This window comes from Papaver somniferum, unplaced genomic scaffold, assembly GCF_003573695.1.
Source record: "Papaver somniferum cultivar HN1 unplaced genomic scaffold, ASM357369v1 unplaced-scaffold_158, whole genome shotgun sequence".
NCBI classification, from domain to species: domain Eukaryota; kingdom Viridiplantae; phylum Streptophyta; class Magnoliopsida; order Ranunculales; family Papaveraceae; genus Papaver; species Papaver somniferum.
In genome coordinates, this window is record NW_020625264.1 from 2,253,475 (window position 1) to 2,315,553 (window position 62,079).

The 62,079-nt window shown below is 35.4% G+C and overlaps 4 protein-coding genes and 1 pseudogene across 4 annotated transcripts; 2 read left to right on the top strand and 3 right to left on the bottom strand.

The window, feature by feature from the left end:
* Nucleotides 1-14,461: 14,461 nt before the first annotated feature.
* On the top strand, nt 14,462-15,383 carry LOC113337133 (annotated as a pseudogene).
* Nucleotides 15,384-15,610: 227 nt separating this feature from the next.
* LOC113337112 (wall-associated receptor kinase-like 22) lies at nt 15,611-17,664 on the bottom strand. Its single transcript, XM_026582792.1, has 3 exons — nt 17,554-17,664; nt 17,363-17,491; nt 15,611-16,702 (listed from the first exon to the last, which is right to left on the bottom strand). The coding sequence occupies exons 1-3, from the start codon at nt 17,662-17,664 to the stop codon at nt 15,611-15,613; spliced, it is 1,332 nt and encodes a 443-aa protein (XP_026438577.1).
* A 23,955-nt stretch (nt 17,665-41,619) lies between these two features.
* Nucleotides 41,620-44,268, top strand: LOC113337113. The gene is made up of 5 exons (XM_026582793.1): nt 41,620-42,260; nt 42,541-42,753; nt 42,928-43,069; nt 43,163-43,458; nt 43,728-44,268. The coding sequence occupies exons 1-5, from the start codon at nt 41,620-41,622 to the stop codon at nt 44,266-44,268; spliced, it is 1,833 nt and encodes a 610-aa protein (XP_026438578.1).
* A 2,149-nt stretch (nt 44,269-46,417) lies between these two features.
* Nucleotides 46,418-47,636, bottom strand: LOC113337114 (transcription termination factor 4, mitochondrial-like). Its single transcript, XM_026582794.1, has 3 exons — nt 47,304-47,636; nt 47,050-47,178; nt 46,418-46,861 (listed from the first exon to the last, which is right to left on the bottom strand). The coding sequence occupies exons 1-3, from the start codon at nt 47,634-47,636 to the stop codon at nt 46,418-46,420; spliced, it is 906 nt and encodes a 301-aa protein (XP_026438579.1).
* Nucleotides 47,637-51,382: 3,746 nt separating this feature from the next.
* LOC113337115 (LRR receptor-like serine/threonine-protein kinase GSO1) lies at nt 51,383-53,623 on the bottom strand. Its single transcript, XM_026582795.1, has one exon. It carries the CDS (start codon nt 53,621-53,623, stop codon nt 51,383-51,385), a length of 2,241 nt encoding a protein of 746 aa, XP_026438580.1.
* Nucleotides 53,624-62,079: the final 8,456 nt, after the last annotated feature.

The window sequence follows — 62,079 nt, forward strand, 5'->3', positions numbered from 1 at the left end:
CTTGATAATGCATGCTTAGTTTTATACTCTTGATGCATTATACTTGCGACTAACATTTGATATTTTGGGAATCTGCTTATGGCAATAATTTAGAATCAAATCAATTGTTTAAATTGAAAAATTAAAAAAATAAATAAAATTACATAAATACTGTTGATCAATCATTGTTTCAGATAGAGTTTCTTTTTCCGGAATGCCAACTACTAATCTCTTTTTCCGCGGAACTGAATCTTTTGCACCAAGAGGTCTTCCACGCTTTAAGCGTATCGTGGACTGATTTGTTTTATCATGATGTCCATTTGGGATACTTACTCTCGCTGGAGTATTTGCAGCAGGTATATGTGATTTTGTTATCCTACCCGTATCAGTAATGCTCAGGCATTTTATTTGCAATGTTTTGCGCGTGTATGATACTTTGAACCTAAATTTCACATTGGTTTGTATAAGGATCGAAATGGGCTAATGTTGGTGTATTCCATGAAATTTCACGACGTTCCTCAAGCTTTAGCTTTTATCCCCCCTAACGACGAGAAATTTGATTCATCAAATTGGCAGTCAGCAAATCTTGCCTTAATGACATCTCTTGTTTGAGGCTCTAAATATCGAATGATAGATGGGGATTCATAGCCAATATAAATGCCGAGTATACGTTGAGGACCCAATTTTGCTCTCTGAGGTGGAGCTATAGAAACATATATTGCACAACCAAAAATTCGAAGATGGGAAATATTTGGTTGATATCCATGTACAAGTTGTATGGGTGAGTACTTTTGATAGCTGGTGGGTGTGATATGAAACAGTGTTTCTGCATGTAAAATAGCATGACCCCATATTGTAAATGGCAATTTAGACCTTAAGATTAATGGTCGGGCAATCAATTGTAAGCGTTTAATAAAAGATTCTGCTAGATCATTTTGAGTGTGCACATGAGTAACGGGGTGTTCAATATCGATACCAATCGACATGCAATATTCATCAAATATTTCTTTGATTCTCTCGACTCCAAACTCTCACCCAAAGCTCTCTCCCCCTTTGCTAACAACTTATACTCCTATTTATAGTGTTTTGGAGACAAAAATCCGACCATTACTTGCGTATATTCTCCATTTAATCCTGTCATTGCTCGCTGCCCATAATTGACGATAATTTCCATTTTTACTCTGGATGGAAATAGTAATTTTTCTGGGTTCCTCCGGGACATTTCTGGGACGTTTCCGGTACATTTCTGGGGTGCCCTTAGTAATTTCTCCCGGGCGTAACACACTACTTTTTGAGCCCATTTCGCCGCAAGGGATTATTTCTCTAAAAATTCCTAAAAAGACATAAAATAACACAATAAATATAAAATCGAACACTAACAATACATATAATTGAGAGACAAATAAATGTGTCTATCAATGATCCGAATATCCTATTTGGGAAAATTAAAGTTACCACAAATAGGCTTAAGTTACCAAACCGGTTAAACCAGGTTCAGACCATTCGGGTCGAATCAGCGGCCACACTATCACGACATGTCATCTTCTAACTCTGCAAGAAGAGCTAACCATTGCACGACATGTCAGCAACCACGGTGCCACGTCATCAACTTTGGTCAAGTCAGGGTGGTCACCACGTCTTCAACATTATCCAAATCACCATCTGAGATTTCAGCTGTTGAATCTACAACATATTGTCACGTCAGCATGTTCGATGCCATGTTAGCATAAATATCCATTCAGTATCACCACATCAATGTATTCTGCATTGTCATCACTGTCACGTCTGCGAATGCACTCGTTTCATTAAATTTTTGTTTCATTAACAACTTCTTCGTTTTAAGTCTGAATTAAGTTATTTTTGGCTCGTTTGAATCGTCTTTTGATTCCCTACAACATGGAAGTAAAAATTCTTGTGTTCAATAAACTTTTATATATAATTGGGGTAGCAAAATGATCGAGTTCGAAGTTCGTGGATAGCAGCATGATCGAGTTCAAAGTTTGTTGGAGTTGTTGCTTAAGGTTCATTAGCAACATTATCCATTGTTATTGCGGATGAAGATCTGTTAGACCCTTCAATATGTAGCTTTTCATCGCATCGTAAACACCTAAATCCTCCCCTTGCATGTGAGCACTTGAGTTTTGTTTTTATCGCAAGCATAAAATCTCGCCTTACACAGATGCAAGCACAAAGTCTCGTGTCGAACACGAGCCCGACGTCCGATGTTTGTCCAAAGAATTGTACTCAACACAAGAAAAATCCATCATGTCCGAGTAGTTAGCGCTAAAGCATTGTTTTGTTGCGTGCAAAAATCCTTCCACACCCGCAAGCACACTACATTTTACTCAAAAATCGACTAGCTCCCGAGCATCATAATTTAACTACGTGGAAAAAAGTCTAACCTAGCACGTGAGTAAATTTGTCGCCGGTTACTACAGTTGGGGGCTTCTTTGTAATATCTCTACTCACGCTTGGAAGCGAGTTACTTCGTTGACGGTCGATGCAAAAGGAAAACAAATTTCTTAACAACCAAAAAGTTGGAGGTTAAGAGGGGGCGATGTTTGTATCGTTAATAGAATAGACGGTAATCCCGCTAATCAAGCACGTCTAGCCCCTAAAAGAAGATTTCAGAAGTTTCTAGAAGTCTTGTTGCCCAAATTGCTTTCTTATCAAGTTTACATCAGAATTAGGGTATACATAAACTATATAAATACATATATCTTAAACCCTAAGGAGATATGGAATTCTAGATTAGCTAACCATACACAATTATTGTAATCCTCATATCAATAAATTCTCTTCCAATGGGATTCCATCCGTAGATGTAGGCATCACTTCCCGAACAACCACATTAAATTCTTGTCTTTTCAATTTATTTATTTTACATGTTAAATTCTTGCCCTAATTTACATCATCATCACTGTCAAATAAGTTGTATTTAGTATCTAAAAGTAATATTTGGTACAAACAATACCAATACCATGAAAGGGGGCTTTGTGTTTATCGCAGATAACGAATGCACTTCCAGCAAACGTGAGCTTGGATGATGTCTCCCTCACAAAGAAACTTCTCTTAGTTACTCAATTAAAGACTTTCCAAGAGAAGTCTTTGCATATCCTTCAAATATACAAAGGCATCTGATTCCTTTTTTTGCATTATTAGTTTGTAATTTGCAAAACCAAGTAGTAGTTAGATTAAACTATCATAATTATGAATTATTAAAATTATGAATATATAATATTCTCTTTAATAATTAGTGAAATTATTGCATTAGTCAACTATGTTAATTATGCCTAATCATAATCAATTAGAAAATTAATAATTACCCGACATATGATAATATCTTCTGCGAAGCTCAATTGTTTTCTAAAAAATTTATGAATGCTAGTGGAGTTTCTTACCAAGACCCTTCCCAAGTTGTTATTGTTGTATATCGGCACAACTTGTTCTTTTTTTAATTTACCCCTAAATGTATACTCTGATGATGAGATACTGTTAATTGCTTTTATTGAAGGCGGATAGTGTTTGCCCCTTATTAAATGCATAACGAATGACGAATTAATGCAATAATTTCGATGCATTATTTTGGTTAATGTTAATTAAATTATGTAACCAATGCATATATTGGCTTCCCAAATGATGGAGATAGCGCCAAATATATGCTTATATAAGTAAGCACATTCTTAGAGAGCTATTTCCTTATCCATCCAAAAGTATAAGACGAAATTTCTTTCAAAGTTTCAATAGCTTGAAATGGAAAGCAAAAAAATCATGAGTTTATCTCTAGTTTTGCTTATGATTTTCTGGATGTGTTTTTCTTTTGTGTATGCTCAACCCGAGTTCATACCAACGTTATGTGTGTATAAGGGTGACGCGTGTGGATTGAGTAATGTCCCTAACCTTTGTTGTGGGTACTCGTGCAGTAATTGGTGGTCTGGTACGTGTGAGTAAAGCTGGTTTTTTCTGAAGTGGTTGATTATATATGGGCTTAATATGTTCTTTGTATTTCTTGGGTATCTATATCTTTATATATTTCGTTGCGTTTTTGGTTCTTGAATAATTAAGATCACTGAAATGTTATATTGATGTTCAGCTTGTACTAGCCGCTATATGCAGGTCAAGTACTGCAACCAATTCTGGCTAGCTAGTACTTGATCAGTCAATTCATATCCATGCGTGATCAGTATCTTAAGCTATGTTGTTTTGCATTATGTAATCTGTACTATCTCTTTCTTGTTCATTTATGTTTGGGACCCGAAAACAAATCTTACCTCTTAATTAACTATACCGTTGCATCTTGATGAATCTGTTTTATATGCTTCGATTACTCTCAGATGAAGAAAATTGGGGGCATAGACGAACTTAACTTTTTTGTTTTAAATACGACTTAAGGGCACACCAAATTTTCTTACATTTTTTTTTTATTTTTTTGCTCGATAAATTTATATTAAGAAGAAAGGCAAATTACAAAGCTGTAAATATCACCAAGCAGTGAAAAGGTAACGATGCGAGACACAAGTGCAAATACCACCATGGGGTAGTATTTACAGCTAACAAAGGGTGGCCTTCAGTCCTTTGTGGAAGTTGGGGTTTTCTTAAGTGGCCTTTTCGTTGGTCCATGGAGTGTCTAATTTCAAATATTAGAGTTGGAGAAAGAAGTCAAAAAACTTCGGGGTCCCAAAATCACATTTAGAAAAAACCCAAAAACACGGAGAGAAATCCTTATTCGAATCTAGTCGGAGGATTAAATCCGAGCAAAAATGGAAGCAACAGGAAAAGAAACTAAGTTTCTATTATTTTTTTTTCCTTGCGGAGAGAGAGAACTGGAGAGAAAGTATTAGTTTGAAACTCCTGTCTCACTAGAAAATTTTCAATCAGAACGGAGGCATCACAAAATTTTCTTAATTACTATCAAATCACTTGCAATCACTACAACAAACTTAATCTATTGTAACACCCAATGGTTGTGGGATAAATTTCTATTATTATTGCAATAACCTATGTAATAAGAAGTCTATCGTTGCACCCATTCTCTGTTACTGTAGCAAGAGATTATATTTTTTTGCCACACTGCTTTCATATTATTGTTACGGTTGTGTGGTAAAAATTTCATTTTGCAGCATAAAATTATAACTTTTAGTTGTACTTGAAAAGTATTGTGACTAGAAATATTTTTTTGCAACATCCGTGTTGAAGGTGCGACAATATATAATGTAGCAATAGGTAAATTTTCTTGTAGTGAATTTTTATCACAATTCTTTATTTTCGTAAGAAGCAGATTTCAGAATAAAATCCAACAATTACATAGTGAAAATGGGACTTCGAATTATCACGTAGTACAACAATTACATCAAGAAATTAAAACACGCAGTAATAAAAACTAAGAAATCGATCACGAAAAGTAACCAATCAAATACTATAATTATTAGTTGCCGATGATCTTAGTACTGCTTGAACAATGTAATGATCTTAGTAGTGAAGCAAAAGCAAGAAATGGAAGAAGGAGATTAAGGTGCTAGCTGACACTTTCCCCCAGAAAGGGACCAATAAGCAGAGCACTCGAATCCATCACAGCAACTTCGAATCAAAAATCCACAGTCGTCGCCCGTAGCGCCATAGCCAATTGGACATTTTGGAAAAAACATAGCATTTCCTGAAGATAAAAAGAGAGAAAGGAGGATCATAATCCCTAGAAAAAATAAACTCATGAGCTTTTGGTTTTCCATGTCTTCGCTACTGATTCCTTTCCTAAATGGATGAGCACATAGTTTACTAAGGACGTACACCTCTTATATACACAATCATTTGGGAAGTAAACAAACCATTAACATGATGAATTGATTACCAAATGACAAGTGCATTAAATGCTTAACAAAGTCAACTTATGGATGCAGTTCTGGAGCACATGGTACAGATTCTGCAACTATCGCTTCTTTTTTTTTTTAATCTGCTTAGACTAAAAGTTTATTGACACTTGCATATCGATCAAAAGTTAAGTGGTCTTATGGTGCTTCACAGAGCCTTCTCCGTGAGATCACATTTGTTACTAACCAAAAGTTTATTGACACTTGCTTATCGATCGATGTCATTTAGCCATTACTTGATATTATTGAAGCTCAGTCACATCACACGCTACGTTGCCAAATTAACAGTAACTAATTAACTTGGTTGTCTTGATTGAACATCTAAAAGATGATGTGTAAAAAACTTACTACAATGCCATGTACACCACGGAAGTAACTGCTAGTTATTGTCCTGAAACTTTCATATGTCCTGGAGGGAGATGTTAACATTTTCATTTTTACACGGGATGGAACATGAAATCAGTAAAACAAGACAAAAGTACACTACTAAAGTAGATAGTCTTAAGCAATAAGAGCAATTAGATATTCTTAAGCAATAAGAGCAAATCTACGGCAAATCCACATCAATCCATTTTTTTTTTTGAGGAGAAAGGTTAAAGTTTTGATATGTGATGTGAGGAGAATGATACCGTTCGTCTCTGCATCTATTAAAGTTCCTTAGAGAGCTTCCAAGCGAAAAATATAGAAAGGGGGATAATGGGTCTGCGAAGCAAGATTGCCAGATTAATCTTGAACATTTTATCGGAGAAACCCATTTAATTCAAGAGAAAATGGGTCAAATGCCCAGAAACTTTTAAATTCCGGTTGTAATGGACCAGTAAAACTTTATATGGGTCAAATGGAAAGAAAATAGTTTAATTTGAAACCGACAATTAAGCCCCAGCTTTTCCCTGTTTTTTACAATTCACAAAGAAGCATAGAAAGTATCTTTTGCTTTCTCTACCCTCTTCAAGACCCACCGACCCCACTACCATAATCGTCCAAATTTTCTCTCCGCCATTTCAATTTTTTGTTTCTCCGCACCGTTAATTACAATCGTCACCACCACCATCATCAATTGTAACCACAACTGTGACATTCATCAAACAGTAACTAAAATTACCACCACATTATCTAAGACCACCACCGTAAATACTGATAGCATCATCAACTTTGACACCACTGCTACCTCCTACCGGTTTTTTCCCCTTCAAATACCCTAATTAAATTGGAGATTTCTTAAATTCATTGAAACTAAGAAAATTAGGGTTTTGCTTTGCATCAATCTCGCAAGATGGGCACTCGTAAGTTTCTTAATTCTAAGTTTTTTTCTTGATTTTATTTTATTTAATTCATAAATTTCACATGAATTGACCTTAACTGCCTTAATTTATGAGATGAATCATTTTGTATATGAGTGAAATTTTAGTCTGTTTTTAGTTCTTGGGTAAACACAGATGAAACTGGTATCATCCAGTTGAAACCTGATATTTATGAGTTGACTTATATTTTCGTTTGTTCGTTTCTTTTTCCTAGCGTAAAACACGGATGGAACTAGTATCATCCTATATTAGATTTATGAAATTCTGGTCTTTATTTTTTTGGGAACCTGGATGGAATTGGTACAACTCTGTTTTAAATTATGTTGAATTTAAAGTAGTATGAAACTGGTATCGTTCAGTTTTAAATGAAATTGGTATCATCATGTTTTAGATTTGGCTGAAATTGTTTTCATCCAAGTTTAAACTAATATTCTCTCCATCCCATTATTAATTGACCTAGTTAAAGTTTGCACAATTATTAAGGAAGGAAAGGAAAAGAGTATTTTTACATATTTTTTATAATTATATCCTTATGGATAATAACTAGAGAAATTTAGAAATGATTTATCTCTCAAATTAAACCACGGATATTCGCAAACTTCATACCATTGAAAAGCATTTTAAAACACCTACGTAACAAATATAAACATGCCTATCAAATTATGCATATTTCTTATATTTCTTATAATCAATTAAAAAGATAATTTTAGAAATATTTCCTTATTTAGTGAAATAAGTCAATTAATATAGGACAAAATCTAAAAGTAATAGATCAATTAATAGTGGGACGGAGGGAGTATGAAACTGGTATCATCTTGGTTGATTTTGTCTTCATATTTAAACTAGTATGAAACTGGTATCATCATGTTTTAGATTTGTTTTCATCCATGTTTAAACTAGTATGAAACTGGTATCATTATGTTTTAGATTTAACTTAATCTGTTGTCACCCATATATAAACTAGGATGAAAATTGTTTCATCCTGTTATACAATTGGTTGAATTGGATTTCATGCATATTGAAACTATGAAGAAAATTGGTTTTATCCTACTCTAAGATTGCTGGATGAATACATGATGCACGACATTTTTATCCCGTGCTAAGGATGACCATTTTCCCCACCCAAACCCATCGGTTTTACCCGTACAAACGGGGTTGGGTATGGATAATACCCGAAATTAGTGAAGCGGGGATGGGGCGGGGATGAAATTTTAAGTCCCCGTCCCATACCCGTACGTTCCCATTTTAGGGTTTTATATTTTTAGTTTTAGGTATTTTAATCCTATGGTTCATATTAACGGAAACAAAATATAAAAGAAAGCGTAAAAATATAAGATATCATTAATTATTTATATTGTATGTAAACTAAGAAATTATATTATATTATATTATAAAAGAAAACGTAAAAGTATAAGATATCATTAATTATTTATATTATATGTAAACTAAGATATTATATTATATTATATTATAAAAGAAATCGTAAAAGTATAAGATATCATTAATTATTTATATTATATTTAAACTAAGAAATTATATTATATTATTTAATTATTGTATTGATTATATTATATTATTTAATCTTTCTTTATTATATATATTATATTATTTTATGTGTATATTACACAGTGATCCCAAAATGACAACTATATCAACACGAGGTGAATTCGAACAGTCTGAACACCATGTCGAGACAATTCCAAGTTCTCCAATGGATGATGACCGTGGTGAAACAGCCGAGGCAAACATTACAGGTGATTGTGATAATGTCGAAGGTGAAATTGCTATAGTTTTAGGGAAGAAAAGATCCATAGTGTGGAACCACTTTGAAAAGAAAAAGATAAAAGGGGAAGACAAAGCAGTTTGCAAATATTGTCATAAACCATTAGGAGGAAAAAGCACAAATGGGACTAAGCATCTACATGCACACATGAAAAGATGTCCTCACGTAAACATCAAGACATAAGACAATAAATAATCACTCAGAGTAAAAAAAGTGACAGAAGAAGCCAGCTTAACACGTACAGTTTTGATCAATCGTTCGCTAGGAAGGAACTTGCTTATATGATAATCATACACGAGTATCCGCTTTCCATCGTTGAAAATGCCGGATTTAGACGATATTCAAATGCGCTTCAATCGTTGTTTAAGGTGGTATCTAGGAGCACAATTAAAAGGATTATCCTTAAAATCTATGATGAAGAAAAAAGTAAAACAATGGAGGTGCTACAAAAACATCAAGGTAAAATTGCGTTGACTACTGATATGTGGACTAGTAAGCAAAAGAAAGGATACATGGTTATTACGGCTCATTTCATCGATGAATCTTGGATCTTGCAAAGCCGAATTATCAGGTACGCGTATTCATTTAATGATTTCAGACATTGGATATGCACGTCATAAATGAAAAATCACTACCATTAATTTTGTTACTGATTAATTACTAGTTTCTACGAAGTACGGTCTAATCAACCATATGAATTTTAATTTGTATTAGGTTTATGTATGTTCCATGTCCGCACACGACTGAAGTCCTGTCAGCCGCATTGATGGAGTGTCTGCTAGACTGGAATATCGATGGTAAAGTATCCACTCTTACTGTAGATAATTGTTCCACTAATGATCTTATGATCCAACTTCTCTTAGAAAAATTATCAAGTAGCTTATTGTCGGGTGGAGATATTTTCCATATGCGTTGTTGTGCACACATATTAACTCTTATAGTCAAGAAAGGATTAGAGGGGCTCAAAAAACCAATTGAATTGATTCGTAATAGTGTTGCTTACTGGAAAGCAACACCAAAACGAGTTGAGAAATTTGAAGAGGCCGCCCCATCAACTAAATATTTCGAGTATAAATAAGTTAATTCTTGATTGTGAGACAAGATGGACCTCAACATACCTGATGCTTAATACTGCTATTAAGTATCAGAAGGTTTTTGCTCGCCTAAAGCAACGTGAGCCGCGGTATGATTGTTTGCCAGATGATGAAGATTGGTTGTTGGCAAAGGAAATGTGCGACAAACTTAAGATATTTTATACCTCCACAGAGAATTTTTCCGGAGTAAAATATCCTACCACCAACCTTTTCTTTCCAAGTCTTTGTGATATTAGATTGTCATTAAATGAGTGGAAAAAAATCTAAAGTTGGTGTGATTAAGGAAATGGCATATGAAATGATAGAGAAGTTTGAAGAGTATTGGTTTGTGATCAATGGAGTAATGCCGTAGCAATTATGTTAGATCCAAGGTTTAAGATGAAATTGATTGAGTTTTATTTTCCACAAATTTATGGTCAAGCTTTTTCAAAAATCGAAATTGATCGAGTACGCGATTTATGCGTTGATTTGGCACGGAGTATGAATTGAAAGTAAAATTTGCTGAAACATCTGTTAGCCAAAATGATTTGTCTTTCACTTCGGAGGTGCATGGTTTTAAAGATGACGTAGATCCTTTGGAAAAATTTGATATGTTTGTCTCTAATACTGCTCCTACTAGTACTGTTAAGTCAGAATTAACCAATTACTTAGAAGAAGATCTTTTACCTAGGATTGGTAATTTTGAAATACTAGCATGGTGGAAGACAAATGGGATTAAATATCCAGTCTTGCAGTGTATGGCTAGAGATATTTTAGCGATTCCAGTTTCAACGGTAGCTTCCGAATCAACTTTTAGTACCGGAGGTAGATTTGTGAGTGTCCAGTGTTATAGACTTCATCCAAAAACGTTGGAAGCTTTGATGTGCGCTCAAGACTGGCTATGGGATATGCTGAATGGTAATGAAATTCTCTTTTTATTGAAATGTTTTTTTTACATTTAATACATCATTATGGTTATATGATACACTTTCTTATTTTGGCTAGGTGGATCAAAATTCGCTGGTGAAACATTTTGGGAAGAAACTGAAGCAGACGATGAGGTGATCAACATGGAGGAAGATACTTGATAAGAAATAATTAAGAACTAAAATGAGCGATGCTCGTTTATAGACCAATTTTTTTTCTTTGCTTGTTTTACGATAAATTTATGAGTTTGGGATTTTAGATTATTATTATTATTATTGGTTGAACTTAAATATTGATTATTAAATTAACTCATCATATTTGAGCTTAATGTTATGGGTAACCCATAAAAAACCCGTCCCGTACGGGTATTTCTCATATCCGCCCCCTCCCAGATTAAGCGGGTAATGGGGAGGGTGTGGGTTTTTTTTTTGAACGGGACAGTGACTGGGATACAAGATCCCCGCCCCATACCCGTCCCATGACCATCCCTATCCCGTGCATATAATCTTCCTAGTTCACGTTAAATTATGCAATAGTTAGGATTAAAATTGAAAACGTATCTTTAAGCTTATGATTTAGTGTGTATACATGTTAGCATACCTGGACAACAGAATCAAAAACGATATTGGCTACAGACTCGACCGTTTCAAACAGGATAGCAGCATTTGAATGGTTAAAATCTAAAGCTAATTAACGTATCTGAGACAAAATTGATGATCCAACTAGCAGAAGCAACAACTGGGTTTTGTTTTATCCATAAAATGTTATCAACGGGAGAGAGATGAATAGTTTATCCGAGATCCAAATTAATTTAGTGCAGGTACATCCTGAGAAGGCCTATATAATGAGAGGATACATGCATAAAGAGAATACATACATAAAAATGCCTGATGATAACATACAAATGCTACGACAAGTGATAGTGATTGTACAGTAATTACGTATCAATTAATGTTCTTTCAAATGGCACGACGTAGCAATTAGTGTTAGATCATGCTGATCATCGATCTAACATTGGATGCAGATGGTCGTGATGATGTCGCTTTGTATATTATACCAATAATTAGTTATGGATATTTTTATCTATTGTAAAAAATATTAATTTGTAAAATTCCGGAGAGATTATCCAAAATGGTTAATAAAATGGTATCTTTTTTATTCCCGTTTGTTCAAACAGTATCAAATTTTACACATCTTTTTCATCCAGGAATTAGCTTTTTAGGGCTAATTGACAAATTTCGTGTTAATTCAAAATGTCAGTTAGTGAGGAAAGGCCATTCAAAGAATGATTTTTTGAGCACCACTCCATTTTGGAGGGGGACCATGATTTTTTCTTAATAAGTCATTTGGAAGTAAATCGAAACACCCCTTACCCCAAATATTTATCTTAATGCCAAAATTATTGTTTCTAAGTTAGTGTATTGATTAGTGATATGTTTAATTTTAATTAATTCATGACTAGTGAGATTTTGTTAATAAGTTGACTTTTATTTAAAAGAAGAATTATCGAGAGAGAAGAAGTAGATGACTTGGAAAATATTAGATTTATTTTTACGAGCCACAACCAATGGATGATGTATTAGGTACTTAGGTATACTTCGAATTTAGCTATCGGTGTTTTAATTGGCCAAAACTTACCTAAAATTGAAAAATTTACAAATTGATTTTGTCTAGGTTTTAAAAGTGCAGCTATAATATCTGAAGAACATGTAGCTGAACTTATTTATAAATGTAATTCGGCTAGTTTTTCAGTTAACACAGGTAGTCGAGCCTAGTTTAACAGAGTTTTTGATTTTTTGGACTATTTGATTTCCAGAACAGGTAGCTGAACTTATATGCTCGAGTATACAAGGTAATGCTTAGTTTGGTCGCGTAGTAAGTTTGGCTATTTGTTCTTACCGAACTCTTTTTAAGTATATATTCGGTTAGAAGAAAATATTCGTGACGTAACCAAACTCAGCATATAAAGACCATAGTTCGGTTAGGAGAAAATATTAACCACATAACCGAACTCAACATTTGGTTTTACAGACCATAGTTTGGTTAGGATAAAATATTTGCGACTTCACCGAACTCAATATTTGGTCTTACAGACCATAATTCGGTTAGGAGAGTTGCGACGTACAATCTTAATGATGCATTCTTACTCTCAATTTTAAGTGTAATTAATCTTTTTATACTGATTGAATTCATTTCAAGCTAAGTTGGTTCATTTTCTTCCATCAGTGCATGGAATGAATGATGAATAAGGAGGTAAAGCATGCAGCTCATCTTTGGTTAATAAGTTTACTTGAGTGGTGGTTTAAGATCAATCCATATTGATGTTTTTCTTTTGGCAATGAGATTATTGAGTGTATATCTGTTGATTTGTGCTTGCTTTTATCATCTAAAGATGCATGAACCTATCTATATCAGTTACTTTATTGAATTCAATTTAGAGCCTGGATTGAATTCAATCTTCTAGTGCGTATGTTTATGCTGATAGATCGCTCCTCTCGTTGCAGGTAATGTCAACTCGTGATAATATCTACAGTTATTGGGTATCTTCTTAAGGTTTTATAAAATCATTTTGAAATTTGCTTACTAGTAATAACCACATTGAAAGCAAAGTTTCATTGAGTATCTAAAGTTATTGGGTAATTCTTAAGGTAAACTAAATTTTCAATAACCAGAGTCACCGGACAAGGAAAGCAAAATTTCCGTGAGTTCATTTCTTGTGGTGGTTATTATGTGAGCGAAGAGTATGTAGACTGAACTCAATATACTTTGGTCTAAACCAGAGATCCTCTGTTTTCTACTAGTCAAACTCAGTCCAACTAGTAATTTATTTATGGAAAAATTGTAAAATAGTCATACTATTAAGACCTGATTTACGAAGCAGTCATACCGTTACAAAGTATTAACAAAATGATCATACTTCTATTAAATAGAGAGTTATCTGGTGACTCACAATTAAATACGTTAACGAAATTACTTACATATCCTTCCTATTTCATATATAATTTCAGATTATGCTTTCATTATAATTTTTTTTTTGACGGTGGGCTATTTAAAAGTGGTGGTGCCGCCGCTTGTACATCGTTACACTATATCCAGAATTGTTAGAACACATTCAGAATCGTTACACCGTATTCACCCAAAAAGTTTATCGCTTCTCCTCTGGAAGTTAGCGAAGATTATTAAAATTCCACCGCCACCACCGTTTCATCACCACCACATCAACGAATTAGCTAAATGAAAAGGGTATTTTAAGGGAGAATATTATGGAAAAAATTAACATCCTTTTATTCAGAAGTATTAAAACGGATGAAAATGTGATCACGAACGAATTACAAAAAAATATGACCCTCCCCTTTATTTATTTAATAGGTCAAGTAAATTTATTTGTGACCTCTTGATTTATGGAGTATTGATAGACTGGTGGGGCTTGGCAATAAATATCAATCTCATCCACTTGTGAATAATTGAATACCCTTCAACTTTTCTTTGCGATTGAAAGTTCCACCGACTCATTTTTCTTCTCCCTCCAAAGAAATGGCAACCAGTAGTTTGTTGAATCTAGTTTCAGTCATCGGAATTCTCCTAGGAATTTTATCGCAGATAATAACGGGTCAGAACTGCGGCTGTGGACCAAACGTCTGTTGTAGTCGTTTTGGTATTTGCGAAAGCACAAATCAGTCCTGTGCTGTTGGATGTCAACAAGGTCCTTGCACTGTGATCCCTCAGACTACAAATGTTTCATTTCAGATATCGTAACACCAGTTTTTTTCAATGGGATTATTAGTGAAGCCAGTAGTAGTTGCTCCGGGAAGCATTTCTAATCGCGTGGCGCATTTCTTGATGCCGTGAAATCATTCCCTCAGTTTGCTAAAGGCGGAATCTATCAAAAACAAGAAATTGCCGCCTTCTTTGCTCATGTAACTCATGAAACTGGCCGTAAGTTGTTCTACCGAACATTTTTGCTGTATTTGTTCTGATTTGATTGAATTAGGATTCCATTAGTATAAAATATTTTTTTGTTGCCTTTTTCTTTTGGCCACAGATTTTTGCTACATTCAAGAAATAAACGGTCGCAAGCAGGGATTACTGTGATGACTCGAGCACCCAATATCCATGTGCCTCCAGTAAATTATACTTCCGCCGAGGACCATTACTATTGTCATGGAACTACAATTACGGGGCTGCTGTTAAAAGCATTCGTTTTGACGGCCTCAACAAACGTGAAACTGTTGCCAATGATCCTACCATCTCATTCAAGACGGCCTTGTGGACTTGGATGAATATTTGTCATTCAGAAATAACTTCTGGCAAAGGGTTTGGTGCCACAATACGTGCGTTCAATGGCGCCATCGAATGTAATGGGGGTAGTTCCGCTACACTTCAGGCTAAAGTCGGTTACTATACGAGTTATTGTACTCCACTTGGAGTGCCACCGGGGAGTAACCTAAGGTGCTAAAGAAGTTTACTAATTAGTGGGATTAATTCAATTCAACCCTTACATTTGTGGATTACTCTTTTGGACAATGTTTTCTGTTATAAACATCTATTCTGGGTGATACGCTTGCGCGTTCGCGGAATAAATGATCATTTTTTGCCAAAAGAAAGATTGATAGTGACAAGAATGTGCCAAGAAGGCACAAAAAAACACAAAGAGATTAATCAAGAGATGCATAAATTACAGAATCATCTATGAATGTTCATAGAACCTGTTGTAACTGTACCAAAACCATAATGTTCAGGATCACCAGCAATGGCGGAAGCGATAAGGCATTCCTGTGTCTCTAGACACTCTACCCCTCTCAAACTCTCTAACTCTGTTGTTACTTGTCGCATTGTATGCCTTTCTGCACCCTTTAACTTAAGGCGTCTCCTGGCAAGCTCGGCAACTGCAACTATTTGTTCTAGTGGCCCTTCATTTAGTACTCGATCCTCAACAAGGTCGAACAGGTTGTCTTCTTCCATCAATGAAGTAAAATGCACAGCAAGATTTCTATGTGGTCCAGAGTCTTCAGACCCCTCTGAATAAATCGGCTTTTTTGCTGTCAGGAGTTCTACTAGAACCACACCAAAGCTATATACATCGCTCTTCTCTGTCAGTTGGCTCGTATTGAAGTACTCTGGATCCAAGTATCCTTTTGTTCCCAGTACAACCGTGGCTAATTCTTTCTTGTCCAAAGGAATCAACCTTGATGCTCCAAAGTCGGCACTTTTTGCAGTGTAGTGTTCATCTAAAAGTATGTTGGCAGACTGGACATCTCTGTGAATGATTGGTATAGAAGCTGCTGAGTGTAAATAAGCAAGTGCATTTGCAATTTCCACCGCAATCCTCAACCGGTTTCCCCAAGAAATGGAAGGCGTGTCACTGTTGGAAGGGATGTGTTGGAAGAGGGTGCCATTGGATATGTATTCATAGCAAAGCAAGGGAACTTCAGTCTCTAAACAACATCCTAGGAGCTTGACCACATTTCGATGGTGAATCTTAGTCAAAATAGCAACCTCATTTATAAATTGTTTATTCTGGCTCGGATCAGTTATTTTCGACTTCTTAATGGCAACTATACGACCGTCTGATAAGGTTCCTTTGTAAACTGTTCCGTATCCACCATGGCCAAGGACCAGATTCTCGTCGTAATTGTTAGTTGCCAATCTTAGCTCTTTTGCTGTAAAGATCTTTGATGTTTCTACGCCACCTTCTTCTAATATTAATTGTTGTCGTAATAGCAAACCACCATTTTGCTGATAGAACTGTTCTCTCTGCTTGATTAATTTCTTTCTCTTCAAGAACAAGTAGTACAACCAACAGCATGCAAATAAAACCAAAAGCCCCAAACTGATACCTGCAAGGATTTACAATATGAGTTTGGCTATAATGTACTTCGTGTAGCCGCACAAGTATAAGACCGGAGATTAATTTGAAGCAAGAAACAAGGAAAATAAAGCTAAGCGTGTAGATTACTGATGGTACATCGTCAAAGGCGAGCGAGGCGCCTACAAAAGCACCTAAGGCGCCTGATTCAGTGTTGTTGCATCGCCTCGCATCTCGCCTATGTTGTGTGGGGCGCTAGGCGATGCACCAAGTTATAGCGCCTAGAAATAAATAAGAAAATAATAGTGGCTCACGTTTTTGCGCCTTGGGTGTTTTATTAGCTAGGCACCCCTTCACGATTCGGGCGCCTAGGTGAGCGCCTATCTCGCCTTTCGCAACATAACATCAAGCCTCAGACAACACAACTGGTGTCTGATACTAGTACTATCATGCAACAAAAAAGGTTCAAATGTACCTAGAACAACTGGTATTGTTGGAAAATTTTCAGCATTAATTTTGGTGCAGCCTCCGCCTTTGATATGACTGAGATAAGGGTTACCCATCTAGCCATTAGAGCAAATGCAGCGATACCCTGCATTATTGTTTAAATTGGTACACTTAGAATTTACCTGCCATGCAAAAGTTGCTATATCTTTTCTTGCTTCTTCGCATGTTTTATTCCCAATTGCCCAATCAAGAACGATAGGAATGTCGCCGCCTCTAGGCGTGGCCAAAAGATTGGATGAGTTGAATCTGAACTGCTCATAATCCGCCACAAAAGTAGAACTGCAAGGATTATAGGAAAAGAAGCTCGTGTCACCATTAGGATAACATCCCATGAAAAACTAGTCTGAATCTCTTTTAACCCCTTGGAAATGGCAAACTGGCAACACCCAATGCCGTCGCAAGAACCTTCTTTTACCTCTCCCATTTTGTTGCAGATTGAATTACAAGTGCTGTTATATTCCTTTTTAAGCATATCATAAACAGAGTAAACGCCTGAATACCCACACCCTATCCCTATGTTGTATTAGGAGCTAGGAGAGGCGAGACTCCACTACATCCAGATGGGGAATTTATTCTTAGTGCCCGATCGGTTTTCGGTAATTGTTAATGCAGTGCAATGAAGTGGAAGATGGTGATGTGGGTTGATTAGTGCCATGTTATTTTCAGAACCCGATTTCATGTCCGCATCTTTTTAATCCTCTGATCTCAATAACCTTTAGGCGAGTTTAAATGCATGGCACTAATGAATCCACTTCACCATCTTCCGCTTCATTGGACTGCATCCACATGATGCTGCCCGATTCTTTCACCCGATCATCGTGCATTTTCTCTGATGTTGATGTTGATGTTAAAGAAAAACATATGAAGAATAATATTGATAAATATCCGAAGACACCATGTTTCCTTTGTCCTCCTCTACCTATTTGCTGAAGCCAACTGTAGTTGCAGGAAATCCCATCGTCGACCCAAGTATCGATGATAAATTCAAGAACAAATTATTTTAATAAGAAGAATATAGTTCATGAAGGATTTTATTAAGAAACTTGTTGTTTCTCTGAAACCCTAACTTAGAACTCACAAAACTTTCTCTCCAAGTTATGAATGGAAAATAACTTAACAAAAATAGCTTAACATGAATTAGCGTGTATGGATATGTTTCCGCGCTGAGGTATGTATCACTCCACATATATATGGTGTTTAATTCTAACATGAAGTCGCATAGATTAAAGATGCTTCTATCATCAATAAAATTATAAAAACTTAGTTCACATATTATTCAACGGTAAAAACAATTGTGAATATGTTTGTATTGGCTAACTGATTATTGCTTTATCCATTGTAAAGATCAGTTTAAGTAAGATTATTATCTAGGCTTACTGTCGAAGAACTAATTTTAACTAATTATTCGTGTTATTTAAATTAGCAGCAGGTTTGCATAGTAAACTATGGATGTGTGGGATGTGCAACGATCAACTTTCTGTTGGGTGCAATAATTAAAAATAAAGAAAAATCAAATAAGCAAAAGTTATTGATACTTGGCTCCTTTATAATGGAAGTGATCGTTTTGACGAAACGAACAAGCTCCCCGTATCTCCGCAACAGCAACAAGGTAAAACTTTGGAAAACAGAGTGAGTCACGTGTTCAACACGCTGTCCTTAAGATATTAGCGCCCGGCTACACTCAAGAGTGATGCTATAGCCCTCAGATGACTGATATCTACAGGATAAAACACCCTAATACACCTACTACTAGCATATGTAGTAGATGCTCAACTTGAGCTTGGCAACTCCGAAAAAATCGTTAAGGAAAATCGTAAACGCTTAAGAAACACTATAAAATATTTTTCCTTAGGGGTTCCTCTAAAATATAGAGCAACCCCTTTCCCATCGATTTTACAAAAGTAGTGAATTTTTTTATATAATTGACAAATACAACTTAAGAAGAGCAACTCCCCGATGTGGGACTAAAAATCTTATGTAGTCTCTTAAAACAACTAAATCCGCGATTAAACTGCATCCGGCCGTATCATCCGTTGATCCGTAGATGTGAAATCCATGGATGGTTGGGCCGAACATGATTGGATTTCTCAAATACACAACTTTGACGGAATGGACGCGGGTGATCCCCGCTACCGTCCGTCCGTTACACATCCCTCTTTCGTAAGTTTTGAAGGCAAAGGAGAACATCATCATGCGGGCCTGTGGCTATGGATTTGGTAATGATAGTTGTTGTAAGATGTAACATGGATTTTATTGGCATATAAAATCTCAAAATGGTTAATTAAATTAAAATAGTCCGTCCTTTCCCTTTTGATTGGCCGAGAGGCATGTATTACTGGTTAGTGCCATAGTGAAAGGCACTTATTACTGCCATAATGAATGCAATGTATTACTGGCTATTGCCATAATGAAAGGCATGCATTACTGGTTTAAGAAAATGGGCTCATGAAACTATTTTTGGTTGTGTGCTTAAAGATTTTGGCCCTTGGCTTAGATGGTTCGTTTTGCTTGTTTAATTTTATTTTCACGTCCTTTACTTTGCATGTTCAGATGGTGCTTCTTCATGATTTTCCAAAGTTCCTTTACAATTATCATTTCAGCTTCTGATATGTCATCCTGCCGAGATGCATCCGGACACGAGCGGAGCCAAGAGTTAACTAAATTTGGCTCTAGCCCCCTAAAATTACCAAAATTATAAAAAAATCCTTAATTTTATAATAAGTTGTACATGTTGTAGTCCATCTAATTTTTAAATCTAGCCCCCTAGTATATGCATAATCTTTTTAGTGCCATTATTTTCAAAGTGGCTCCACCACTACATCCAGATGGGGAATGTTATTGTTAGTGCCCGATCGTTTTTCGGTAATTGTTAATGCAGTGCAATGAAGTGGAAGATGGTGATGTGGGTTGATTAGTGCCATGTTATTTTCAGAACCCGATTTCATGTCCGCATCTTTTTAATCCTCTGATCTCAATAACCTTTAGGCGAGTTTAAATGCATGGCACTAATGAATCCACTTCACCATCTTCCGCTTCATTGGACTGCATCCACATGATGCTGCCCGATTCTTTCACCCGATCATCGTGCATTTTCTCTGATGTTGATGTTGATGTTAAAGAAAAACATATGAAGAGTAATATTGATAAATATCCGAAGACACCATGTTTCCTTTGTCCTCCTCTACCTATTTGCTGAAGCCAACTGTAGTTGTAGGAAATCCCATCGTACACCCAAGTATCGATGATAAATTCAAGAACAAATTATTTTAATAAGAAGAATATAGTTTATGAAGGATTTTATTAAGAAACTTGTTGTTTCTCTGAAACCCTAACTTAGAACTCACAAAACTTTCTCTCCAAGTTATGAATGGAAAATAACTTAACAAAAATAGCTTAACATGAATTAGTGTATATGGATATGTTTCCGCGCTAAGGTATGTATCACTCCACATATATAATATATATGGTGTTTAATTCTAACATGAAGTCGCATAGATTAAAGATGCTTCTATCATCAATAAAAACTTAGTTCACATATTATTCAACGGTAAAAACAATTGTGAATATGTTTGTATTGGCTAACTGATTATTTCTTTATGTATTGTAAAGATCAGTTCAAGTAAGATTATTATCTAGGCTTACCGTCGAGGAACTAATTTTAACTAATTATTCGTGTTATTTAAATTAGCAGCAGGTTTGCATAGTAAACTATGGATGTGTGGGATGTGCAACGATCAACTTTCTGTTGGGTGCAATAATCAAAAACAAAGAAAAATCAAATAAGCAAAAATTATTGATACTTGGCTCCTTTATAATGGAAGTGATCGCTTTGACGAAACGAACAAGCTCCCCGTATCTCCGCAACAACAACAAGGTAAAGTTTGGAAAACAGAGTGAGTCACGTGTTCAACACGTTGTCGTTAAGATATTAGCGCCCGGCTACACTCAAGAGTGATGCTATAGCCCTCACAGGACGGATATCTCCAGGATAAACACCCTAATACACCTACTACTAGCATATGTAGTAGATGCTCAACTTGAGCTTGGCAACTCCGAAAAAACCGTTAAGGAAAATCGTGAACGCTTAAGAAACGCTATAAAATATTTTTCCTTAGGGGTTCCTCTAAAATATAGAGCAACCCCTTTCCCATCGATTTTAGAAAAGTAGTGAATTTGTTTATATAGTTGACAAATACAACTTAAGAAGAGCAACTCCCCGATGTGGGACTGAAAATCTTATATAGTCTCTTAAAAAAACTAAAGAGTGGAAACTCCACGATGTGGGACTAATAAGTGTTTTTCATTCACAAAAGAAACAATTAATTAAAATCTTTAAAAATCAATTTTATTAATCGTTTTTCCAACAATCCCCCACATGAATGAAAACTCAATAAAATGTGAAAAATATAAATAGATCTTGGTAAATCAACACCCCAATCCCACGACCTAACATGACCGAACAGGAAGACATGTCGTGCGTTTGTTGAAGTCATACTAGCCATTTCAACATCCGCTCCTTCATACAACAATATGTTGATCCCAGGGTCATACTATGGATTGCATAAATCATAATAGTATAGAGATCTTTCATCTTTAGTTTCTCACAAGTGAGACTAAAGGTTTCTTTCACCAAAGTGAAAAATCATGAACTAGTGAACCCTTAGTGACCCTTTGGTCCTAAATTCCAATAATACCAAAACCATAAAAACGAAAACCACATAAAAAGCGCAGGAAATACCATTTTAGGCAGAGGTGTCCATGAGGTCTTGAACCTTCACTTAGTGAGATATTACCGGAAATACTTGATAGAGACAGTGAACTATGTCTTGAAATGCTACCGTTTGATGTAATTTGCGATAACAACCACGCAATGATATCTCCAAGGTTGTTTCCAAGCTCGTGTCGTTGTGTCCGTTTTGGCCCTGGACGTATCCTGTTTCTCAGAATGCTCTAGAGAATCAGCTCATATTCTCATAGGAAGCGACCCACTTCCTCATTCAGATAGCTGAATTCCATCAAGAGTGTTTACTGCTACACCCCACTTCAATCTTAAATTGAAACTATAAAACTCATTAAGACTTATTAAAAAGTCATCCTCCACACGCAGTCACACTATCACGTCTACACCATAGGGAAGGGACAGAGAATGAAAATCTATGATAGTGTTTACCTTTACCCACCACTGGCAGGTCCGGAAAGGTGTGTAAATTGATGCGATGATGGAAACGGGCCTACAGTAATACCGCAAGTGCACGGTCGTCGGTTGTAGCTCGTGCAAGTACGGGTCGATCCACAGAGATCGGGTGTGTTTCAGAAGTGTTTTAGCTAATTGGGTTCCTAGTTTTGCTTTGGGCTTAGAAGCCTTTTGGAACTGTTGGGCTTAAAGTACTAATGGGTTTGTTAAAATGAACTGAGCTTGGGCTCAGTTATCTTTGAAGTGCAAATGGGCTTTGGGCCTTAAACTTAGGCTTTTGATTAAGCCTGAATTGGATTGGGTCTTAACCTTAACCTAAACTGGGCTTTGAGCCTTAGTGAAATGGGCCTCAGTGAACTAGACCTTGGGCTTTTGGTTTAGTCAAGAATCTGGGCCTTTGGGTTTCACTGATTTGAATTGGGCTCAGTTGGATTGGGTCTTTAGCTAGACCTTTGGGGAGGAATTGGATTTGGCTTGGCAGCAGAAGAAGTGGCAGGGCAGCAGCAGCTTGGCATCAGCATCAGCAGCAGCAGCAGCTTCAGGGCAGATAGTGATGCAGCAGGAACTGCATGAAGGCAGCAGCAGCAGCTTCAGGGCAGATAGTGATGCAGCAGGAACTGCAGGAAGGCAGCAGCAGCAGCTGCAAGGGAAGAAAAGCAGCAGCACTGCAAAGGCAGCAGTGTAGCAGAAAAAGGCAGTGCACAACAGCAGCAGCAACAGAGTTGCAGCAGCAGCTGCAGACAACTGCAAGGCAAGTGACAACAAAGCAAATAGCAGCCAAACAGTGAACAGAAGCAAATGAAAATTAACCAGTGAACAAAACACAAAGGCAAAACAAAATGACACAAAGGCAGTTAGCCTAAGGCAGGGGAAGATGGTTAAACATGGAGCTAAACTAAGGCAGTACCTACTCAAGTCATTGTTCTTGTTTCATTACAGGGATGATCATAAAGGTTGATTTTCTTGGCTAATCTTTACTCACTTGCCCCTAGCATCAGCTGTCTTCTTACAGCACAGCTGATCACAGGCTTGTTGTTCAAGAAGCTATCTATCACCCTAAAACAGTTAAACACAGTCCTTCAAATGGATTGAATTCTTAGCTACCATCATTCTTTCACCCCTAGAATCAGTTGTCTTCTTACAGCACAACTGATCACAGATGCATTCATTCAAGTAGATATTATCAGTCCTATGACATTTAAGTACTACAAGAACAATTAACATGATCTGAACTAACAATGAACACATACAAACATCTAACACATTACAGGATACATACAATTAACAGGAGACAAACTAAACAGAACATTAACAGGATATAACATAACATAACAAACATAACAAGAGCACAGCAATTAACAGGAAACAATATTAAGCACAACATGAACTGAAATGAGCAAGTGAACTAAAATTAACAATTAACAGAACTTGGAAGTTCTGGATGTAGGCTAATCCAAACATAACTATTACAACACACCCACACCCATTTATATACCCACAACACATTAGGGTTATCACCCATTTTCCAAAATGCCACAATATAGCAGTACAATTAGGTTTACTGCTTATCTAATGTCATGGGTCTAATTTGAGCCCATTCCCCTACTCTAATTCTCTCCTGGTACGGTTCCAACATGAATTAGGGTTTCTAGAAAAAATCCCCAAATTACAGAGAATTGGGAATTGAAATTGAACTCACCTAACATGTGATTTGACGAGTCTGCTTTCGACCCATTCTTCTCCTCAGTCTCCTGCTCCATTCCCATGCTTCAATTACGTCTTTCCAACTCGTCCTATTTTATTGATTTCTTCCCTAGGTTTTTAGAGAGAAATTAGGGGAGAAATCTATATAATAGGAGGCTAGAACAAAGGGGGTAATGATGGTGGAGGATAGGTGTGATGATGGTGGAGGTGTGGTGGTGAAGCGGCAGTGGCAGAGGTGAAGAAGATGGTGGCAGGACATGGTGTCTCTGCTGTGGAGAAGATGGAGGAGGGGCTCGACTGTGTTTGGGGTAGGGGGGTGTGTTTGGGTTAGGTGGATGGGCTCGGGTGCTAGGGTGTGAGGCGACTGCATCGAGTCTTGATGTTCTATGACTCTGAGCTGCGAGATGCGAAGATGGTAGGTAGATCGGACGGTGATGCGGAGGCAAGCGATGAGCGACCGTTGGATTATATGATACAATAAAATGAACGGTACTTGATGGAGTTAGGTACTGTAGTGTAAAGCAGAGATATCAAACGTTGATGAACAGCAAGGGAGCGACCGTTGGATTCAACTACCATCTAATCTGAAGGCTTGGAATTTCAGCGCTGTGGTGCTCGGCAGAGACATCAGATTTTGATGATCTATGAAGGAGCGACCGTCGGATGCTTCTGAGAACTGATCTGATGGCTGAGAACGGAGGCGCTTTTGTGTGTAGAAAATGAGGTTGTGCGCACCATTCTTCGCGGCTTCCTTGCGTAATTTCTCCCGGCTTTTCACTACTTTTCTGCTCTTTTCGCTCCGCGACTCATCCAAACTTTATTTATTACCTAAAAATGCAAAATTAATTAATAAAAATATTTATTCTTGAAAACAATGAAAATACAGAATATGGGATAAAATGTAGAATTAATGCACAAAAGATGAGTTAAAATGCCAACAAAAAGGGATAAATATATACAATATTTGGCACTCATCAAATACCCCCAAACCTGAATTTTACTTGTCCTCAAGTAAAACAAAACTAAGGAAATCCTAACTATACCACTGTCGCTGGTCTCTCGAATGCATTTAGCGTATGCACTAAGCCTTTTAAACCACTAAGTGTCCCTAGTGGACGAGTTGAAGTCTCGTGAAGGTTTGCTTAGAACGTACCTACAAAGTTCTAGGTCAAAATATAAGCTCAGATTCCATCAAATGTGACATGTGCAAAACAGTTTAAGCTCACAGCAAAATGGAGATGTCAATCTAGCTATCAAAGGCACAATCCTAGCACTGATAACAAAAAAATGACATGTGATAAGAGTGTAAAGTGTATCTACACATGTGTAAAGAAAGATCTGAAGTTATGACTACTAATCACCAAGAGATAGTTTCTCAGGCTAAGAACCAAGGTCGAAATCTAGCTAGCTGTCCGGACTTTACGAGAATTGTGAATGAGTTGGAGGTATTTCACAATTACTCGCGTTGTACATCAATGGCATACACCCTCCTTGCTTATTACAATGAAACAACAAAATGACTCTTTACATGACTCTTATTTACATTGACTACTCTCTTTTATTTTTGGAACAAGAGAGGATGGAATTGATAAATACTTGATTTATTTTATTTTTTATTTTTTTTTTTGAATAAGGAAACACTTTTGATACATATACAAAAGGAAACAAAAGATTACATGACACTTTGCAAGAGGTAGCCCTTTTTGATGCACCCAGTTAAATTCGATGGTTGTCTTTCTTAATGTAACCTCCACCTTCTATCCCAACCAACCAAAGAACAAGCTAGTCAAGTTTCGTTCAGTATTCTAAAGTGATTGGCAATCGTAACTTCCTATCAAACACCTTGAAGATCGAGGCCATACATGTATTGGTAGATCGTGCGCGTGCAAATTTCTTATCACTATGTGAATTGTGCTAGAATCAGGGTGCCTAAATATCTAGACTAAGACTCCTAATAAAAATACATATTTGCACAAGAGTCAACATTTCAAGGTAAATGAGCTCCATTTTTATGATTTTTTTTCATTTTTTAATTTTTTTTTGAATTTTTGATTTTTCAATTTTTTTGGAATTTTTCAATTTTTTCAAAAAGAAGAAGGAGTTCGTTTTTAATTATAGCATATTATCGTGGTATCTACTCTATACCCCCAAACCTAAACTAAACATTGTCCTCAATGTTTCAAAATATGGAAAGAATTAAAATGCAACATATGGAAAGGGACATGCTGAGTAGAGTAAAAGGAGAGAGAATACCCGATTTCGGCGAAAGCAGAATTAAAACTCCGTTATTCAAGGCAAAAATCCAACATATTTCAGCCGAGATCATATTGGATTAGAAAAATATATACAAAAGGAACAAAAGGGTTTTTTTTTAAAATTTTATCTACTGGATTATATACAAAAAATTCACCATACACTAACAATCTAAAGAGTTGAGGATCAACCCAAAAGACGAAGTGTAAAGACAAAGGAAGTTTTAAAACACTAAAATTGGACTTAAATGGGAGTGAGAGTGAAAAACCGAATGAATCATCCCTAAACCTAAATTGTTCAACAGGTTTACTTTTAAGCACAAAATCTAACAATTTTAGGGGTTCATGATTCAAAAGGTCTAACTCATAATGGACTGTTTTCGGGATGGGCAAACATGCAATTTCCAACTGTGGTTCCTTAAAAGTGTTATATTTTGAAGCAAAATAGTCCAAGAGGACTTGGGAAGCACACAGTTCCAATCCTAGATTAGGAATTTTCAGAAAAGTTGGTTTAAAATTTTTGTTACAAACCAAATCTAGGTTGGGTGGAAGGCCAACAGATTGTGACTTAGGTAGAAGAATAGGCATATCATTATCAATCAAATCAAAATCTTCTAACTCATCTACACATGTCACATCATGCTCATAATCATCAATCAAATGGGCAAGATTACAATCAGAATTATCAACATCATCAACAGATTGATTTTCATGTATCGGCTCATCAGGGTAAACATCACATGGAATACTAGAAGAAATATCATGCATTAAGGTCGGGGCAGAGAAGCCTAATGTATTTGAACCCAAAGGTTCCATAACATTTTCAGTATAGACATGTTCTTCTAACATAACATCATAATCATCATCATCATCATGATAGGCATTTTGCAATCTAGGATAATTTTCAATCCTAAGGTCGGAGCTATTACAAGAATAAAACTCTAATTCATGAGGATGACTCATATCATGTGGTGTTGTTCCTGTTTCCCTAACGGATTCCCATTGATGGGTTTTCTCTGCAATCTCGGCTAAAAAATTCCATGCATCATCCACAGATTTATCAATAAACTCACCATTACACATAGATTCAACCATGGTTCGAGATTTAAAGTCTAGTCCCTCATAGAGGATGACGACAAGTCTCCACTTCTCAATTCCATGGTGCGGACATTCACTCAACAAATCATTAAAACGTTCAAAATAGTGAAAAACAGTTTCCTCATCCAATTGGACAAAACAATTGATATTTTGACGAATAGCGATGGTCCTATGGTGTGGAAAATTTTTTTGGAAAAATTGATTAGTGAGTTGTTCCCAAGTGGTGATTGATTGTGGTCTCAAACCGTAAAACCATGTTTTGGCCCTTTCCTTTAAAGAAAATGTAAACAAACGCAATTTCAGAGAGTCTTCGGATAAATGATCAGGTTGCATAGTCCGACAAATTTGTTCAAACTCTCTTACATGAGTATAGGGGTTCTCAGAATCGAACCCTCGAAATATGGGCAGTATTTGTATCATGTTTGCATTTATTTTAAAAGGGTTATTGGTTTGAGGTAAGACAATACATGATAATGGAATTTGTATTGATGGATACATGTATTCATGGAGAGCACGAGGTTGGTCCATTTTGAAATGACACAAAGCCCACTATTTGGTTTTAAATGGGAAAATTTTAAAAATTTGGTTTATGGGAAAATTTTGGTTTTGATGGGCTATAAAAGAAAAGTTTGGTTTAAAATGGGAGAAAAAGAAAATTTTAAATATATATATATATATTTTTTTTTTTTTTTTAAAAATAAAATTAAGAAAATAGAATTTGGTTTTTGAAATGGGAGCAAGCCCACTGTGCAAGCCTCTGATGAAATGAAAGAAGGCTGCGGCCGACGAAAATCCAAGTTTTAATTTTGAAAGTTTAATTTGGCCCAGTTGGTTAAGGTCCGACGTTTGTTTTAAAACTTTGGTTTCGAGGTCCACTTACAAGTCCACAATCAGTTATAAGCTCAGCTGGGTTTAAACCCAGAGTCCAAAATACAAGTCCAATGAAAGAATTTAAACAAGCCCACACAAAATAAATACAAGCCCACAAATTAAACAAACAAGCCCAAATTATTACAAACCCAAAATAGAAAAATAAAAAGCCCAAAAAAAAAAATTTGGGTTAATTATTACAAGCCCACAATTTAAAAAATTGGAAGCCCACAGGTTGGGTTCTCTCAATGGGTTTAGGCTTACCTTTTTAGCACAGCCCAGCTGCTCTGATATTGTTGCAAAAACCCAGTTGGGTTTTGGTTCTTTTCCTTGGTGGCGTCCCAGCAGAGGAAAAACAGGTTCAGAATCAGCAGGTCCAACAGCAAATGAAATGAAGCAGATGCAGATGCAAATGCTATGCAATGAAATGCAAAATAGCTAAGAAAACACACAGATAAAAACACAGCACCAATCCCCGGCAGCGGCGCCAAAAACTTGGCAGGTCCGGAAAGGTGTGTAAATTGATGCGATGATGGAAACGGGCCTACAGTAATACCGCAAGTGCACGGTCGTCGGTTGTAGCTCGTGCAAGTACGGGTCGATCCACAGAGATCGGGTGTGTTTCGGAAGTGTTTTAGCTAATTGGGTTCCTAGTTTTGCTTTGGGATTAGAAGCCTTTTGGAACTGTTGGGCTTAAAGTACTAATGTGTTTGTTAAAATGAACTGAGCTTGGGCTCAGTTATCTTTGAAGTGCAAATGGGCTTTGGGCCTTAAACTTAGGTTTTTGATTAAGCCTGAATTGGATTGGGTCTTAACCTTAACCTAAACTGGGCTTTGAGCCTTAGTGAAATGGGCCTCAGTGAACTAGACCTTGGGCTTTTGGTTTAGTCAAGAATCTGGGCCTTTGGGTTTCACTGATTTGAATTGGGCTCAGTTGGATTGGGTCTTTAGCTAGACCTTTGGGGAGGAATTGGATTTGGCTTGGCAGCAGAAGAAGTGGCAGGGCAGCAGCAGCTTGGCATCAGCAGCAGCAGCAGCTTCAGGGCAGATAGTGATGCAGCAGGAACTGCAGGAAGGCAGCAGCAGCAGCTTCAGGGCAGATAGTGATGCAGCAGGAACTGCAGGAAGGCAGCAGCAGCAGCTGCAAGGGAAGAAAAGCAGCAGCACTGCAAAGGCAGCAGTGTAGCAGAAAAAGGCAGTGCACAACAGCAGCAGCAACAGAGTTGCAGCAGCAGCTGCAGACAACTGCAAGGCAAGTGACAACAAAGCAAATAGCAGCCAAACAGTGAACAGAAGCAAATGAAAATTAACCAGTGAACAAAACACAAAGGCAAAACAAAATGACACAAAGGCAGTTAGCCTAAGGCAGGGGAAGATGGTTAAACATGGAGCTAAACTAAGGCAGTACCTACTCAAGTCATTGTTCTTGTTTCATTACAGGGATGATCATAAAGGTTGATTTTCTTGGCTAATCTTTACTCACTTGCCCCTAGCATCAGCTGTCTTCTTACAGCACAGCTGATCACAGGCTTGTTGTTCAAGAAGCTATCTATCACCCTAAAACAGTTAAACACAGTCCTTCAAATGGATTGAATTCTTAGCTACCATCATTCTTTCACCCCTAGAATCAGTTGTCTTCTTACAGCACAACTGATCACAGATGCATTCATTCAAGTAGATATTATCAGTCCTATGACATTTAAGTACTACAAGAACAATTAACATGATCTGAACTAACAATGAACACATACAAACATCTAACACATTACAGGATACATACAATTAACAGGAGACAAACTAAACAGAACATTAACAGGATATAACATAACATAACAAACATAACAAGAGCACAGCAATTAACAGGAAACAATATTAAGCACAACATGAACTGAAATGAGCAAGTGAACTAAAATTAACAATTAACAGAACTTGGAAGTTCTGGATGTAGGCTAATCCAAACATAACTATTACAACACACCCACACCCATTTATATACCCACAACACATTAGGGTTATCACCCATTTTCCAAAATGCCACAATATAGCAGTACAATTAGGTTTACTGCTTATCTAATGTCATGGGTCTAATTTGAGCCCATTCCCCTACTCTAATTCTCTCCTGGTACGGTTCCAACATGAATTAGGGTTTCTAGAAAAAATCCCCAAATTACAGAGAATTGGGAATTGAAATTGAACTCACCTAACATGTGATTTGACGAGTCTGCTTTCGACCCATTCTTCTCCTCAGTCTCCTGCTCCATTCCCATGCTTCAATTACGTCTTTCCAACTCGTCCTATTTTATTGATTTCTTCCCTAGGTTTTTAGAGAGAAATTAGGGGAGAAATCTATATAATAGGAGGCTAGAACAAAGGGGGTAATGATGGTGGAGGATAGGTGTGATGATGGTGGAGGTGTGGTGGTGAAGCGGCAGTGGCAGAGGTGAAGAAGATGGTGGCAGGACATGGTGTCTCTGCTGTGGAGAAGATGGAGGAGGGGCTCGACTGTGTTTGGGGTAGGGGGGTGTGTTTGGGTTAGGTGGATGGGCTCGGGTGCTAGGGTGTGAGGCGACTGCATCGAGTCTTGATGTTCTATGACTCTGAGCTGCGAGATGCGAAGATGGTAGGTAGATCGGACGGTGATGCGGAGGCAAGCGATGAGCGACCGTTGGATTATATGATACAACAAAATGAACGGTACTTGATGGAGTTAGGTACTGTAGTGTAAAGCAGAGATATCAAACGTTGATGAACAGCAAGGGAGCGACCGTTGGATTCAACTACCATCTAATCTGAAGGCTTGGAATTTCAGCGCTGTGGTGCTCGGCAGAGACATCAGATTTTGATGATCTATGAAGGAGCGACCGTCGGATGCTTCTGAGAACTGATCTGATGGCTGAGAACGGAGGCGCTTTTGTGTGTAGAAAATGAGGTTGTGCGCACCATTCTTCGCGGCTTCCTTGCGTAATTTCTCCCGGCTTTTCACTACTTTTCTGCTCTTTTCGCTCCGCGACTCATCCGAACTTTATTTATTACCTAAAAATGCAAAATTAATTAATAAAAATATTTATTCATGAAAACAATGAAAATACAGAATATGGGGTAAAATGTAGAATTAATGCACAACAGATGAGTTAAAATGCCAACAAAAAGGGATAAATATATACAATATTTGGCACTCATCAACCACAAATTAGTTGTCTGATTCGAAACCTTGATCATGGGATCTCCAGTCAGCAAAGTTGAGTATCCTTCATGGCAAGTTTAATATATGAGCTTAAGCCCCAACCCCCTCGATGCATTTTTAACTATCTCTTTGTACAAACCTTTCGTCAAAGGTTGCGCGATATTCTCCTTGGACTTTATCCAATCAATGGAAATAACGCCGATTGAGATTAGTTATTTCTTAGCTTTAACTATTATAGCTTGGCTAAAACAATGTATAGATATAGCTAGCACATGCATATGCCAGAGAGGAATGTCTTCTAAAAAGCATTTTAGGCACTCGGCGCCCTCTCATGCTTTATCTAACGCAATACTCTCAGATTCCATAATGAATTGAGCGATATGTTTGCTTGGAAATCTTCCAAAAACGAACCCTCATGCTAGAGTGAAACCATATTCACTCATAGACTTAGACTCCTCTGAGTCAACTATCCAGTTTGCATCATAAAGTCCCAAGGACATCAAGATACCTTTCATAAATCAAAAGAGTATTTTAGGTACCATAATACTCTACTTAATGCATCTGAATTCTCTTGCTCTGTACTACAATTATATCTACTTAACTTACTCACAATATAGGAAATGTCTGGACTCTGACAGTTCATTAAATTCATCATACATCCTATAACTTTTGAGTATTCAAGTTAAGAAACTCTACTACCCTTATTTTTATTGAGACTACAAGAATAATCGTACGAAGTACAAGCAGGCTTAAAATCAGACTGATTGTATCTCTTAAGCACAACTCAACATAATGAGAACGGCTAAGATTATAAATGTTTGATTATCTTCTAATCCTCATCCCTAAGATTACGTCAAAAGGGTCCAAGTCTTTCAAGTCAATGTTCTCATTCAGTGCATGTTCTAGTGGAATTGATCACATCTATGTTTGTATCAAGCATATCATCAACATACAAGCATACAATTACACAGGCATCCTTAACAAGTTACTTGTAAATATACTTGTCAGATTCATTAATTTAAATCCACTATCCATTATCACATGATTAAATTTTCCATGTCACTGTTTATGTGCTTATTTGAAAACCATACAAAGATTTTTCAACTTACAAACTTTGTATTCACAACCTTTCACTACAAAGTCTTCAGGTTGATCTATGTTAATTTCTTTACCTAATTCACGGTTTTAGAAAAGATGTATTAACATCCATATGATGTATCTCTAAGTTCTTTATGGCAGCAATAATAACTAGTATCTCAACGGAAGTAATTTCCGTCACAATTGAATTAGAATCAAGGAAATCTACACCTTCTTTTAGTTTATAGCCTTTATCTACCAACTTAGCTTAATATTTTTCCACAGTTCCATATACCAATCGTTTCCTCTTAAAGACTCATTTACATCCCATGGTCTTACAACCTGGAGGTAAACTAGCAAGCTCCCAAGTATGGTTCCAACGGACTGAGTCCATTTCACTAAATGAAGCTTCTTACCAGAATGGGGTTTCAGTAGATATCAAGGCTTCTTTACGTGTCTGGGGCTCAGACTAAGCTAGGCATGTTATGAAGTCGGTTTCATAAGAAGTCTCAAGTCTAATTATTTTACTTCTCTTAGGATCAACATCAACTTCATCTTCCTTTAAAATAAGTTCTGACTATTTAAAAATAAATCTAGGGGATCAACAACACATCTCTAATGAGGTACAGGTTTAGAATAAACATGTTCAAAAAACTCAGCATCCCTAGATTCCGTAATAATATTCACACCAAAGTCAGAAAAAATTAGAACACATAACCAAAAATCTATTTGTCGAAGTATACTCAGCATACCCTATATGAAAACACAATCAACATTTTTGGTTGCAATCAATTCTTTTAGGAAGAAGAATTAAAATCTTAGTCAAACACCCCCACACTTTGACGCATTCATAAGAAGGTCATCTACCTTTCCATAAACCATATGGAGTTTCATCTGATCCTTAAAAGGGTAATTTATTCATGATATACTAGTTAAGAGGACTGCCTCCCCCCACAAGGCCGCAGGTAATCCTGAACTAATCAACATGGCAATTATCATCTCCTTAAGGATACAGTTGTTATGTTCAAGGCTTCTAATTGGTTTCCAACTTCAAGTTTATACATCTTAAGGATTCTAAGGCGTCATCCTTATCCCTAAGCAAGTATACAAGATAGTACCTCGTACAATCATCTACGGAAGTTATAGACCATCTTTTAGCACAGTGGTTTTGGGTTGAACTCATGTCAACTATACCTAACTGAATTAATTGTAAAGGCTTAGAATTACTCTGAACATTTGTGCTAAAAGGTTTTATAAAATATTTTGATTCTTTACAGATTTCACTTTTGTGTTCAAAATCCAAACTAAATTTGGGTACGAAGCCTATGCTAGCTAGTTAAGCATTGACTTATAAGTTTACGGTTCCAAGTCTACCACGTAAAACAATCAATCACACAAAGATATCACAAGAATCAACTACGTTCACATCATCAGTTTTTCCGTTAAGCTTATATAGACCCAAAGTCCTATAACTCTTGCTTAAAAAATCAATGCCTAGTTACAACAAGTTTTCCAGATTCAATTAAGATCTTAAATATTTTTCCATCTACAACAGAACAAGATACAAGATTTTCGCATATGCTCGGAACATGAAAATTTCATTCAATGTGAGAATATTACAGATATGAGCTTCTGCTCGACCTTTTCCTTTTATGCAACCTCTATTGCATATGAGTTACTCAATAAGAGTTTTTCGACATCCCCTATCCTATGATAGGAGGTGAACAGGTCTCTGTTTCAACAAACATTCTTGGTGGCTCCAGAGTCCACCTACTGGTCTCTCACATTGGTTATTAAAATAACTTCCGACATCATGCCACTAAACTCGTTCTAGTTTGTTTCAACTAAATTAGCATTAACTTTCTAGTTATTAAGGTTTTTATGTTGTCTACAATTTACTGCCGCGTGGCCAGAAATTTTACAAACATAACACTCACCCTTAACAAAAGTAATGCCGGATTCAGTTTTACGAAACATACCTTTCTTCTGAAGACTACGCTTAGAATTGTTTGATGTTCTCTCCTTTGTCAGCTTTGGAAGACTTGTGTTCATCCACAGGCTCCTGGTATCCATGTCCCTTCCCAATTTCATGTCATAATATCCGTTTATACTTTGACCACGGACACGATAGTTTCCCAATCACCTAAAACACCACATCTCACAAACCTTAGTTCCGAATCGGAAAATAAAATATGAGTTTTTGAAGATAACATATATATCTACAAACTTCGTTTGAATCACCATTTCATAAAAAACTCATGGTTACCCCATAAAAACTACTTTAGTTAACAACAAATTTCTGCTCGTCAGAATTTTTCAGGAACGTTTCTCTATTTTGTAAAATATCAAACAAAATACTTTTACAACTCCAAAAATTCCGATATTTAATATGGGTAACTATCAGGATGTCTACTACATTAGGTCAAAAGGGTTCATCTAAATTCCTTCTAGATTAAAAGATAAAATTGAAATTCTACAGCTGACCAAAAATTCGTTTTTGTTTTTCACTCCACAATTAACATCCATGATTCACAAACCAATCAATCGTTTTCGATTATTACAAATATTAATGTCTTAAGATTGTTGGGTTCAATAATCAAAAACAAAGAAAAATCAAATAAGAAAAAGTTATTGATACTTAGCTCCTTTATAATGGAAGTGATCGTTTTGACGAAACGAACAAGCTCCCCGTATCTCCGCAACAACAACAAGGCAAAACATTAGAAAACAGAGTGAGTCACGTGTTCAACACGCTGTCCTTAAGACATTAGCGCCCAGCTACACTCAAGAGTGATGCTATATCCCTCACAGGACGGATATCTCCAGGATAAAACACCCTAATACACCTACTACTAACATATGTAGTAGATGCTCAACTTGAGCTTGGCAACTCCGAAAAAACCGTCAAGGAAAATCGCGAACGCTTAAGAAACGCTATAAAATATTTTCCCTTAGGGATCCCTCTAAAATATAGAGCAACCCCTTTCCCATCGATTTTACAAAAGTAGTGAATTTGTTTATATAATTGACAAATACAACTTAAGAAGAGCAACTCCCTGATGTGGGACTAAAAAACTTATATAGTCTCTTAAAACAACTAAAAAGTGGAAACTCCACGATGTGGGACTAATAAGTTCTTTTTCATTCAAAAAAGAAACAATTAATTAAAATCTTTAAAAATCAATTTTATTAATCGTTTTTCCAACACTTTCTATCTGGATAAGGATTTGGCACCTAGCTGATTTTACGTTGTTTTTGGTAGAGCATTTCTAAGTTTATTAGCCAACGCTATTATCCCCACTAAACATCCTCGGCCCTTTAAACTGATAGAGCAACTACCTTTTAGGTCATCCAGTTATGTAGATGGAAGATCTCATTTCACCTTGCCCTTTCATATCGATAATTAAGTTTTTCTTCACAACAAATGCTAGCAAATGACTTTTCTTCGAATCTTAGTGTGACTAAATTTTCTCTTCAATGGATTCTTACAGTTATTACTTCGTTTAGTAGGTATTACTTCTTTTATTGGGTAACTTGCAATTAAAAATATAAATTTATAAATTCATTTATCTTTACATGTAGCATGTTTTTTAAATACTTTTTAAATTTCAGATTGCACAAAACTTTTAGGTATTGGCTTACTGTACCCAAAAATCCTCGCAAAATAGAAAGTTTACTCTCCTGTTTTCAACAGAGGGCTGATTAGTAGCTAAGTCGCCGGAAATCGACTTTCCCCAGTTAAGATGATTCATTTGTCAAGAAATTTTGATATCATTTGTAACGACTAATGTCTATAAGTTCAGCTATAAAACTACAGTCTAGCAGTCACGATGGAAATATGGGAGACTTTTCAGAGGTAATTACAAATTCAGATTTAATAGTTGGTCATCAAAACAAAGAATTACGAAACATAAACTTTGAATTTACATTGTTTGTTTTAGGATGAGCTGTCTCATATGCATGCATAATCTCAAACGATTCAACATCCAAGAAAATAATTTTGTTTATAAACTTTAGTTGGTTAAAACATTCAGGGATGTTCATTGTCTAGGCGTCGCGCAAAATTTGGAGGTTGTTGCATGTTTATAGGACGTGCTGCAAAAAGTTTGAGATGGGTTTGAAAGTTGTAGTCGAAGACGACTAGGGTTCACCGATTTAGAAAGATAGGTATAGTTGGGGTTTATGAAAATGGGTCAAAGTAGAAGAGTAGCGCATCTTTGGTACCATTCTTTAGATTCGTTTTTTTTTTTTTTTAAATTTTAGCCGAGTAATTCTTACAATTTTCTTTCAATTGTAGGAAGAGGAAAGATAACCTTCACACAAATACAATAATCCCATTGTTTATATCAAGCCCAACAAAAGGTGGTCTAGGTAAGAATTTTAAAATATGCACTTGAAAACCCAAAATAAGCTGCAATATGTGGCCTTCAAATGCATTTTGATGGACGACTCCAGCCAAAGTACAAAATAAAAAATATTATACTGTATGAATTAACAGGCCTAAACAAAAAACCACAAAGAAGTTATATTGGCCGATAAAATTACATCGATAATAAATTCATGCCATCCACAAAATTACTTGAATGTTGCTTTCCTTCATAATTAAAGGGAGTTCTCATAATCCTAACGTATAACATTAAAATTCCTAACATATAACATTAAAATTCCTAACATATAAATGCTTCAGGTTAACAAAAAAAGAGGAATCCTATATAAAAAGAGGAAAAGGCAAAGAATTTTTGGGCTCATAAAAATGCCAATAATCTTCTTTATTTCTGAAACGAGTGAACAATAAATTTCTATAAATTAATAGTATAGGGACTAAAAACATTTATTATTTTATCATAATTATTAGTTTATCAACTTAAAAGTGTAGATTATGCAAGTTTAGTTCGGAGCATAAAATTTTATTATTTTAACGAGATTATTAATTTATTGCGGATCAATTTATCAAAGTTCCACTATACAAAATAAGGGGATGCGTTCTTTCTTTACACACATATTAATTAAATTTTCTTTCTTCGCGAAAAAGAAAGAAAGAAAAAAAAGGAATCAACTCGGTTTTTTACATTGTCGATAAAAAAGAATTTTTGTTGATTACTTTATGTCGTTCTATACCCATATGGATATTGGATAATTCATGTTGTTTGTTTATATATGACGCACACCAAATTACGCAAAAGTGATATATGTTGATTAAAGAACGATATGAAAACAACCACAATGTTTGACATAAATCGTAGCTTGACATTATATTTTATTTCTATTTAACTTCTGCAGTCAAGTAATAATAAAATGCAAACGATAATAGGTATGAATAAGGGTTAAACTACAATGAATCTATCTAGAGATTTTAATTTTTATAAGGGTTAAACTTTTCGTCTGCAATATTTTAATGAGTTTCTGCAAAAAATTTTTTATAAAGAATCATATTACTTAATGAGTTTCTTGTTGGTTATTTATTGTCATATTATTTTGTTAATATCAAGCCTTTGAACACCTGTCTGTTTGTTGAAGGAATATAATTCATTGTTCGAACTCAGTTCAATACGAAGTGTTATCATGTGTAACCTCTTCTCTCTATTTCATGTCCTTTGTGTAATCTCGCCTTAGCTTGACCAGATTAGGCTCAAAAACTAGATAAAGTATGGAATGACATCACGTTTAGCCAACCTTTAGAATTGGATGACACTGACGAATCAATAAAGCAGGAAAAAAAATTCACAGCTCATCTATTATCGCGTGACAGTAAATGCTTGAGGCTTATTTACTGAGGATCATTTTTAGAGAAGACTGAGAGTCTAATGAAGGGTCAAATGCAAAAGAACTATGAATACATCTTTGCAACATTCAAAAAAGTAATTTATGTTTTCCAGATATCATATTGAAAAAGAAAATACTAAAAGAAAGAGACAAAAAAGTTATTTCTTTCCTGGGAGAACATGTAACAAAATAAATATATAAAGAACGTAATAATATGAGTCTTTTCCTAAACCATGGAGCTGAAGCGCAAATAGAAGGATTTGGGAAATATTATTATAAAGATGAACGAAGATTAAAAACAAAAATGAAAATAACGTAGGATGTTAACATTCAAAGAAAATCTGCAACAAATACAATGTTAACATGGATAAAATTTAGGATCGAGAAAGAATGAAAATGCAAGGAAGGTTACAGTGTATAAATATGAGAAAGAATATGAGATGTCGAGCGCAATTTAACGACATGGATTTGATTTCAGGTTAAATGACTAGAAGCTATCAAATTAGATTCAAAGGTAATGTCATGCTACGTTTTACTTTAACCTTTATGGTTGTTTAAATATTATTTTTTTAATCAACACGTGTTACTGTTTTTTATTTTGGTTGAACGTGATATATGTAATAATGCAGACTACAACAGGTATGGATACCTATCTATGTAAGGGTATTAATTCTTTTTTTATTTGAAATTATTGACTTACTCTTTTATAAGGGTTGATTTTTTTCATACGCAATCCTACTGTAATGATATTTAATCCATTTTTTTATAAGCAAAAACAATATTACATTATTTTTTTTCCTATCGGCATGTATTTCATGAAATATTTTTTATTCTTTAATGTAGATATTTTAAGTATTTAATGATATAGTATTACAATAATTTTTCATATCGGCATGTATTTTATGGAATACATGTGATCATCATGGGGGTCTAAGTAACTAAATTGCTTACGTATCTTTTAAAGGCATTTGGATACATTAACCAAAATATAGTGTTTTAATGTATGTAAGCTGAAAACTATCAGCAAAGGTTGATCCGGATCAGTAAGGCCTCGATGATACCTAGTAAGTGATACAAGTTTTTATGAACTTCAATTTCATTTCTCTCTTAAAAAATGGGTATATAGAAACATCAAGGGAAGCCACTCGTGTGATTAACACACAAAATACACTTAGAGAGGCATGTACGAATAGTCGAGAGGTCGAGCTTAACTGACAGTGGTCTATCCAACCTTTTGCTTGCTTTTGCATAGTGAAATCCGTAATCTGGAAGGGCGCACCATATGTATATAATCATCCAGTGAACAGAAAAGGATACCTCAAGAGTCAGGCTAATAACCCATAGAATAGGGAAGTGCAAATGCTCGGCTCAAAATGATCGAAATGGAATTGTAGGAAATACCAATTGGTCCTAAGAATAATATATTAGAGTTAGTTTAGTCCAGTTGACCCAGCCAACTATCTGTTTGGTCCTTTTTAAAAATATAAATTATTGTTTGGTCAAAAAAAAATATTGTTTGGTCCTAGGGTGGACAATACCCACGAGGGATGATGTCATCAATGATGTCACAATCCTTTAATAGTGACAAAAGTACCCTTTTTTCTTTTTTTCTCTCTCACAATAAAAATAAATAAATAAAACTAAGAATTTTAGTCCCAAAGTTACTGGGCTTGGGACGCTTTAGTCCACTCATCTCAGGCCTAGTACTCTCTAGTCCAAATAAACCCCGCTTGCAACAGTTTAGTCCAAACATGGACGAGTTAGTCCAAAACCCATCCACGATCCCGATTTTCTGGACTGTCTATATCCCGTAACTACCCTTGAGCCGATTTCATATATATATATATGAGCAGTTTTGGATTTGAAATTGAAAATTTTGAATCTCAAACTTGAACTCAAGATATGAAGCTTGTCTGAGAAGAATTGTGGAGGCGATTTAATAGTTTCAGAGAGAATTTGGCATAATTCATCGTTTCTTCCACATAATTCAAATTCAGCTTACCGGTGAAGTGTTTTGAAATTGATATATTTTTATGTCAGATTTTGAATTCAGGACAAATTCTACAACATAGTTACAGATCGATCTTGATATAAATTTGAAAGGTGATTTAACAGATTCTTAGATTTTTAGTTGGATTTGATCGTTTCTGCAGCAGAATTCAACTTCAGGTTAGTTTTCTTTTTGCTTCATTGTTGAATTTCGTTTTTGATATTTAGTTTTTTGATTTTATGAGTTGATGATATGAATTCAATCTGTTACACCTTATTATTTGTATGTTCTTGATTTTATTTTTGTTATATTTTAGCTTTTGATTTTGATTACTGTTTTTTGATGATGATTTTTAGTTTTATGATGCATGTTATGAAATCAAACTAATATTAGATCGTAGGTTTATTATTTATTCAGTTATGTTGTTCAAGTAAGATTCTTAAGCTTAATCGATGGAGTATTTGATTTAGTTTTACTGTTATTTGATTTTCTGGCTTCTATTAAATGTGTACCTTCCTGTACATTGTTTAAGTTTTAAGTTAGTTTTTTTGATTTTATGAGTTGATGATATGAATTCGATCCGTTACACCTTATTATTTGTATGTTCTTGATTTTATTTTTGTTATATTTTAGCTTTTGATTTTGATACTGTTTTTTGATGATGATTTTAGTTTTATGATGCATGTTATGAAATCGAACTAATATTAGATCGTAGGCTTATTATTTATTCAGTTATGTTGTTCAAGTAATATTCTTAAGCTTAATCGATGGAGTATTTGATTTAGTTTTACTGTTATTTGATTTTCTGGCTTCTATTAAATGTGTACTTTCCTGTACATTGTTTAAGTTTTAGGTTAGTTTTTTTGATTTTATGAGTTGATGATATGAATTCGATCTGTTACACCTTATTATTTGTATGTTCTTGATTTTATTTTTGTTATATTTTAGCTTTTGATTTTAATTACTGTTTTTTGATGATGATTTTAGTTTTATGATGCATGTTATGAAATAGAACTAATATTAGATCGTAGGCTTATGATTTATTCAGTTATGTTGTTCAAGTAAGATTCTTAAGCTTAATCGATGGAGTATTTGATTTAGTTTTCCTGTTATTTGATTTTCTGGCTTCTATTAAATGTGTACTTTCATGTACACTGTTTAAGTTTTAGGTTATTCAAATCTGAAATTGTGATTTGAAACTTAAAATTTTATTATCATTTGTTTTGTAATATATAGGGGTATCAAATATGTCTGAGAAGGTTATTCATGCTGTTTTGTGTCATGGTGAGCATTCTGCTGCTTTTCCTGTTAATAGTTTGACAACTGTAGATGAATTGAAGCATTTTGCATGCAAGCATTGGAGGTCTTTGTCTCCTGGGAGTATACGTTTCAGTTATTTGGATACTCATCAATTAGTTTTTGTACAAGGTGATATACAACTGCAAGGTTTGATTGCTCTTTTTATTCTTATTAAGAATGAAGATTTCTATTTGAACGTTGACGTGATACAGAATCATACTTCTCGTTCTAATTCTGGTTGTAGTACTAGTTCTAGTTCTAGTACTGCAAATTCTTGTGTAACTGATAGTCCTAAGATGGTAAGGGTGGCAGATCATGATGCAGACCAGGCCAAGCCTACGATTTGCAATGAATGGATTTATGTTTTTGACAAAGTTGGCAGAGAATTTATGGGTTGTGTTAAAGCTGTTAAAATTGCGGTTGATAAGTACAAGATGGCTACTGGTCACAAGATTATTATTCTTAAAAATGACAAGACTCGTTTTACTGCAAAGTGCGCAGAAAATGATTTTGGTTGGAGGATTCACTTTGGGCCTGTCAATGGTGACATTTCTCGGTTCGTGCTGAAAGATTCTAATGTTATTCACAGGTTAGTGTTTTTCATATTATTCCACAATACGAATTCATGTTTTTAGGCTTTCATATGTAGACTTGTTTTAGGTGTACACTGTGGTACACATTTCTTGTTGTAGGCTTTTTAGGTGGCACATTTTGCAGATTACATATTCTTGGTGTAAATTACATATTCTTAATTATTCTGTGTTTTCTTTTTGCATATGTGATGTTGGTTTTGAGATCTTATTAGGTGTAAATTATGGTGGACATTACTTATTCCAGATTTTTTTTTGTAGTTGTGGTGTTGGTTTGAGGTTGAAGAGTCCTGCGGTGACGACCAAGTTAGTCAAGCATCTAATCGCTGACAATATACAGGGTGATCCTAGTCTAAAACCCAGACAGATCATGTCACTTTTTAAGAAGACTAATCGGTCCAATATAAAGTATCATCATGCCCGTAGAGAGAAAGAAGCTGTATTTGAAGAACAGTTTGGTGATGATGAGAAGTCGTATAGCGATTTAAGTTGGTATGTCAAAGCAATTGAAGAAACTAATCCTGATAGCTATGTGAAGTTTGAAGTTTAGGATGGAACCAACAGATTTCAGAGGATATTCATTTGTTTCGGTGCTTGCAAGCATAGCTATAGGTATCTCAGGCCCATGATTTACTTGGACGCTACTTTTCTTACTGGTAGATTCAGGGGTACTTTGATGGCTGCAACATGTGTCAATAGAGACAATGGTTTTTATCCCTTTGCTTTTGCTCTTGTTTCTTATGAAAACAAAGACAATTGGTTTTGGTTTCTGGATAATCTTAAACAAGTTGTCGATGGTCGTCAGATTGTTTTCCTTAGTGATCGTCATGAAGGAATTTTGCAGGGCATTCCAAGAGTGTTTCCTAATTCATATCACAGCTATGGATTTTACCACATCTAGTGCAATCTCCCCATTGGATCGGGTGATGCGAATTCAAAGGCTGTTATTTATTTGTTTTACAAAGCTTCTTACTCTTACACAACAGCTAACTTTGAAGAAGCTTTGAGGGCCATGCATGCAATTGGATGTGGACATGTTGTTAACTATATCAGGACTATTCCAAAGGAGAAATGGGAAAATGCATTTTTCCATATATGCAGATATAGTGCTCACTCTTCAACTCTTTCCGAGTCGTTCAACAACTGGATTCTTGATTACAAAAAGTTGTCTGCTTTTTCTCTTCTCTATGCGATACGGTTAGTTTTATGTTTAGTCTTTCATTCATTAATTTTTCTTTGATGTGTACATCTTCCCTTCTACACATGTTTATCTGTCTACATTGTTGCACACATGTATTTGCTTGATCTGTAGATACTTTACACATGTTTTATCTATGATTTTGCAACTGTGTGTACATTTTTGTAAACATTGATTTCCTTAATGTGTACATTGTTGTACACATGGTTTATCTGTATTCCTTCTATATCATATTTTGATTTTATGTTTTATGTTTTTACTATGTCAGTTTGAAGGTTATGAAGATGAATTCTACGAGAAGGGTAGAAGGTCTAGAAACTTTCAACACCAGGCTCACTCCCACATTTGAGGCTTTACTAAAGGAAAACATCGACATTGGTCGTACTTGGACTGTTACTGAGTCCATGGAAAGATTGTATGAAGTCGCATCACCCCGGACTCATTCTGTAGATATATTGCAGAAAACTTGTACATGTCACAGGTGGCGAGTTAATGGTTTTCCTTGCGCACATGCTTGTAATGCAATTCAATCTACGAGGGAGGACATCTATTCATTTGTTGAGCCATACTTCACCACTGAATGGTACAACAAGACATACGAGGAGATCATCTTGCCAATCCCCAATTATGACAAGGCGCAGGCTTATGATCCTAGTGATAGGATTATTGTTCCTATTCTTGTTCCTCCACCTGGTAGACGGAAAGCACAACGTTTCAAGAATGCTTGGGAGAAGCAAAAGAGACCTATGATGTGCACAAAGTGCTTCACCCTTGGTCACCACAACAGAGCTTCTTGCCCCATGCTTTGATGATTTTTACTATGTTTAATTTGTTAAAAAAATTCTATGTTTTTGATTTTTACTTTTGGTAATGTCTTTTCATTTTTCTAGGCGTGGATAATTAGTTTCAGGAGCTGTGTACCATTATGTACACCTTCCTTTGCACTTTAGTTTCCTTACCTGTCTTTTTTACATGTGTACCATTATCTACAATGGATGCTACTAGTCTATTTTTTAGTGGTATTATATGTTTTTCACTTCTGTATAATTGATACTTTTTTTATGTTGCTAATAATGCCTGTTCAATTCTATGTTTAGTGTTTCAGTTCTATGTTTTCAGTTCTGCAAGCCTGGATAATTATAAAAATCTGTCAGTACATGTGTACCATTATGTACACCTTACAGTACCATTATATATCTCTGTTGTGTCGGTAAATGTGCACAATCATGTACACCTTAATTTTTTTACTAACCTGTAATATACACCTTATTATTGTCACAAGTATACTTTCAACACATGCATATCGTAACTAATAAAAAGATTAATTTAAGGTCTTTAAAGTATACTTTGAAAAGTGTACTAATAAAAAGATTTATTATCTGGACATAAAAAATGTTAAAAGCAATTCAGAAAGTTATCTTGTTTTGTTAGTTCCCAAGCTACAGAGTTGTAGAATCTTAAATGAGATGTTAACATGGTGTACATAGTGGTGCACTTACCTTTTTTTCAATAAGATTCAATCATTCTTATAGTGAAAGATATTGTTTGTGAACTTACGTCAGGCTTGCATAGTCGAAGAATTTATGTACCCTTTTTTTGTCTTGTCCTGGTTCCATGGCATGGTATAGTGGTGATTGGGGAATGTCTGGCAGTGGGAGACGAGGATGGTACATATTTTCCTTTCTCTTTACTGGTGCAGGATAACCTGGTTCTTCTTCCTCTTTTTGGATACCCTTGCCTTTTTTATCCACTTTCATCCTAACTTGTCTGGTTTTACCCTCGGCGGTGAAATCAGGATCTAGTTTTATTTTGCAACTCTCTTTGGTGGTGTTTTGGACAACTTGCCAACTTCTTTTGTCCTCAACATCTCTGCTTCCTTCATCTTCCCTGATCTTGCCTTTGCTGGTGGTGTCTTCTGCTCCTGTTCTTTTTGACTGCTAAAAAATTCATCTTTATGTTGTTGGATGAACTGTACAACTTCAGCAACGATCATTTCTTGTACATCTTCATTGGATAATGATTTTTGCGGTGACTTTTCTATTGGATCTTCTTGGATCAACAATGAAAAGCTTGGACAATCGTAGATCAGAGTTGCCATCTTTACCTTCACTTCAGATGGTGCCATTCTGTAACAACCTTTCTCAAGCTTTACGAAAACAGTTTCAGACAAGTTATCTAGAAGGTCCTCAATCAATGTATAAGTCCCATTCTCTGTCTCTTCTCCTTGTGTGAGAAAAAGCACATCTTCTTCAACCGGCAACATGCATTTAGGGTCCAACTGAGATATGGCTTGAGCTGCAATTATCGTAGCTTCATCAATTTCATCTGTTTGAGTGGTATTTCTGACATCCTGGTTATCAAGGTCCATCTGGTCTTGTTGATCTTCATTTGTCTGTGGCATAGAAGTGCTGTAAAAAAATGCAATTTTGTTAGGTTGTACAAAGTTGTACACTATTGTACACACACACACAAGAAATCACTAAGGTGTACATATTAGTATACATATATAGAAAATGAAATGAATTTCGAGATGAGATCAATTTCTTTATACCTCGGCTTGTTAGCAGTTTTAGACTCAACTTATTTGTCATATTCACTTCCATCCTCCATAGCCTTTTATTCATTTCCCTCATTGGTCTTTGATGAAGGAGAGCTAAAAGATGCAAGTTTTGAGAAAAGTTATGAGTTTTTAGCACACTGGTGTACAACTATGTACACACATAAAGAATATAAAAATAAATGACTTGAATATTTGATAAAAGTGATATTATACGTTGGCTTTTTAGGAGTTTCAGATGGAACTTTGTTCTTTTAAGATTCAGTTCTATCCTCCTCATCACCACCTTTGCTACCCTCTTTGTCATTGTCATCATCATATAGATCACCACCATTGTCATCCTCCTCCTCCTCATCATCATCATCAGTATCATCATCACCACCATTGCTACCCTCCTCCTCCTATTCATCATCATCACTATCATCATGTAGATCACCACATTTCTCACCTTCCTCATCATCATCATCATCATCATCATCACCTTTCTCACATTCCTCCTCCTCCTGCTCATCATCATCACGTTCATCCTCTCTTTTTAATTCTTTATTAAATGAAATGATTTCTTGCAAGGTGTCAACAAATAAATCAACAAGATCCTTATCATTTTCCACATTCCTCGGATCAGCTGCATGAATGTTTTTGCCTTTTTCTTCAATGAAGCTAACAAGATTTTCATGTTTAACCTGCAAGTCAGAAAGCTCTTCCAATGCTTCATCTCTTTGCTGTAGTGATATGTACAACTTTCTCTTCAGTGCATCTGTGCTATTTTCTTGCCTATTTTTTCTGTACTCATCCAAGATCTTTTGTTGTTCATCACTGCATGCTTTTACCCATTCTGGTTGCATCTGAAAATATGCCAAAGTATCAATATGGATAACAGGTGTACATCTTTTTACACCTGTGTTACAGGTGTATATTTTTTTACACATGACAAAATTTTGAATTTTGTTACCATTCTGTACACCTTATCAAGGTATATATTAATGTACACATCTAGGAAGAAATCACTATCATAAGAAAGTTATCGAGTTACCTTTTTCATAGATTCATTAATGTCTTTATCGATTGTATTGCTGATGTCACTTATTACCCACCTTAGAAACCTAGGGAAACCTTGTTCATTGCTTGGCGTCATGCTGTTGTTATGTTCAGAAAACCAGTACTGCATTGACAAACATGTAAAGAGTTAGAAATGTGATAGGACCCAACAAATATATACATGAAGCGAAGCATGTAAATTGGTACAACTTAAAGCTGGTGAAAAACAATGTACACATGTAAACTCACCAACAGGTAAACCATACAACCATTTACTTTAAGTGGTGACATGACATGTTTCCTAATGCTATCCATTAGATATTTATGTATATGAACTGGCCAATTGGTTTTCTTCATTCTATCCAATGATTCAAAGTAGTGAGCAAAATGGCTCTTGGTAAGTGCACTCCCATTTGCTGTGGTAAAAAAAACAGTGATGCACAAGTACATCCCAAAAAACACTACCAAGTCCTCAGCATTTCTTTCAATCTCTCTATCCAACTTTGGTTTTAACTTCATTATACGCAAGATTTCATTCTCCACATCTAGTTTTCCCAACTTAGTTGGATCCTTCAGTTTCATTCGGGTTATCAGTGAACCATATCTCATCTCAGCTTGAGTTTTGGTACTTTCTCCTTCTACAGGTTATGATTCCACCATAGGTAACCCAAAAATTAAAACCAAGTCTTCTGGCATACTTTCTACTTCCACATACTTTTTCTCCTCGGCAGTATTGAAAACGAAAACATTTCCCCCTGAATTATCATGGCGGAACTGGTTCACAACCTTCAAGATTAAGTCTGGATTCTTGAACCACACATCTCTCTTCTTCTGCTTTTTCTTTTCTGACTTTTCCTCCTCTTTCTTTTCAGCTTTCTTGTAAACAAAGACATCTAATATATGCCAAAAAGGGCTCTCATTTTTCTTCTCTAACTGAAAGTATGTGAACCAGAATTTTTCACGATCCTTTTTCCTTACTTCTCCATCTTCCTCAAGGTACTTGTTTACAAAATCATTGACTGCATGAAAACCTGATCTATAAGGTTTGTTTGTATCTACGAAAATAGACAAATGGGAGTAATAAAAGAGAAGCATAACACATGATACTCATACAAAAATACTGGTGTACAAACCAGTGCACTGCTACAAAAACATCTTTAAACTACACATAACATGCCATGAATCACTGCAATAGATTGCTTATGTACAAATCTGTACACACAACTGAAAAGAAACAACCCCAAAACACATATAACATGCCATTAACTATAAAACAACTAACACACTCACATTACAGGACATGTTGGTGTACTAGTATGTACAGACCAACAATAATTCTCACAAAAATTGGTCAAAAACAGACAGAACTGGAAATGAAACACTGCAACAACATGGCGGTGTACATATCTGTACACATATACAAGAAATCTCATAAAAATTGCTCAAAAACAGACATAACTGGACTTTTTTTTTAATATCATGACATATAGTATGCTTGTGTACAAATCTGTTCACACAACTGAAATGAAACAACTCCATAACATATATAACATGCCATGAATCACATATAACCTGGCATTAACCATAAAACCACTCACCAACTCACATAAAAGGACATCTTGGTTTACATATATGTAAACACAAGCAAAAATCCCCACAAATATTGCTCAAAATCAGACATGGCATGAAATAAATCACCGCAGCAGCATTGCGATGTACTAGTATGTACACGTATACATGAAATCTCATAAAAATTGTTTAAAATCAGACATGGCATGAAATGAAACACCGCAACAGCATTGTGGTGTACTAGTATGTACACATATACAAGAAATCTCACAAAAATTGCTCAAAAATTGATAGAACTGGACTTGAATTGTTACCTTTTTTTGGTTTAAAAGTTATTGAAAACTATGAAGGCTTAGAAGTCTTTGAAGGCTTCGAAGGATTTGCAGTCTTTGATTTCTTCTTAGGTGGTGAAGTTTTTGAAGTCTCTTGTACGGAAATTGAAGCTCTCTTCGATCTCGTCCTTGGTACTGCAACTGATAGAGTTGGGGATGAATCTTTTAATGCTGACTTTGATTTCGTTCTTGGTGATGCTGATTTTTGAATTTCTTCTGCAATTGATGTTGAATCTTTCGCTGTTGGTGTTGTTTTTGTCTTTGAAACTACTTTTTTTCCTTTCAACATTATGTTTGAAACCCCCACTACTCTTGTTTTAGTCTGCAAAACTGTAAAATGTGGAATTAAATCAACAAAACACGTTGGTGTACAAATTTTTACACAACAACAATCGGTATCACCAAAAACTTCTCAAAATCAACAAAAAATGCTTTCAATCCCTGCAACAGCATGCTTGTGTACATATTTTTACACAACTACAATAGGTATCACCAAAAACTTCTCAAAATCAACAAAAAATGCTATCAATCCCTGCAAGAGCATGCTTGTTGTTCAAGTAAGATTCTGAGCAATTCTCACAAAATTGCTCAAAAACAGACAGCACTTGACATGAAAAACTTCAACAGCATGTCTGTGTACAGATCTGTACACATATATAAGAAAATTCATAAAAATTGCTAAAAAATAGACTGAACTGGACTTGGATTGTTACCTTTTTAAATTTTAAAAGATGTCGAAGGCTTTGAAGTCTTTTATTTCTTCTTAGCTGGTGATGTTTTTGAAGTTTCTTGTACTGCAACTAATGTTGAATCTTCTAATGATCTCTTGAATCTCGCTTTTGATCCTGTTGATTTCCGAATTTCTTCTGCTGTAACTGATGGAGTTGGGGATGGAGTATTTCTAGGGTCCAAAATGTTGAGGTATGGAGTATTTTTGATTCATTTCTTCTGCTTTTCATTCTTCAGAAGAAAAGAATGAATAAGTGATTTGTCGTTACACCGTTTTAATTTAGTTTTTAATTCCGTTTTTTATTTTCAAGCTACGTGTCACAACCACGTTTATGGTGTCAGTTATAAAACTGTATCCATTTGCTGCACGTGTGCTTTATTAAAAGCGTGTGAAAGAGAGCAGCGTCGTTACACAATTCTTGGATTAATTTGTACCTAGTCAACTAGGTCTGGACTAAATTATAGTATTTGAGCTGGTTTTGGACTAAACCGTATTTTTGCCAACTTAAAACTGTAGTCAACTTAAAACTTAAATATCAACTTAAAACCGTGTGCTTTATTTAGTGTAGTATTGTAGTATTTTAAATTGTAGTCAACTTAAAACTTAAATATCTTTTGAACCATATGTCCAAAAATGATAAATTTTATATATTCGGAAAGCCCTCGACGATAGCTTTCCAACGAGTACCATTGTCGCTATATTTCAGAGCTTTTAATTTTTTCCTTATTTTTTAGCTATAAAATGAACTATAAACGAGTTCATTTCTTGTAGCAGTTCATTCCATAAATGAAGTTCACATAAAAACCTAAAAAAAACAGACTTCATTCCAGAAATGAAGTCCATATAAAAACCTAAAAAAATATATACTTCATTCCAGAAATGAAGTTCATATAAAAACATAAAAAACAAACTTCATTCCAGAAATGAAGTCCATATAAAAATCTAAGAAAAACAGACTTCATTGCAGAAATGAAGTCCATATGGAAACAGACTTCATTCCAGAAATGAAGTCCATATAAAAACATTAAAAAAAGACTTCATTCCAGAAATGAAGTCCATATAAAAACCTAAAAAAACAGACTTCATTTCTACTTCATTTTATAGTTAAAAAATAAGGCAAAAATTAAAAGCTCCGAAACATAACGACAATGGTACTCGTTGGAAAGCTATCGTCGAGAGCTTTCTAAATATATAAAATTTATCATTTTTGGACATATGATTCAAAAGATATTTAAGTTTAAGTTTAAGTTTTTATTTATTTATTTTTTTAAGAAAGAAAGGATTTAAGAGAAAGAAAGGATAATTTAGATATTTTAATATTTTTAAATAATTATGGACCAAATGAAAAAGGTAATTTCTCAAAGGACCAAACAGACATGAGACCACTTAAAAAAGGACCAAACCATATTTTTCACAATTAAATTACATACAAGTCCAGCTCGGACCCTCGTATATTAAAATACAACGGGAACACAAAATGGATATCTCGACAGTCATATTATGGAAGGAGACAATTAGCAAGACTTCACACATACACTTTAATTTCCTTGTTGTGCAGCTCTTTGAGTGACTTGACTCCATATGAATGAGCACAAGTCACATGAGATAACTTGCATTATCAATTCATAAAAAAAGAAAATTCAGTTCTCCAATATTCAAAGTTGCGAACTTAATACAATATATATCACTATCAATAACTAGTTTTGGATGTAATCCATTATTCCAAATACAATAAAATCAATGAATCTCCAATACGGGAACCACCATTTCTCTCTTTTAAGAAGCAAAATAAAAAAAAGACCCCAAAATCCAACTACAAAACCCACAACATCAATAGTATATAACAACAATTTCCCTTCTGGATCATCTTGATCGACTTCATTTGTAAGATGTGCATAACTGGTACTAGTATTTCGATCGCCCTTTGCAAGACTAGTATTGTGATCACCCTCACAAACTTTCCTTATTGTAGATCCACACAATAAATCATTCCCTTGAAAAGCAGAGCCATCCAAACTCAGTGTATCAAAGTGAGCTCCTCCCGGAATCTTGCCACTCAAATTATTGAAAGATAAATTTATGACCCCTAGAGAGTCGATTGTTGTTAAAGATTGTGGTATATGTCCGGACAACTTATTGGAACTTAAATCCAAAGACTCTAACACAGACAAATTTCCGATATTTTCTGGGATTTTATCGGAGAAATAATTATGTGACAAGTTAAGCGAAGAAAGTAATACTAACATGCCTATCTCTTTTGGAATAATTCCGTCCAGAGTGTTGCAAGATAAATCAATACTTGTGCTACCTTTATATATCTTCCGAAATTGTCTCAGGGCCCCTTTTATTACCATCTCAAATCCATCATCAGAGTAATCCGGGCTCTCCTCTATATTCATTATGAATCTACTCGTATTTCCTAATCTTCTAGGAATATGGCCGGAGAGATTGTTTAGAGATAAGTCTAATATTTGGAGTCTCTGCAAGTTAATGATATCTTCTGGAATCGATCCTTTGAATCTATTTGACCTTAAAGAAAGGAACGCAAGGTTTTCAAGTGAACCAAGGCCGTTCGGTATAATACCTCCAAAGTTGTTATTCGCTAAGTTGAGAATCCTTAAGCTCGAACTCAAATTATGTGGAAGTTCCCCAGAAAATAAATTATCGTTTATGGTTAGATACCATATATGTTGAAGTGACCAAAAATTAGCTGGAATCTTGCCACCTAACATGTTGTTGGAAAGTGAAACAATCGATATATAATGACAATTTATGATGCTTTTCGGTATTTCTCCAGAAAAATAATTTGAAAACCCTATAATAGAATCTAACTCACCACCAAAACATAAATTCTCGGGTAAATTTCCTGAAAATCTGTTCCCCGACACATCAAGATATCTAAGCTTGGAATGTAATCCTAACTCTTGAGACAGTTCACCTGATAAGTTGTTTTGTGACAAATCTAAATTTGTCAGTTTCTTCAATTTAACAATACCTTCGGGAATAAAACCAGTTAACTCATTATTGGAAAGGTCAACTATATCCATATTCAAACATTCGATTTCTGTCGGAATTTCACCTGATAACCTGTTATCACTTAAATACACATGGTTTAAGTTCTTTAACAAAAACAAGTTCTTTGGAATTTTACCCGCCAAACTGTTCCTCGCAAGTTGTAGATAATCCAGCTTTGAAAAATTACCAATCCAATCTGGAATTTCTCCATATAAGCTTATGTTTGACATATCAAGACTCTTCAACTTTATCAATTTACTGAATTCATTGGGAATTTTCGACGGCGAAAAACCACTATCGCTCAAACAAAGATCTTCAAGGTTTGATAAATTTCCGATTTCTGAAGGAAAACTACCGTTAAACTGATTTTGATGAAGGGATAAACTCCGTAGAAAATGTAAATTTCCAACTGAAGAAGGAACATGACCTGTGAAATTATTCAATCCCAGATTAAGTAACCTAAGATTCGAAAGTCTGCCAATATCATTCGGAATTTGACCAACCAACTGATTCCCAGAAAGATCTAAAACTTGAAGCTTTGAACAATTCAAGATAGAGATTGGGATTTCACCAGGAATAAAGCTCTCTGAAAGATCAATTTCTTTTAAATGTTTTAAATCACAAATAACATTTGGAAATTTTTTGATTGAAAGGTACGAAGATTTAAGTAAAATTCCAGAAACAAAACTACGGGTGTCGCACTTTATGCCTTCCCAATTGCAGTGATGAGACTCACTTGAATTCCATGATTCAAAACCATATGAACCAACTCCGAATTCCTTGTTGAGTTTTAGAAGGATACTTCCTTCATCATAATTTTTTTGAGTTTTGAGTGAGTTTACTACAAAAACAAGTAGAAGAAGAAAAAAAAGGAGATGGAAAATGGTTCCTTTAGGAGGATCAGAGTAGGTTTTGATAAACATCTTAATTTGAGAAGAAATTGAATTATGATGTATAAGTTATTGAATTATATATAGATAAAATAGACTGAATTTTCAGGAAATGAAGCTGATATTAGTCAAGACTGATATACCCTACACTCGGAGTGAAAGCTTGACTTGAAGCTCCGAGTTAATTGCTCAATGAATACCACCAAATCCTCAACACCGTCTTATTAATATACGTTGCATAGCATCAATTTGATTGATTGATTGATGAAACTTGACTCTACCCAAAAGTCTGGACGAATTTTCAATTTCTAGAATCTTCATTAATTAGAGAAAGTCTTTGTTGGACACGGTTTACGGGAGAGTCCAAAACCGTGTGCCTAAGCTTGGTTGGTGGGATAGTCGATCAATAATTCCTAGTTTGTAGCTAACTACTCCCTCCACTTGAAAAGAATGTCCTCTGCTCTATTTTCGTATTTTTCTAATCAACTCTTTTGTATAACTTTAAATTTTTTATATTATCATAAATTTATTTTTAATAGGAACAAATATAGAATATTAATGAAATGTGTATAATTAAGGAAACAAATATATACTTCATTCCTTTCAAAAGACAATATATTTGACTCCAAAAATTAAGTTCCTAGTAGAGTTTATACTCCATAAATTCGATATCTTTTAATTTTCCTATTTTATTTCTTATTCACAATCCTATTAATAATTTTAGGCAGTTTTTAATACCAAGATTTTGATTAAAATAAAATAGGTAAATAATTAAGGGTAGTCGAGTAAAATACTATGATCACCTTAATATTTTGACAAAGTCAAAACGGTCAGTTTTTTTGAAACGGAAGGAGTAGTATAAATAAGCTATTAGAGAAAGTAAAAAAAACACACCAGAATTTAGTTTCTCTCTTGGGTTTATATGTTTTCTCCTAAATGATAATATATAAAATTTCATATTTTTCCCGAGGATCCAACCTCGTTAAATTCTTGTCTCTTTTCTTTTCTAGTTTGTGTTCTTTGCAATATTTAGAGTACCATTGTGTAGCTGTGCAAATCGCTTCCGCGGGGTTTTAGCGCAATAATTGGCATCGAGAGCTCAGGTTGGGTTCTTGGAATTTTGGGTATTCATAATATTGCAGGGGGGTATTTTTTCTGATGATGTTTGCGGTAATTCTGATCTCAAAGTTTAGTTTTTTATCTATATCTGTTTGTTTTTGAACAATGGTTAATCCAGATGAATAGGAGATTATTGAACCATCGGTGTCCACAATTAAAGATAAAGAAACAAAAGAAGAAATAGTGCATTCTCATAGATCACAACTGAAAGTTGAAAAGTTCACCTGAACAAATAACTTTTGTTTATGGAGAACAGACGTAATGGATGCTCTTGTTCATCTTGACCTAGAAGAAGCTCTAAAAGGTGGTCCAGCGGAGATGTCTGACAAGCAGTGGAACAAGATTAATAAATTATGTCTTGGTTCGATTAGAGGGTGTTTGGAAACGTCAATAAGAGTTAATTATGAGGACGAGACTTCAGCTAAGGATATCTGGAAAAATATAGAGAAGGAATACCTTGTGAAGAACGTAGCAAATGGGATACATCTTAAGAGAAATTTGTATCGCTATAACATGAAGAAAGGTGGAACTCTGACAGAGCACCTGGATTCATATAATAAACTTCTTGCTGATTTGGTTAACTATGATGAGAATATCGAGGACGAGAAACTATCTTTGTGTCTAATAAACTCTCTTCCTGAATGGTATGAACCCGTGATTAAGGCTTTAATTCATGGAAAAGATAAGATGACATACGCCAAGGTCACTACATCATTGCGTAGGGAGGAGTTCAGTAAGATGGACTATGAAGACCTGTCAAGTGAATCTATCGGAATCAGATTCGAATTTTAAAATTCCGTCGGATATTATCGGCAATCGGAATTCCGATAACTACTAACATATCGGAATCGGATTTCCTAAAATCCGTCGGATTTCCATCCGTTGCCAGCCCTACCCATATCCAAATGATTGGACCAAATGAAATAATTCTCCATCTTCCTCTTTTTGGGCCCAGCCCATTAAATTATAAATCACTTCATTTCCTCCATTTTACGAGCAGAATTTCACATTTTAGTCCATTGAGCCTTATTTTCCAAAAATACCTACAAATATATGAAAACAAGTTTATTAGCAAAAGATGAGTCCTAGCTAATGTAATTATGAATCAAAAAGAGCGTCGCAGTTACGTGCTTATCAGGTTATTTACGTGTATATGTAATTCGATTGTTAAGAAGAAATGTTACAGGAAAAATGAGGACATAAATCGGATTACATGTTAAGCAACGTTAACCGATTGTGAACTTTGAAAAAAAATTCTCTAAAATCATCAAGTCCTGAATCGTATTTTATAACTGCACATGTAAAACAGTTCTTGTCGGTTGTCTCGACTGTTACACATAAACCGATTCTGAAATCTTAACTTGTCGATACATGCTGTGGATTGTTGCGGTGTTAGATGAAGATCAGTCCAATCTCGTATCTGAAAACACTGGGAGTACTAAAATACACCACCAATTTTTTCGTGTAGATTGTTGCGGCGTAAGACGAAGATCATCCCAAACCCATATTGTTCTTTGAAACTTCTTTTGGAAGCCGGTTTTGGAAGTTAGTTAGCCCATGGACTTCAATACCCGTAAATACAAGTTCAAATCCACTAAACATGGGAATAATTGATGCAAGCATATATTAACATGAGATGGGAAACGAGGGGAGTTGTATTGTGTTCGAAGACTTGAAGTTTTGCACCCCTTGATACTAATCAAACTCTAATTAATTTTCTCCAAAAATGTTCAGCCGAGTATCATTTCAAATTTTCGCCAAATAAACTTTTTGACCAAAGATATTTAGCAAACATATTGGTAATAAGCAATGAAGGACGCTAATCCAATGGGACACATCCTTGATATCTTTAGGCTAATCCAGTGAGACGGACTAAATTTAAAGACCAAAGTAGAATCTAAAAACAGACTCTAAAATGAAGATATTGAATCTGTAGGTTATCATTTAGGTATATTCTGCCTTGGTAACGTGACCTACAGTTAAAGCTGGTGGGTTATTGAACATAATTACTAGTCCTCTTCCTCATCAGCTAGGCCAGCCTTGACCTCACAAGCGAAGAAAAGTTTCTAGCCAAATGGTACATACATACAGGTTATTACATACTGAGAGTTGTGCTCTAATTTTTTGTTTGGATCTTCTTTTTTGAATTTTTTTTTGCCATTAGTAAGTTACATTGTGCTGTGGGTGTCCAAGGCCAGTTAAATACCTTGGGACATAAAACGTTATTTATCTGATGAGTCTAAGTTAAAGTTTTCTAAATCATGTTTTAGGGTTTCAGTCTTCACTTTTTACTTGGTTGAAACTCTTCTACTTTTATTCCTTGAAAACCCTAAGCGGGTTTCTACGCGACCCTTCTTCATTGATCTGAACTCCACACAAGAAGGGGCTTTCAGTTTTCCTCTTTGTATTCAGTTCTGAGTTCTCCATTTCTGCTGAAAAAGAAGCTCAAGTTCAGTTTAATCAATCAGTGAGAAACAACGATATCCACAAATAATGGCTTGTTATGGATGTAAAACTAGTTTTGTATGGGAAATCTGGTGGTGGTGGAAGAACCGAACTTCCTTTTAGTTCAATGATTTCTCCTCTCAAAGCAATTTTCTGTACCCTCTTCCCAATTTTATTACGGCCGCAACAGCTCCTTGACCCACACCCTCCTCCAACATCACACCACCATGATTATCATCTTTCCTATAAACCTCACTCCGGTTCAGTGATCTAGAACTATTTTGTTCATCGAACCTTTAAGTAAACAAGTGATCAAATCTTAGGAACTGTTGGATTAACTTCAGCATAGAAGTCACTAACAAGCTGGTTAGGACAAAATTAGGAAATTGATGTAATCCTAAGGGAATTAGAAGTTATCTAGTTCTAAGAAAAGGAAAGACATGTAATAAGGTAATAGGACTAGGAAAAGGAATTCATAGTTCTATATATAGATGATCACCAAAGTTGTGGTTGATCAAATGAGCAAGATTAGAGCTTGTGTTTAGTTTTGAGAGATTTTCTAAACATCAATAAAGAGAGTTGTCTTTATATAAGCTAAGTTTCATCTTGGAGTTGCCATTAGTTGGTATCAGAGCCTATGGTTGGGGCTACTGTCCGAACGGAGAAGTGGTTGTGGATGTCACCCGGTACGGCACAGGTGGAGCAGGCAAGGCCCAAGGTAGAGCTGGCGCTCAAGGTGGAGTTAATGCCGCTCCCCATTAACTCAAGGTGGAGTAGGGTTCCAGGGCGTGTGGTGACAATAATCATGTTCGATAGGTATCATTTCATACGAGAATGAATCGAGAAGGAGATTATCAACGTTGAACACATATCAGGAACTGAGCAGAAAGCAGATATATTGACAAAGGCATTAGCTCGGATCAAGTTTGAAGAGATGAAGAAATTAATAGGAGTACAAGATTTTTCACAAGCACAGTTGAAGCTTAAGGGGGAGAATGTTGGATTAACTTCAACATAGAAGTCACTAACAAGCTGGTTAGGACAAGATTAGGAAATTGATGTAATCCAAGGGAATTAGAAGTCATCTAGTTCTAAGAAAAGGAAAGACATGTAATAAGGTAATAGGACTAGGAAAAGGAATTCATAGTTCTATATATATATGATCACCAAAGTTGTGGTTGATCATATGAGCAAGATTAGAGTTTGTGTTTAGTTTTGAGATATTTTCTAAACATCAATAAAGAGAGTTGTCTTTATATAAGCTATGTTTCATCTTGCAGTTGCCATTAGGAACTCGGTGCACTTAATTTTTCCGAAAGACTAAGAATTTTCAGTTTCCACACAAAAGTAAGAATCAAAATTATTTACAGAATTTCGGTACTAAATTAAAAGTACAAGGAGAATCAAGTTTGAGTTTCAGTTTCAGAAGAAGGTCTCTTGATGAATCTAAATACTAAAGATGCACTTTGTGATTGAAAGGTATTTGGATGTGCTTTCAGTTAATCTTACTATTACTACTATTATTCAGAATCAGATGCAACTCTGATGCGGATTGTTAGTCTTCTAAAACGCATTAAGTTTTTTTTGAAGGATACTAGAGAAGGTGTGGACTCATGCAATCTTCGCCGGCAAGTGGTTTTCATTGATCAAGATGGGGTTGTAATTGTATTGAGAGAAATTTCTAGAGGAAAGAACTTCATATGGCATGAATGCCCCGGTACAGAAGGAGGCTTAAAAACTTAGTTATGTAAGCCAAGTTACATGAAAGTTCCGATTAGATCTGTCATCAGAACATGTCCATTCAAACATATTTATCTTGTAGGAAATACCATATGGTCCTAGAAATAATATATTAAGATTAGTTTGGTCCAGTTGACTCAGTCAACTGTCTGTTTGGTCCTTTTTAGGAAAATATATTATAGTTTGGTCCTAAGAATTATAGTTTGGTCTTAGGGTGATGTCATGGATGATGTAAATGTCATCTTATAGTGGCAGAAATATCCTTATATTATTGTTTGGTCCTAGAAAATAATGGTTTGTACCTTTGCTTTTTTCTCTCTGTTAATAAAAATAAATAAATAAAAACTTAAAATTTAAATATATTTTGAACCATATGTCCAAAAATGATAAATTTTATATATTCGGAAAGCTCTCGACGATAGCTTTCCAATGAATACCATTGTCGCTATGTTTCAGGGCTTTTAATTTTTGCCTTATTTTTTAGCTATAAAATGAAGTAGAAATGAAGTCTGTTTTTTTAGGTTTTTATAAATGAAGTCTGTTTCTATATGGACTTCATTTCTGCAATGAAGTCTGTTTTTTTTAGGTTTTTATATGAACTTCATTTCTGAAATGAAGTCAGTTTTTTTAGGTTTTTATATGGACTTCATTTCTGGAATGAAGTCTGTTTTTTTTGTTGAATGAACTCGTATATATTTCGTTTTATAGCTAAAAAATAAGTTAAAAATTAAAAGCTCCGAAACATAGCGACAATGGTACTCGTTCGAAAGTTATCGTCGAGGGCTTTCCGAATATATAAAATTTATTAATTTTTGACATATTTTGAGAGATATTTAATTTTTAAACTTTTAAATATTAAGGTTAAAAGGAGAGAAAAATTAGTAGAGAAAATAAACAAGAAAGAGAAACCATTCACGTGAGGGAAATATAAGAGGGGAAAAGGTATTTTAGATATTTTAATAATTATGAACCAAATAGAAAACGTGGTTTCTGAAAGGACCAAATAGACATTGGACCACCTAAAAAAGACCAAACAATATTTTTTCCATTTATCTCTTGGTATGAGAATAATCTTACTTTATTTACATTCAAGTTAGATTTCTGATTAGGGCTGCACATGGGCGGGTATGGGTGGGTATAAGCTAAAACCAACCTCGCACCCACAGACTGCGGTTTTTTTTTTTCATAACCAACCCCGCACCCACAAACAGCGGGCGGGTTTTGTTACCCGCCCGCTACGGGTTGGGCGGGTATGGGTTTAAACGGGTTTAAACCCGCTTTATATTCAAGTATTTAGAGTAACTTCTATTCTCCTTGATTAAGTGAGAAAAAAAAACCAAAACCCCCAAAATATTCATATCTAGGAAGTTCACAGATGAAGATTAAGTGTTGAATCTGTTGATTTTTCGATTGTTGTCGATTTCTGGTGAAGATTCGAAGTTGTTGTTGTCGATTTCTGGTGAAGATTTCTGGTAATTGTCGTTCGTAGGTGAAGAAGAAGAACCGAGGAGGAAGAAGAGGAGAGGCCGAACAGAGAGAAGAGTGTAGAAAGTGAATGAGGGTTATCAGTTATCCTATCTACTAGTATTAGGGTTTCATAATGGACGACTAGGATTAGTTTTATCTAATGATATATAATCTGCGGGTTTTTTGGGCGGGTATGGGCGGGTATTAGCTTAAACCAACCTCGCACCCACAGACAGCGGGTTTTTTTTTTTCATAACCAACCCCGCACCCACAACGGGCGGGTATGGATTAAAAACCCACGGATTTAGCGGGTACGGGTGGGTTTGGGTATCGTGGGCGGGTCTTGTGCAGCCCTATTTCTGATGTACTAATAAACCAAGAGATTATGTGCAATTAGTTTCTTGCCAGATTAGTCTGGCTAATGGAATGTGCAACTAACCGTACCTTTCAATTAAGATAGCAGGGTGAAGGACTAACAAACTCAAGCAACTCACACCCATGGGCCATGATCCAACAAACAAATAACAGTAAAGCCCAAAATCTAGGGTCACCAGCGTCCACCACCTGTGATGGCTACCAACTCATATATCGTGCACCTAAGCTGTGAACATAAACCACATTCTCCATTGAAGTATATGTATGTACACGAGATTGTGCGACCTTTATAGGAATTTTCCTCTCCATGAGCATCATAGGATGGATTGATGAGTGATGGACAACTGACAAAACTTGAGAAAGTGATTCAACCTACACCAAATGCTACTATGGCTGTTCTGTTTTATCGCGGAAGTGCCCAACACGTAGGTAGGTGTTGCAGATAAATTCTGGTCATTTGCTCTCCTAGTTGTTGCATTGGAACATAGACATTGTGCGGAAGGGGTCTTAGCCCATGGGACAGGTAGTCCTCGAAATCTACATGCAGTGCATGGCTGATGTAAAAGAGGTGTAAGTAAAAGGTGTATATATATAGATATCAAGAGAGGTAGTATCATTTTAGGTTCTCAGTCTTCACTTGACTTCTTTGAAATCTCTACCACTCTCCTTCCTTGAAAACCCTAAGAGAGTTTCTACGCCTCCCTTCTGCTTCTTCTTAGATCTGAACTCGAATCAAGTGGATTTCTCTTCTATTTTAACCATGATCATTCCAGATTTGCTGAAAAAGAACCTCAAGATCAGTTTTATCTGGTGGTGGTAGAAAAACAGAACTTCCTTTCGATTGAATCAATGAGCATGATGATTTCTCCTCTCAAAACTATTGTATCGTTGATTTTAGATCTTCTATATGCTCCTTGTCTCTCCCATATCTTCAGTCTGAAAATCAATATCTATTAAATATTTCAACACTCGGTGTTTGATCAGAGCTGCTTGAAAAACAATGTCGGATTTTAGAGTAAGAACTGAGGATGCATTTTTAATTAGCTAATGTCAAACCGTCAAATAGAAGAATTTGATTAATCTAAACACCAAAGGCATACGGAAATATCTGTAAAACTCTAAATGCAATTATTAATTAGTTCTTTTTCATTCTAAATTATACTACAAGTATTGTTGATTTACATCCTTTGTTTGAATCTACCAATTGTTTAAATACCAAGTGAATTCAAAACATGCTAGGATTTGTTTTGTTAAATGTTTGGGTAATTGCAAACATTTGATGCGCATTGTTAATCACTGATGATACAGTCATAACACACACCGCTAGTACAACTTTAAATACG

Excerpts from the sequence above, each read along its gene's own strand:
- LOC113337112 (XM_026582792.1), bottom strand. The coding sequence starts at position 17,664 with ATGGGAGAGGTAAAAGAAGGTTCTTGCGACGGCATTGGGTGTTGCCAG. Across the intron at positions 17,492-17,553 it reads CATGGGATGTTATCCTAATG|TTCAGATTCAACTCATCCAA; the intron begins GTGACACGAGCT and ends GATTATGAGCAG. Across the intron at positions 16,703-17,362 it reads TAGCAACTTTTGCATGGCAG|AGAAAGAAATTAATCAAGCA; the intron begins GTAAATTCTAAG and ends TTGTTCTTGAAG.
- LOC113337113 (XM_026582793.1), top strand. The coding sequence starts at position 41,620 with ATGTCTGAGAAGGTTATTCATGCTGTTTTGTGTCATGGTGAGCATTCT. Across the intron at positions 42,261-42,540 it reads GATTCTAATGTTATTCACAG|GTTGAAGAGTCCTGCGGTGA; the intron begins GTTAGTGTTTTT and ends TGTTGGTTTGAG. Across the intron at positions 43,459-43,727 it reads TCTCTTCTCTATGCGATACG|TTTGAAGGTTATGAAGATGA; the intron begins GTTAGTTTTATG and ends TTACTATGTCAG.
- LOC113337114 (XM_026582794.1), bottom strand. The coding sequence starts at position 47,636 with ATGAAACTGAAGGATCCAACTAAGTTGGGAAAACTAGATGTGGAGAAT. Across the intron at positions 47,179-47,303 it reads GTTGTATGGTTTACCTGTTG|TACTGGTTTTCTGAACATAA; the intron begins GTGAGTTTACAT and ends TTGTCAATGCAG. Across the intron at positions 46,862-47,049 it reads TTAATGAATCTATGAAAAAG|ATGCAACCAGAATGGGTAAA; the intron begins GTAACTCGATAA and ends GCATATTTTCAG.
- LOC113337115 (XM_026582795.1), bottom strand. The coding sequence starts at position 53,623 with ATGTTTATCAAAACCTACTCTGATCCTCCTAAAGGAACCATTTTCCAT.